This window comes from Balaenoptera musculus, chromosome X (genome assembly GCF_009873245.2).
Source record: "Balaenoptera musculus isolate JJ_BM4_2016_0621 chromosome X, mBalMus1.pri.v3, whole genome shotgun sequence".
NCBI lineage: Eukaryota > Metazoa > Chordata > Mammalia > Artiodactyla > Balaenopteridae > Balaenoptera > Balaenoptera musculus.
In genome coordinates, this window is record NC_045806.1 from 46622459 (window position 1) to 46693842 (window position 71384).

The following is a 71384-nucleotide window of genomic DNA, read 5'->3' on the forward strand; positions in this document are numbered from 1 at the left end:
ACAGATAGGTCTTGTTTATTTATTCAATCGGCACCCTAGGTCTTTTGATTGAATCATTTATTCCACTGACATACAATGTGATTATTGAAAGATACATACTGCCATTTTATTACTTGTTTTTCAGTTGTTTTTGTAGTTATTCTCTGTTCATTTCTTCCTTTTTGGTTTGATGATTTTCTTTAGCAGTATTTGCGTTCCTTTCTTTTTAGTGTCTGTGTATCTATTGTAGGTTTTTGACTTGTGGTTACCAGGGTGTTCACATATGTTAACCTGTAACTATTTGTACTTTTCTAAAACTGACAGTCATTTAAGTTCAAACACATTCTAAAATATGTACATTTTTTATCCCCCACCCCCACATTTTTTGTTTCTGATGTCACATTTTACATCTTCATGTTTATTCCTTAACTGTTTATTGTAGTTAAAATTGCTTTTACAATTTTTTTAATCTTTTAATCTTCATAGTAGCTTATTTAAATGGTGAAACTCAGTCCCTATTATATACTTGCCTTTACTATTGGGATTTTTCCTTTCCTATCAATTCTTACTTCTTGTTATAGTCTTTTCTTTTCCACTTAGAGAAGACCCTTGAACATTTCTTTACGGTGGGTTTAATATTGATGAACTCTTTTAGGTTTTGCTTGTCTGAGAACTTCTTTATCTATTGTTCAATTCTAAATGGTAATATTGCTGGGTAGAGTATCCTAGTTGCAGATTTTTCCTTTTCAACACTTTGAATATATTATGCCACTCCCTTCTGACCTACGAAATATCTGCCGAGAAATCAACTGATAGCCTTGTGGGGGTTCCCTTGTATATAACCCTTTGTTTTTCTCTTGCTGCCTTTATAATTCTCTCTTTATATTTAACTTTTACCATTTTAATTATGATATGTCTTGGTGTGGGTCTGAGTTCCTCTTGATTGAGATCCTCTGTGTTTCCTGTACATGGATATCTGTTTCCTTCTTCAGGTTGGGAAGTTTTCACCCATGATTTCATTAAATAAAATTTCAACTCCCTTCTCTCTCTTCTCCTTCTGGAACCCCTATAAGGTGAATATTGGTATGCTTGATGTTATCCCAAATATCCCTTAAATTGTTCTCATTAAAACTTTTTTTCTTTTTTCTGTTCTGATTGGTTGATTTCCAATATTCTATCTCTCAGATCACTTATGCATTTTGCTATATCACCTAGTCTGCTGTTTATTCCTTGTAGTGTGTTTTTTCTTTCAGTTATTGTATTCTTCAGTTCTGACTGCTTCTTTTCTATATTTTTGAGTTCCTTTTTAAAAATTCTCACTGTGTTCATTTATTCTTTACCCTAATTCAGTTAGCATTCTTATTATCTGGTAGAATAATTAACCAAGGAGGTAAAAGACCTATACTCTGAAAACTATAAAACATTGATAAAGGAAATTGAAGATGATACAAAGAAATGGAAAAATATCCCATGTTCTTGGATTGGAAGAATTAACATTGTTAAAATGGCCATACTGCCCAAAGCAGTCTACAGATTTAATGCAATCCCTATCAAATTACCTATGACATTTTTCACAGAACTAGAGCAAATAATCCTAAAATTTATATGGAACCATGAAAGACCCAGAATTGCCAAAGCAATCATGAGGAAAAAGAACAAAGCTAGAGGTATCACATTCCCTGACTTCATACTATACTACAAAGCTGCAGTAGTCAAAACAACATGGTACTGGCACAAAAACAGGCACATAGGTCAGTGGAACAGAACAGAGAGCCCAGAAATAAACCCACACGCTTATGGCCCATTAATATACAACAAAGGAGGAGAAAAGATATATAATGGAGAAAAGACAGTCTCTCCAATAAGTAGTACTGGGAAAACTGGACAACTACATGAAAAAGAATGAAATTAGAATATTTTATCACACCATATACAAAAAATAAACTCAAAATGGATTAAATACCTAAACATAAGACCTGAAACCATAAAACTCTTAGAAGAAAATATAGGCAGAACACTCTTTGACATAAATTGTAACTATATTTCTTTGGATCTGTCTCCTACAGCAAATGAAATTTAAAAAAACTAAAGAAATAAAATCTAATTAAACTTAAAATCTTTTGCACAACAAAGGAAACCATTGACAAAACGAGAAGACAACCTACTGAATGGGAGAAAATATTTGCAAATGACATGACCAATAAGGGGTTAATATCCAAAATATATAAACAGCTCATACAACTCAACATCAAAAAATCAAACAACCCAATTAAAAATTGGGCAGAAGACCTGAATAGACATTTTTCCAAAGAAGACATATGCATGGCCAATAGGCACATAAAAAGATGCTCGACATCACTAATTATTAGAGAAATGCAAATCAAAACAACAAGATATCACCTCACATCTGTCAGAATGACTATCTTCAAAAAGTCAACAAATAACAAATGTTGGCAAGGATGTAGAGAAAAGGGAACCCTTGTACACTGTTGGTGGGAATATAAATTGGTGCAGCCACTATGGAAGACAGTATGGAGGTTCCTCAAAAACTAAAAATAGGACTACCATATGATCCAGCAATTCCACTCCTGGGTATATATCTAGAAAAAACAAAAATGTTAATTCAAAAGATACACGTACCTGATGTTCATAACAGCATATTTTATAATTGCCAAAATATGGAAGCAACCTAAGTGTCCATCAACAGATGAATGGATAAAGAAGATATATATATATATATATATATATATATATATATATATATATGCATATATATATACATACACACACACACACATATACATAACTCAGCCATAAAAAAGAATGTAATTCTGTCATTTGCAACACTGTGGATGGATGGACCTAGAGAATATTAGGCTAAGTGAAATACTTCTGACAGAGAATGACAAATACTATATGATATCACTTATATGTGGAATGTAAAAAATAATACAAATGAATGTATATAGTGAAACAGAAACAGACTCATAGATACAGAAAACAAACTAGTGGTTACCAGTGCAAAGAGGGAAGTGGGGAGGGGCAAGTTAGGGGTATGGGATTAAGAGATACAAACTACCATGTATAAAATAGATAAGCAACAAGGTATATTGTACAGAACAAGGAATTATAGCCATTATTTTGTAATAACTTTTAATGGAGTATAATCTATAAAAATATTGAATCACTATGTTGTACATCTGAAACTAATATAATATTTTAAATGAAATATTAAAATATTCAATTAAGAAAAAGGAGTGTGAATGTGCACCAAGGATAGAGTTTTGTTTGTGCATTCCCACCCACTAACACCTCAGAAAGGCATTCTTCTCCCCTCTCCTCTCCTCTCATCCTATCAGACCAAGCTCCTCAAGTCTGGCTTCAAACACCATCCCTTGCCCCAAGCTGCACTGGTTCTACTGGCCCTGGAAGAAAACTCACATTTCTCATCCACACTCCCTCTTTCCACTTCACTCGTTTTACCCTGCCATCCACTCTCCTCACTAGAGCACTCTCATGCTTACCCCTGTCACAAGGCTCAGGATGAGACCGCTCCCTCTCCTAGTCTCTCCTTTTCTCCTCTTTGTCAATGGCAAAGCAATAGTAAAGGTCCTACAAGGCCTGGCATCAAGAACACCCTCAGATTCTTTGTGTCCCATTTCTACGTCTCCCACTGTTTGTGTATCCCAGTGTCTTTGTGTCTCAACCTTTGAGTGTCACAGTATTTGTGTATATCCCAGCGACATTGTGTCCAAGTGTCAATATGTTTTAGTTTCTGTGTGTCCTAATGTCTTTAGTGTCTCTGTGTTCCAGTGTTTGTATGTCCTAATGACTGTATGTCATAGCTTTTCTCTATGCCCAAGTGTCTATGTGTCTTGGGGTCAGTGTTTGAATATCCCAGCATCGTGTTTCCCGCTGTTGGTATTTACCCTTATGTGTAAATGCCAGTGTCTCTGTGCCCCAGTGTCTGTACATGTCCCAATGAGTATATTGAACGGTGATGTTATCTTAGCATCTGTGTATATCTCAGAGTCTTTGTTTTTCGAGATTCAATATGTCCCAGTGGCTGTATATCTCAATGTCTGTGTTTCCTAGGGTCTGTGAGTTGCAGGTTCCGGGTATGTTCCAATGACTGTTTGTCCAGTCTCTGTGTCCCAGTGTGTGTGTCCCAGGGTCTCTGTGTTACAATGTCTCTGTGTGTTCCATTGACCAAGTGTGCCTGTGTTTGTGTGTCCCAGTCAGTGGTTCTTATTGTCAGTATGTACTAACTCTTATTTTCCAGTGTCTATGCATCCTATTTACTGTATGTTCCGATGTTGTATATTTCCTGATGACAGTATATCCCAGTGTTTATGAGCCTTACTTTCTGTGTGTTCCCATATCTGTATGCCTCAGTGTTTGTGTATCCCAATGCTTGTGTTTCCTGGTGTCTGTGTTTCATAGAATCTGGGAATGTCCCAGTGTTGGTGTGTCCCAATGTCTGTGTACCTTGTGTGTGTGCACCAATATCTATGTGTTCCAGTGCCTGTATATCCCAGAGTCTGTGTATCCTAGTGACTATGCACCAGTATCTACATTCCCAGTGTCTGAGTGTCTCAGTGAATATATATCCCCATGCCACTGTATATCAAAGTTTCTATGTGTCTCAAGTTCTATGTGTCTCAGTGTCTATGTACCACAGTGTCTATGTATACCAATTTCTCTATCTCTGTAAATAAGTGCATTAGTGTCCATGTGCCCCCAGTGTCTGTGTGTTACAGTGTCAGCATGTTGGTTGTATAGCTCAGTTTCAGTGTTTCTGTGTGCCTCAGTTTCTATCCCTGTCTGTGTGCCCTAGTGTTTTCGTACTAGTGTCTGTGTGTTTTAATATCTGTGAAAAGAGTGTCTGTACGTCCCAGTGTCAGTGTATCCCCATGTCTGTAAGTTCCAGTGTCTATGTGTCTTAGTGTCTATGCAAGTCCCAATGGACTGTATGTTCTATTGTCTGTCAATGTCTGTATGTCCCAGTGTTTGTGTGTTCCAAAGTGACTGTGTGTTCCAGAGTAAGCATGTTGCAGTGTGTCTATGTATTTCAGTGTTTTGTGTGCCTTAGTGTCTGTACCCCAGTTTCTGTGTGTTTGAGTCTGCTATATCCCAGTGTCTACATGTTTCAGTGACTGTGTCCCTATGTCAGCATGTTGTATTCTGTCTGAGTTTCAGTGTTTGTGTGCCTCAGGGACTATATCACACTGTCTGTATGTCCTAGTGTTTGCGTGTCCTTGAATCTGTAGGTTTAAGTGTTTGCTACTGTATATGCCAGTGTCTGTATGTTTTCTGGTGTCTGTATGTCCTAGTTTCTGAGGACCCCAATGTTTGTATGTTCCAGTGTGTACCACAACATCTCTATGTGTCAGTGTTTGTGTGTCTCAGGGTCTGTAAGTCCCAGTGGTTGTTTGTCTCAGTGTCTGTGTACCTTGTTTCCCAGTGCCTAGGTGCCCTAGTGACTGTATCCCCGTGTTTCTGTACATCCAAGTGTCTATGTGTCTCAGGGGCTGTGTCCCAGTGTCTGTACACCCAAGTATCTGTGTGTCTCAATGTTTATGTATCCCAGTGTCTATGTACCTCAATGTCTATAAGTCCCTGTTTCTGTCTACTGACTGTGCAACAGTCTGTGTGTCAAAATGACTGTGTGTCACAGTGTATATATAATTCCCAGTATCTGTAGATCACAGCCTCTCTGTACTCCAATGCTTGGGTGTCCCAATATCTGTTTATGTCCTAACGACTGTATGTTCTAGTGTCTGTGTGTCTTGATGTCTGTGAATGTTCCAGTATCTGTGTTCCTCAATTTTTATATGTCCCATGGTTTGTGTACCCCAGTGACTGTTTCCATGTTGCATATGTCTCTTAGTTTCAGTGTTTTTGTGTACTTCAGTACCTGTAGCCCAGTGTTTGTGTGTCACAACATCTGTTTGATCCAGTTCTGTGGTGGTTCTATGGTGGTTCTGTGTCTCTATGTGCCTCAATAACTGTATGTCCCAGGATGTGTCCCATTTTCTGTGTGTTCCAATGTCAGTGTGCCTCAGTGTATGTATATTCCAGTGTTTGTTTGTTCCACTGTCTGTGAGGTAAAGTGTCTGTGTGTCTCAGTGTTTTTATATGTCCTTATGTCTGTGTGCCTCAATATCTATATTCTATTGTCTGTGTGTCCCAGTCTCAGCATGCTCCTGTGTGTCTCTGAGTTTCAGTTTTTGTGTGCTTCAGTCTCTATACCCCAGTTTCCTTGTGTCCCAGTGTGTGTGTGTGTCCCAGGTTTTATGTGTCCCTGTTTGTGTATCCCAGTGTCTGTGTGTACCAGTATCTGTGTGGCAGTGTCTGGTCCCATTGTCTCTGTGTGCCAGTGTCCCTGTGTGTTCTGACATCAGTTCTAGTGTCTATGTGTGTTGTGTTTGTATATTCCAGTGTCTCTGTGAGTTTTAGTGGTTGCCTATATTTCCCAGTGGCTATGTATATCTTAAAAGCTGTATGAGCAAGTGTTTGACTGTGTTCCAGTGGCTACATATTTTAGTTTCTCAAGGTTTCTGTGCCCCAATGTCTCTGTGTTCTGGTGTCTGTGGTTTCCATTGCATATCGTACGTAGTTCAGTATATGCATATCCTTGGCTCCCTGTAAGTCTGTGAGTTTCTGTGTCTTATTCTTTATGCACCTACCTTATACATCCTATTGGTCTCTTTGTTTCAGTGTCTGTATGTCCACATCTCTGGGTGTCCTGGAGTCTCTGTCTGTATTCCCTTGTTTCTATGTCCTTGTCTCTGTGTGTCCCTGATCTCTGTATGTCAGTGTCTGTGTATCCTTATCCTTGAATATACTTATTCAAGGATAAGGACATGCATATCCTGAGTCTTTGCATATCCTGAGCCTCTGTGTTCTAGTGTCTGTGTCTCCCTGTCTCTGTGTGCCCATGGATCTCCACTTCTCAGTGTCTGGGCATCCAATGAACCTTTCTGTTTGAGTGTTTGTGCATCCCTTTTTCTGTACATTGTTGAGTTTTTGTGTTCCTGAGTCTTTACATGTTCCTGAATCTTTGCACTTTCCTAAGTATTGTGTCCTTGAGTCATTGTTCATCCTTGAGTCTGCATGTTCCTGAGTCTTTGAATGTGATCTAGGATCTAGTGTCTGTGCATCTCCATGTCAGGGCACCCATGAGCCTCTGTGTTCCAGTATCTGTGTGTTCCTATCTTTGTGCATCCCCAAGTTTTGCATATCCCTGAACTTTTGTGATCCAGTGTAAGTGTGTCCTGGAGTCTGTATATTCCTGTCTGGGTGTCTCTCTCTGAGCCTCTGTGTTCTAGTGTCTATATTAATGAATCTGCACATGCCTCCTTCCATGTGTCCTTGGTTGGTGAGTCTCTGAGTCTATGCATCTCTGGGGCTTGGCTCTCCATGTCTGTGATTTGATATTTATCCTACTTCTACATTTATTTTCTCCAGCTTTTGCCAATGTTTCTGTATTATTTTCTTGATGTTGCTGTGTCTTAAGTTGCTCTGTACCTCAGTGCCTCTCTTTCTTAGTCCATTGATCTTTTTCTCTAGATTCCCATTACTGTGTTCTTGTTTCTATGGGTCTGTTTGTCAGGGTGTCTCTCTGTATCTGTTCCTCTTTTCGTCTTGCTCTGTCCCTGGTATGGTTTTGATTTGACTCACCACGTCTGTGTCTCTGTGTCTGTTTGTGTCTGGTGTCTGGATCCATGTCTTTTTTATTTTTGACCCACTATCTATGTGTCCCTGATTCACTGTCCCCATCCTTTCGTCTGTGGCCTTGGTTGTCTTTTTGTGTGTCTCTATTTCTGGGTAACCAGGTGTATCTTGATTCTGTGTCTTTGCCCATTTGCTTATGTTCTGTGTGTCTGTTTCTGTGTGTCTAGGTTTCTTTATTCCTATCTTGATCCTTCCAGAAGTGTGCCTGTGTTTTTGTCCCTATGTCTAGCCTGTATCCATATGATTGTGTTTGTGAGTTCACATCCCCATGTCTACTTGTTCTAAGATTTCTGTCTCTGAATTCCTGTGTCCCTGTCATTGTGTCACAATGTCCCCATCATTGTGTCACAATGTTCCCATTATTCCTGGGCCTCTATTTTGTCTGTCCTTATGTCTCTGTTACCTGGTCTGAAACTTATCTCTTTGGTGGTGTTTGTCACTGTTGAGGTGTCTGCATCCCCATGTCTTTGTCGCTGGATCTCTAAATATATAAGTCTATGCTCCGGTCTCACTCTTAGTGTGTTTCTCTGCATTTGCGTGTGTCCTTGGGTCTTTGTCACCAAGTCTGGATCTGTGTAACATCTCTGTTTCTATGTCCTTATAGGTCTCTGGTCTTGTATCTCTGTGTTCTCTTCTCATCCCCCACCCCATGTCTATATGTCATCATGTCTATGTGTTTCTACCTCTCTGTCTTTGGTGTCTTGGACTGTGGTTTTGACCAATGTCCCCCTGGTTACTTCTGTGTCCCTGTGTGGCTTGACTCCTCTGCTCCTGTGTCTGGATCTCTGTGAATCTCTATCTTTTCATTTGTATGCTGTTATGTCTCATTGTCTTCACATTAGTCATTGTGTGCCTGTCCCTGGGTGACCTCATTTTTGTCTCCCTGCCTCTTTGTTTGTGACAGGGACAGCACCTCAAAATGGGGATACAGAAGCCCAGCAAGTGGGCATCTGTTTCTCTGGGTTTATGTCCCTGATACTGTCACTCTGGCTTCCTACCCCCGTCTTTGTATGTCTACATGCCCTTATGTCTATTCTCTTTATTTTGAGATCCTTGTGTTTCCATATGTCTCTATCTCTATTTACCCATCCACATCTGTGTCCTCGTTGCTGTCTTTCTGTGTGTGATTCCGTGCCTTTGGTTGTGAGTAGTATATGTGTGTGTCTACTGCTGTGTCATGGGATCCTTTTTGGTTCATTCATTCAGCAAATATTTACTAAGCACCTACTATGTGCTAGGCCCTGGGGATACATAGATGATTCAGAAAAGGTCCTTGCCCTCAAAGAGCTCACAGTCTAAGTAAGGGATCCAGACAAGTAAATAGATGATTACTACACAGTATGATAGGTGAGCTTGAATGGAATGTGGGGGTGGGCTATGGTAACAGGAGGGGACCAAACTCAATCTATGGGAGGGGTCAGGGAAGGCCTCCTAGAGGAAGTGACAACTAAGACTTGAAGAATATGTAAAACTTACCTGCATGAAGCCAAGGAAGGGAGTCCCACATAGAAGGAAAAGCACATGCAAAGGCCCATTGGTGGGAGAGAGCATGGTTTGTTAGAGGAACTGTAAGAGCTTTAAATATGTCATGGGAGCCAGAGAAGGTCATGAGCAGGACTGGTGCCTCAGTTTTTTGTTTTAAGGAAGTCACTTCTAAGGCTGCTGTGGAGTATGGATTGAAAAGAGTAGAGACTGGAGACAGTAAGGACTGTGAGGAGGCAGAAGTCCCTAAGCCTCTAGGTCCATAGATCTGCATTTCTTTGTGTGTGTGTTCTGGTATATGTGTCACTTAGTGCATGTGTTAGTGTGCATGTCCCTGTGTGTTTCCACATCCTCGGGGCTTTGTTCCTGGCTCACCCTATGCCCTGGCCTCTGGGTCTCCAAAACTTAGGTCTCCTGCTCTGGGGTTCAGGGGCCATCACAGGACATAGGCAATGTAGGGGTGGCCCAGCAGCCGCTGTACATGAGAGTGCTTCACCAGCCAGCAGGAAGCCCAGTGGGGTGGCAGCCTTGGTGAGTCCTTCAGCAGCCTCTTGCCTAGGATCACAGGCACATCTGGGCCCTGGTGTCTCCTCAAGCTTGGCCCCATAGGCCCTGCCACCAGCTGGATGTCTCCCTCAGGACAGAGATGCAACACCAGTTAAGGCAGTGGGCTGAGTCCTACTGACAGCTCTGAGAGGATCCTAAAGCAGGAAACCTAGAAGGAAAAGTGGGAGGGAGGAGGGGCAGCAAAGGCCTGGAGGAGGGAAGAGGCTGAGTATTGTGTGAAATGTGGAGGAGCCAGATGGAACAGTAGTATGAAAGTAGAGAGCCAAGGTGGATGAGATGGCAGCAGAAGGGGTTCAGTCCTGCTTGAAGGAGATGACAAGGCAGATTGGAGAAGTGAGGAGGTTCAGAGGAAGTAAAAATATCTGTCCAACCCACCATCACTGCCCAAACTCTTTGGTGTATGCCTCTGCCTCAGGTTCTGCTAGTGTCTCCTGACCTACAATCTGGCTTCCTGCAATCCCCCTTTACAGCAGCCTCCAGAGGGATCTTCGTAATAGACATGACTGTATCTTTCACCTGCTTATGCCTTTTCATGACTCCCATTGCCTTCAGGAAAAAGCCAAATTCCTCATGCTGGCACTCTTGTCTGATCACTCCAGCTCCATCTCCTGCAATCTCCATTCCTTTCCTCTACATGTTTGCTCAGCTTTTCAGACTCGGTGTGGGTCTCTCTCCTACAGGAGATCTTTCTTGAACTCCAAAGCTGGGCAAGATGCCTCACCCTGGGTTCCTCCAGCTCCCTGGACTGCTTTCTGTCTAGCACTGATAACTCCCTGGGATCACTATCCATGCCTGGGTCTGTCTTTTCTATATATATATATATATATATATATATATATATATATATATATATATATATATATATTTAAATATTTATTTATTTATTTATTTATTGCTGCATAGGGTCTTCGTTGCTGTGTGTCGGCTTTCTCTAGTTGTGGCAAGCGGGGGCTACTCTTCGTTGTGGTGCATGGGCTTCTCATTGTGGTGGCTTCTCTTTGGTGTGGAGCATAGGCTCTAGGCACACGGGCTTCAGTAGTTGTGGCACATGGGCTCAGTAGTTGTTGCTCGCAGGCTCTAGAGCAAAGGCTCCATAGTTGTGACACACAGGCTTAGTTGATCTGTGGCATGTGGGATCTTCCCAGACCAGGGCTCAAACCCATGTCTCCTGCATTGGCAGGCGGATTCATAACCACTGCACCCCCAGGGAAGTCCTGGGTCTGTCTTCTTCCTAGACCAGGAGCTCTCCAAGGGCACAGCTTGGCTCTGATTCCTCTTTGTGGTTTGAGGGTCAAGGTGCTGGGGGCTCACTGGCCTTTCACCCTGGCAGAGTCTCTCTTGGGACTGGTGCTCTCTGATCACTATCAGCCTCAGTAACACTTTTCCAGCAGGCCACGGGCCAAGGGGCTGAGACCTGAGCCATTGATCACATAGAGCCCCAGGTGGGGTAGTTGCGGGGTGCTGGGGTTCTGGTAGCGGTGCTGGAGGACTAGGAACTCAAGGTGGGGCCCAAAGCAGAGGATAAGGTGGGCTGCAGCAGCCACATGGAGCTCCAACTGGGACCTCTTCAGTAGGGCCGACTGGTCCCAGGACAGAAGCAAGGTACCCTCACCTTGCATGGATATGGAACTGCGGGTGATGGTGATAGTGTAGGCCCGGGATTTGTCTTTAGTAACTGTGATGGTCTGGAAGTAGGTCCTTGTGCCCTGGCCTTGATGGTGCCCCAAGCAGCTGTCCATGTACATGCAGCCCTGGAGGGAGAAGAATGCTTGCTGGGAGCACAGGCTTTCACGTGGTCATTCACATAGTCACCCACAGCACAGGAGGGGTGAAGTCTCAGGGCCTGAAGTTCAGGTGAAGTGGTGCAGATCTGTGGTTAGAGAGCTAGCTCCTGAGGAAAGTGCTTCTACCACAGCCCATCTAGCTGCTCCTTCCTGTGCACTGTATGAGCATGTATGTATATGTGTACATGCTTACCCCAGTGGGGCTGTTTGCATGCATGTGCTTGCCTCTGAGTGTGTAAATGTGTGTGTTTAGTTCTGTTCATATGAGTATCTCTGGACATATCAGTGCATCTGCATATTTGGGGAAGGTGTTATGGTAGAGCGTGTATTTTTTTGGTTGTATGTGTATATGTGTCTCTGGATATGTTGGTGTTATAAGTCTTGGTGAATAGTTTATGTTGTGTGTGTCTGGTTGTGTGTTGGTACATATTGTATATCTGGGGGTGTCAGTGTGCATGCATCTGGCTGTGTGTCATGGTATTTGTGTGCTTTGGTGTGTTTTATATGTCTAGAGTAGCAGAGTATGTGTACCTATGTGTGTTGAATTCTTGTGTATTGGGATGAGTGTGGTTACCAGTGCATGTATGTGTGTCTGAGTGTGTTGATATATGTGTCATTATGTATATCTGGGCATGTGTTGTGCATCTCTGTGTATCTGGATGCCTATTTGTATGTTATTATGTGTAGGTGTGGAAAGTGTCAAAATATATGTGCCTGGATGTGTATTTTTGTGAGTTTACTGTATTCCTTAGTGTGTGTGTATGTGTATCTGTGAGTGTCTTGGTGTTAGAGTATATTTGTGTGTGTTTCCATGTGTCTGAGTATGTACTTGTGTGTTAGTGCGGTGCCCTGCTATGTGTTTGTATTAGCCCACAAATGTCTGGGGGTGTTGACATGTGTATATCTGGCTGTGGAGTTATATGAGGTAGAGTCTTTGGGGCTCTCAACTGCCTTTGGGTCATCTATGAGCTGTAGTAGGTCCCCTGGGCACCCATCTAGTGTGAAGCAGATCCTCTCTTTTGAGCATGGGATGTGGATCAAAAAGTGGGTGTCCCCATCCACTGCAAGGCAGGAGGCACAACTCTGAAGTTATGGCCCTAGAAATGAGGCAGGAGGTAGATGGGCACCCCAGGGTAAGCAATTGGAGATTCATTCCCTGTGGACAGAAACTCCAAGATGAGCATAGCAGGACAATTGAGAGAGGAGGCTGGGCCCTGCTCAGATAGAAGATAAGAGATCACATATTTCTCATTCTCAAAGTCAAGGAGACCTTCCCAACTAGAAAGGCTCCTTGGAGGTCAAAAAGGGAGGGGGCGCCACCCCATAGTAAGTGATGTCAACTACCCATAGGCCTCTTGGGTGGCATACATCTTGGCGCACACATTGGGAGGATCCTGAGATATACCAAATACGGACTCTGAACCAGGTAAATCAAAATGATTGGCTAAAGGAAACCTGGAAGAAATGCCCCATATAAGTGATTTAAACTACCATGAGGGCGTGACTCTCTTTTTGAGTCAGTCCCTGTGTCTATACACGCGTACTGTACTCTTTTTCCTCCTAATAAATACTTTACTTGTTTCACTGCTTTCCATCTTTGTGGAATTTCTTTTCTGTAAAGCTGAAGGGCCAGAGCCTTGTCACTGACCACTGGTCTAGTGGCTAGGATTTGCTGCTCTTACCGCCACGACCTGACCTCAATCTCTGGCCAGGAACAGAAACCCTGCTTCAAACCGCTGCAGGCTGAGGCACCCGAGATCATATTTGGTTCCGAAACCTGGGAATTCAGGCATTCAAGGTAAACAGTGGGTTTCACCCAGCTGTGACTTGAGGCCCCTGACTTTTGCTCTTGTTTTCTTTCTCACTCTCCACTTCACTTTCTTTTCAAGACCTGCAGGGCATAACCTCTGTCTGCTCACAGCGTTGTGGCTACCCCCACCAGCATTGGGGGTGGCAGGCGGATTCCCCAGGCCATGCAGATTCAAATAACACTCGGGTGACAGCTGATGCTATCCTTTGGGACATGGTGGAAACGTGATTTCCAACTGAGAAGGAACCCAAGGGGTCTCTTTTTCTCTCTCTCGCTCTCTCTCTCTCACTGTCCCGTATGGAACCCTCCCCTACGCTTTTCTTTCCCAAATTACTTGCACAACAAGGTCTCTTTCTCACTTCGTATCTCCACGCCCTTTTAGGGAAGGATTTCCTAGACATCATTCCTAAACTGCATCCCCGCCACTGACAAACCCAGTGCTGCCTGTGTGAGACAAAATTGTCAGACGCTTCCCAGTTCTATCTTAGCTGCCAGACAGGGCAAAGGATTTTGGGTTCTTTTGCTGTCTAGTCTCTCACCTCACTCAATGCCCAGAAATTTACTATGAGAATTTCTCCACCTCCCGGCCCTGGAAGCTTGAACCCTGTGGCATCTTCCATAGCGCCCAACTCCAACTTCTCCAAGGGTTCCTCTTTGCATCTATGGGACCCCCTTCACTACAGGTCTTGGCAGCCTACACACTGCTATCTATCTGGCTGGCCGCTACCCAGAAGCCTGAATTATAAACTTTGTAGATGCTCAGTCACGAGGAGTACACCCCAGCATAGGAAGACTTATCACAGGACATAAGCTCTATAGACAAGGGATCCCTCCTAAGGAAAGTCCTGGCAACTGGTCTGCACTGGTTCGAAGGTCCTCCCCTGGCCATGTTGGGGGAGAAGACTTGCGCAAGTTACCACAGAAGACCAGAGACGTCTGGTCAGAAATCGATGGGAGAGTAGAGGACGCTTGAAACCTCATCAGGTTTGAAGGGAATCTGGGCAATGCCCTGAACCCCTTCAGGTTAAAGCCTCCTGATAAATGTTTCCAGGATGCCAGATTTCATTCTAGGAGCTCTCTCTTGTTCTCGCTTGCAAGTTACTCAACATAGGAGGATCCCCCTCCAAGCAAGAAGAGACACCTCTGGAGTGTATCATTAAGAATTGGAAATTTTTTTAAATAGAAGGGCTAAGAAAGGAAAAACTTAAGTTCTACTGTAACAGTGCCTGGCCTTTGTATAAGTTAGAGAATGGAGAAAAATGGCCTGAAAATGGGTGTCTAAATTACAATACCATTCTGCAATTGGATCTCTATTGCTGCAGGATGGGAAAGTGGACTGAGGTTCCCTATATTCAGGCTTTCATGGTCCTTTACCAAAATCCCACCTTACATGGCTCTTATAATTCAAAACCTGGGGAACCAGAAAACTGTCCTGACATTTTAGATGACCCCCCTTCTAAGCTCTCCCATCTCTCAGGGGGAAACCTAGCTCCTCCTACTCCTGACAGTATCCCTACTTCTCCGGAGCCACCTACTTCTCTTGCTCCCTCTGACTGATCCCAAACTGCACCTCCTTATGTCCCACCAGACCCTCCATTACCCCAAGAGAGGCTAGTCCTTCTTGGGTAACTCGCAGTGGAGCTTCCTATCACCCAGGATCAGGGAAACTATGCCCTCTTAGGGAAGTGGCAAATGGAGACGGGACAATCAGAGTACATGTGCCCTTCTCTTTAACTGACTTAGCCCAATGCAAACAGAAACGGGGCCAGTTTTCTGAAGACCCTAGTAAGTTTGTTGAAGGGTTTCATGACTTAACTTGGAAGGATGTCCAAGTAATTCTATCTATTTGTTGTACTCTGGAGGAAAAACAGAGAATCTGGACAGCAACCCAGGGACATGCCAACCAGCTTGCCAGACACCAACCCAAACATTATGCTATGGGTGGAGATGCAGTCCCAAATCAGGAACTCCCTTGCAATTTTAATTTGCAGGCAGGAACAGAAGCCAGGAAGCATATGCTCCAATGTGTATTAGAAGGGATGAGAAAGTGTATCAAAAAGTCAGTTAACTATAAAAAGGTTAAAGGAGTGACCCAAGAAGAAGAAAATCCAGCCCTCTTTCATGGGCAGTTTGTGGAGACTTTTAGGAAGTATACCAACATAGATCCCTCCACTTCTGAAAGTCAGCCCCTGCTTGGACAACACAACACTTTATTAGTCAGTCCACCCCTGATATTAAATGGAAACTCCAAAAATTACAATTGGCCCTACAAACACCCATGCCCCAACTCCTAGATGTGGCATTTGGGGTATTTAATAATCGAGATCAAGCTGAGAAGGAAGAGAGAACCCAACATGAGAAAAGACAGGTCAGGGCTCATGCAAAACTGATAGCTGTTGCTGTCAGCCATGCCTTGCAACCTCAGGACAACCCAAGGGGGCCAAGAAAGTCCAACTCTCCATCTGGAGGTAAGACCAACAAGGGGGAATGCTACAAATGTAAGTCAACTGGCCACTGGGCCCAAGATTGCCAGAAAGAGCCCTCCAGGCCATGCCCAACCTGCAAACAAATAGGTCATTGGAAGAGGGACTGCCCTCAGTCCCAAAGGAGAAAGGGGGCTCCTGCTCCCAAGATGGCCATGCTCGACCACTGAGGTGGGCTGGGGATTCTGGTGGCTCCCCCTAATGAGATGTCTATCTCCATTGAGGAGCCCTGGGTAGTCCTTGACGTGGCAGGTAAGAAGATTGATTTTTAAATTGATATGGGAGCCACTCACTCTGTCTTAATTTCTCACTATAGACCTCTTTCCTCCAAAAGCTGTACTGTGACTGGTGTTAATGAAAAGCTTAGCACCCATTACTTTACTGGGCCTCTCACTTGCCAATTTGAGCAGTGGTTGATTTCGCATGCCTTTTTAGTTGTACCTGAGTGTCCCACCCCACCACTGAGGAGAGACCTTCTGAGCTCCCTCAGTGCCATACTCCAGTTAGGAGGCCCTGAGCAGCCCCTTATCTTGACTCTGACTAAGACAGACCAACTGGAAGAGCAAGGTCCTATTCCCAGCCATGTTCTACAGGCAGTGGACACTTCAGTATGGGACAAAGGAATCCCTGGAAGGGCCATAAATGCCCAACTGTAAGAATTAGCCATAGACCAGAAGCTGCCTACCCTAACAAGAGACAATACCCTATAAAGTTGGAAGTGAAGAAGAGTACATAACCCCTCGTAGATAAATTCTTAACACATGGCCTCTTGGTGCCCTGCCAGTCTCCATGCAATACTCCTATTAGGCTACTTGTTAAGCCAAATTGGAAATATAGGATGGTACAAGACCTTAGAGCAGTAAACAATGCAGTGGTCCCTATACATCCCCTCATGGCCAATCCTTATAACATATTAGCCCAAATCCCTGAGGACACTAAATGGTTTACTGTACTTGACCTCAAGGATGCCTTTTTTTTTTCATCCCAGTTCATCCCTCATCACAATATCTATTTGCCTTCTAGTGGACTAACCCCGACTCAGGCCAAATGCAACAATATACCTGGACAGTATTGCCTCAGGGGTTTTGGGACAGTCCACACTTTTTCACCCAGGCCCTAGGAAAGGAACTAAGGGAAATACACTTGAAAGAAGGGACTATTATACAGTATGTAGATGATATATTAATATGTAGTCCCTCCATGGAGGCCTCAGATCAAAATACCATTGAAATCCTTAATATCCTTGGGGCCTGGGGTTACAGAGCCTCTCAGATAAAGGCACAAATCTCAAAGCAACAAGTTAAATATCTGGGATATATTATAAACCTGGAAGTAGACAGTTATCTCCAGATAGAAAACAAGCTATATTAGGCCTAAGCACACCAAAGACAAAGAAACATCTCCGTACCTTTTTGGGCATGGCAGGATTTTGCAGAATTTGGATTCCAGGATTCAGGCTAATGGCTAAGCCCCTATATGAAGACACTAAAGGCCCAGATATAGAACTATTACTTTGGAACAGGGAATAAGAAAAGGCTTTTAATGATATCAAGCAAGTCCTCACCAGAGCCCCTGCTTTGGGTCTCCCCAATTTGAAAAGCCATTCATCTTGTACGTGGCTGAAAAACAGGGGACAGCTTTTGGTGTCCTTATACAGAATCTAGGGGAAGTTCCTCAGCCTATAGGCTACTTTTCCAAGCAACTAGACTCCATGGCCCGAGGTTGGCCTGGCTGCCTCCGGGCAGTAGCTGCCACTGCTTTATTAATGGAAGAAGCCAACAAGCTCACCTTTGGACAGCCACTGGAAGTCCAGACCCCTCATCAAGTGAAAGGGATTCTAGATATAAAAGGCCACAATTGGCTAACTGGAGGCCGTCTTATTAAGTACCAGGCTTTGCTCCTTGACTCCCCAGAGCTAACCCTCAAAACTTGCCGCACTTTTAACGCCACTACACTAATGTCCGCCGAAAGCCCAGAGCTAACACATTCTTGCCTCAAAACCCTTGACCAGGTCTATGCCTATAGGTCTGACCTAACAGGCCAGGCCATAGAAAACCCTGAGGAAGAATGGTTTACTGATGGCAGTAGTTTCATTAAAGATGGAGTTAGGAGGGCAAGGTATGCTGTTGTGAGCATGCATAGTGTCATAGAAGCAAAACCTTTGCCACCTAACACCTCAGCCCAAAAGGCTGAACTGATAGCTCTAACCCAAGCCTTAATCCTAGGGGAAGGAAAGATTGTAAATATATACACCGACTTAAAATATGCCTTCCTCGTTTTACATCCCCACACAGCTATCTGCAAAGAGAGAGGACTCCTAAATGCAAGAAATTTCCCTATAAAATATAGGGCTGAGATTTTACATCTCATAGAAGTGGTTCAAAAACCAAAACAGATAACAGTCATTCACTGCCATGGGCACCAAAAGGGAACTTCTCAAATTTCTCAAGGAAACAACAGGGCAGATCGGGAAAAAAAGAAAGCAGTCTTGATGCCCATAACCGAAATGGCATTAATCCCATCTCTTACCCCTTCTAATGTTATACCCAGGTACTCAACTTCCAAAGAGAACTGGGCATGAGACAGAGGAGGTACTAAGGGAATGGATGGTTCGTGGCACATAGATCAGAAATTGCTCATACCTCTCTCTGACCAATGGAAAATTATTAAAGGGCTACATGATTCTCTCCATCTGGGGAGAGATGCAATGTCTATAATCGTTTTCCGTCTTTTTATAGGGAAAAGACTCCCGGAGACAATTAAAAGAGTTACTTGAGCCTGTGCCCTTTGTGCCACCCATAATCCAGGAGGCAGCTTCAAGCCTCCCCCTCTTGTTAACCCAGTCCAGCGATGTAGGACTTACCCAGGAGAGGACTGGCAAATAGATTTCACTCAGATGCTCTCTTTCCAGGGTTTCAAATACTTACTAGTCTTTATAGATACTTTTACTGGATAGATAGAGGCCTTCCCTACTAGAACAGAGAAGGCAACTGAAGTGGCTAAGGCTCTCCTAAAGGAAAGTATTCCTAGATTCAGGTTGCCCCGTCACCTTCAGAGTGACAATGGACCTTCGTTTGTAGCAAAGATCACTCAACAGCTTTTGCAGGCTTTAGGGATTAAATACAACCTCCGTTCATCCTGGAGACCGCAGTCTTCAGGAAAAGTGGAACAGGCTAATCATACTCTAAAGAAAACCTTGGGCAAACTCCATCAGGAAGGGTCAGAGTCGTGGTATTGCCTGCTGCCAATAGCCCTCTTAAGGGTCAGAGCAGCCCCTAAAACAACCACTAAGTTAAGCCCTTTTAAAATGACATACAGAAGGACATTCCTTACTCTGGACATGCTAACTGACCCAGAAACCCAGGTTCATCTTAAATACATTATAAACCCAGGCCAGGTGCAGAGGCTATACAAGAGCATGGTAACAGAGTACAGCCCTCTCCAGATGACAGTCCCAGTCACTCTGTTGTAAAACCTGGAGATTGGGAACTTTTAAAGACCTGGAAAAATGAGTCCCCTGGTCATCAGCTACTCCCAAAATGGAGGGGTCCTTACCTAGTCCTGCTGAGCACTCCTACAGCAGTTAAACTCCAGGGGGTCACCAGCTGGGTTCATCTGTCCAGGATTAAACCTGTTTCCACTGATACGTTACAAGAACCTGAAGACCCACATTCCAGCCATTCCTGTGAATCCACCCCTTCTTCTGAGTCTCCACAGGATCCGGAGGACCCAGGAAAGCCTGAAAATTCCAGGTGGATGAATGAACCTCTCCAAGACCTGAAGCTTTTATTTGAAAAGGACAAAAAGACTTCTTAGACCCTAGGCTAAGTACCCATAGCCACTATCTTCCTTCTTGCCTTCCGCTACTCCAATCCACTTACAGAATAATTGATAGGCTCTGGTAGATTTAGATAACTATTGTCTTCTTTGCTCCCACCTTTGCTCTTGGAACTTACTAAACTTCTCTGCCCATGCTAGGTGATTTAAATATGACTCTGACTGGTGCTACTATGAAGCCTTAGCTTTTCTATGCCTATTTCCCTTATCCACAGGATGGACAGCAACTCTGGTTTGCATTGCACAAACTCTTGCTTCCTCCACTCTATTGACAGAATGCTGGATTTGTTTACCCTGAGCTAAGTCCATTGTGGACCAGAGCAACCCTCTTCTCCATCCTGTAAGGAATTTTAGCCAAGTTCCTGATGGAAAATGGTCTTCTACCAGAGACCCAAGGCTCAGAACGGTAATGTACGGAGTCAGACTTGTTCATTTTCCTACTGAAGAAAATTCTAATGTCTCTTGCCTAACCCTCCCCTTAGCAAAAGAAGGAGAATATGAGGTCAAACTGGGAGGATGAAGAACTGGCATTAAAGCACCCCAGCGTTTTATAATGCCCCCCCAAGCCAGAATTCCAGTTACTTATTTGTGCTCAAACTCTAACTCACTACCCAAAGGAAGAATGATCCACACAGGAGAAGCAGATAGCAGGACGGATGTGGATGGAACGGGTTGGATTTGTAGCTGGAGAAATTTTCCATAACAATAGAATTGGATGGCTAGGTCTTTTTGTTTTAAACATCTTTATTGGAGTATAATTGCTTTACAATTTTGTGTTAATTTCTGCTGTATAACAAAGTGAATCAGCTATATGTACACATATATCCCCATATCCCCTCCCTCTTGAGCCTCCCTCCCACCCCTCTAGGTGGTCACAAAGCACCTAGCTGATCTCCCTGTGCTATGCAGCTGCTTCCCACTAGCTATCTATTTTACATTTGGTAGTGTATATATGTCAGTGCTACTCTCTCACTTCGTCCCAGCTTACCCTTCCCCCTCCGGATGGCTAGGCTTTAAAACTTTGGGTGAGTTAGTCTACTGTGCCCTGCCAGGATACATTTTCATATACCAGGTAGATAAAAAACCATGCACCACTAATTGCCTACAAAATAACTCCATGCCCACACAGTGTATGCTGGGAACCTTGATTACCCCTTTCTTAATCCACTCCTTAAACGAATCCAAGCACTGGACCACTTCATTAAAACTGTTCACTCAATTAACTCGAGGTTTACCTGGTGGCATCCCAGATGGAGATGCCTATTTCTTTGGGTATACATTGTTACCATGGTGGGGAGTAGCCGCCCACCAACATGTCCTTTGAAACTTGTCTCATACTCTTACTGCCATAGGTAACAGTACTGCTAACTCTCTCACTAATTTACAGAAGTCTCTAGATTCGCTGGCCAAGGTGGTACTTGACAACCGACTGGCCCTGGATTATCTGTTGGCAGAGCAAGGAGGGGTACATGCAGTTGCCAACACTTCTTGCTGCACATACATTAACACCTCTTCCCAGATAGAGACCAACATTGAGAAAATTCGACAACAAGCCACCTGGCTTCAGCAGACAATTAACCACCAATCCTCGTTATTCATTATGGGCAGGAAAATTGAAAAGTGGTTCTCCAGCTTGTTTTCCTGGATCCCACAAGATATTAAAACCTTTCTAATGCACTGTGATAATCTAAGTGGGAGGGAAGTCCAAAAAGGGAGGGGATATCTGTATGTGTATGGCTGATTCATTTTGTTGTGCAGTGGAGGCTAAAACAACATTGTAAAGCAACCATACTCCAATAAAAATTAATAAAAAAAGAAAGGGATTTTAAAAATGTAACAGGAAGTGGCTTTAAAAGTAAAAGTATAGTAATATTCTTAAAAAGAAATTACAAATAGAATTAATATTAGATTCTAATTAAGTTCACTCAAAAGATAAATTAAATTTAATTAATTAATTAACTTTTTGGTATACAAAAAGTTTGGTATTCCTTTATTGGTTCTAGTAATTATAATTACATGTATTCATTAGAAATCTTTAATCTTAAAAACTTTAATTTCTAGTGATATCTAAGAATTAAGCAATTGTGAACTGTCATTCCTTTCTATACCAGCATTATTTTTTTTAAATTAATTTTATTGGCGTATGGTTGCTTTACAATGTTGTGTAAAAATAAAATCATGAACCAAAAAAAAAGAAACTCTCTGATGGGAGGTTTCCATTTTCTTATAACCTTCCTTGTTTCAGCCATACTGATTTATGTTATATTTTGCCTAGTGCTCTGTTGTCTTCCATACTGTTGCAAATCTGCAACCAAGACCTTTCAGTCCAAGAAGGAGACCTGGAACCAACAGGTTCAGAACTTCTATTTTAGAAATAGAGAAATATACTAAAATTTTAAGCCTGAGATTAACAAAGATATGCTGACCTTGTATAACCAGCTTCCTACCCTTGCTTGAGTCTCTGATTATAGTAGTCTTTTATTAGTCTTTAGCCCCTGCTTCTCTAATCTAATTATTTAGTTTGTTTTCTCTAGGGCATCACAGGATAATGGTGGTGCAGGGACTCCAACCACTCCCCATAGCCAATCCTGCCTAAATAACAACAGAAATCACCCTGGGGCCCCTTAATGAGACAGGGCAAGAGTTCTGTGACCCCAACTAGGTAGAGTCTACAAGCCCCTTGCCAGCCTGAAGAAGCTATGGAAGAGAGACCTTTGTCCTTCATCTTCCCCATAAATATTTCTTGGGGGCTACATCTCTCATGGGGTATTTGAGGAAGGAGGTAGATGCCCCCCCCCAGGGTAAGCAATTGGAGATTCAATACCTGTGGACCGATACTCCAAGATGAGAATAGCAGGACAATTGAGAGAGGAGGCTGGGCCCTACTCAGATAGAAGATAAGAGACCACATAGTTCTCATTCTCAAAGTCAAGGAGATCTTCCCAACTAGAAAGGTCCTTGGAGGTCAAAAGGGGAGTGATGCCAAACTACCCATAGCCCTCTTGGGTGGAATCCATCTTGGCGCACACATTGGGAGGATCCTGAGGTATACCAAATACGGACTCTGAACCAGGCAAATCAAAATGATTGGCCAAAGGAAACCCAGAAGAAATGCCCCATATAAGTGATTTAAACTACCATGAGGGCGTTAATCTCTGAGTCCACCCTGTGTCTATCCACATGTACTGTACTCTTTTTCCTTCTAATAAACAATTTACTTGTTTCACTACTTTCCATCTTTGTGGGAATTCTTTTCTGCAAAGCCTAAAGGCCAGGGCCACTGGTCTAGTGGCTAGGCTTTGGTACTTTCACTGCCACGACCTGACCTCAATCTCTGACTGGGAACCAAAACCCTGCTTCAAGTCACTGCACGCTGAGGTCACTTGAGATCAGAAGGAATGGGAGAGGAGGGGAGGGAAGGAGAGAGGAGAAGGTAGGAGGCCATGTCTACTTCCCCAGAGAGACAGTCCAGCCCCAATCCTAGTGCGCAAGCTGTCCTGTACTCAAACAGGACAGCAAGGGTGGCTGGCTTACCCGAGGATGAGAAGGTGAAGATGCTTGGCAACGTGCCTACAAAAGAGAGGGGGACTGTGTTGGTAAGAGACTGATCTATTACGTTCCTAGGTACTCTGGGGCCCCCTGGCCTCTCAGTCACCTCCTCCAAAATAAACCCCAAAATCCTGAGCTCAGCATTTAAGTCTTTTCTGATATCTAGTCCCTGCCTAGCTCTCCAGGCTTCTCTGCACGCTCCAGCCAAACTGAACTGACTTCTTATGAGTTCCCTGCCTTATCTTGTTAGTGACCCTTTGCTTCTGTTTTTTCCTGCCACCTGGAATGTTCTCCTTCCTTTAGCTACTAAGGATCAATTTCTAGTTATTCTTCCAGGCAAACTCAAATGTTATTTTCTCTTGCTTTCTGCCTGTGGTAGGTAGAATTCTAAGATGCCCCCCAAGATTCCCCAGTATACACACCCTGTAAAATCCTCAGGGTGTGATATGGTGAGTTATCACTCCCATAAATAGGTCATGTTATGTGGTGCAGTTGATGAAATAAGGAGATTATCCAAGTGGGCATGACCTAATCACATAAGCCCTTTAAATCTGGGTCTGGAGATCAGAGACAGAGATGTCAGAGGGATTTGAAGTATGAGAAGGATTTAACAGGAGGGAGATTCTCCATGGCTGTCTTTGGAAGATGGATGGGGTCACGTGGCAAGGAATGCAGGAAGCCTCTAGGACCTGAAAGTGGCCCCAGGGGCCTCTAGAAGCTGAGAGTGACTGCTAGCCAACAATCAGAAAAAAACAAAACAAAAAAAACCAAAGAAAACAAACAAACAAAAAAACCCCAAAAATCCCACAGCGATCTCAGTCTTAATACAAAGAACTGAATTCTGCCAACAACCTGAACGAACGTGGAAGACGATGAGAACTCAGTCTGATAGACACCCTGATTTTAGTCTTATGAAATCCTGAGCAGAGAACCTAACTAACTCTTGCCTAGACTTCTGGCCCATAGAACTGTGAGATAATTAATGGGAGTGTTTTAAGCTACTAAGTTTGTGGTAATTTATTATGCAGCAATGGAAAATTAATACATTGTCCCTCCTCTGGGCTCACACAATACCTGTGAAAATTCTAACTGAATGGAAATGAAAGCTCAGGGATCTTTGTCAGGGGAGCTCTTTGTTCACTTTTTGCTAGCCCTGCAGAACTTCCCTGAGATTCCATGCTGTCTCCAGCTCCTCCCAGGATCTCCTCAGAATTGCTGTCCCAATGTGGATTTTCTGCCAAGTGTAAAAGAAATAAGAGAAATCCTTCACACTCGGAGGGCAAAGATGTCCTCGGCCCACCAAAGGGGAGACTCTCCTTCTGACCAGAAGAGTCTTCATTGGCTTCCCAATCTGACCTGCACATTGCCAAGACTGAGACCTTATGTTCTCCATAGCACCTTAGTCTTTCAAGCTCAGTTATGTTCAAAATTCTTCCTTATAGCATTTACGCATGCATTCATGTGATCATTTGTTTATTCATTCAGGCACCGTTCAAGCATCAGGGATATGGTGGTGAAAAAGTCAGTCATGATTTCTGACCTGGTGAAGCTCATATTTTGGTTGGGCAGGCAGGCATGAATGAAATTATAATTACCAATGGTGACAAATGCTATAAGAAAAAAGAACAGATTGATGGAGGGAGTTGCAGATCCTTGACGTAGTCTGGGGCAGTAGGAAGGGGTGAGAAGGACATTTGACCTGAGATTTAAGGCATGAGCTGGAGTTTGAGTGGCAATGGAAGAGATGAGGGTGGTAGGTAGGGAGCAGGGCAAGGCAGGTCAGAGCAATTTTCAAGCAAGGGGAACAGCTTGGAAGAGGTCCCTGAGTGGAGGCAGGGATGGGGGTAAGGCCCATTGGAGGAACAGGAGGCCATTGGGGCTTGAGTTCAGAGGGTGAGTGGGAGAAGGTGAGGTCAGAGAGGTATGGGATAGAGGGCAGATCATGCAGGGCCTTGAAGCTCATAAAGAGGACTTTGGACTTTATTCTAGGTATGATAGGAAACCTTTGAGAGGAGTTAAGTAGGGAAGGGACATGAAGTGATCTATGTTTTTAAACGATCGCTTTTGGCTTCCCTGGTGGTGCAGTGGTTAGGAATCTGCCTGCCAATGCAGGGGACATGGGTTTGAGCCCTGGTCTGGGAGGATCTCACATGCCACAGAGCAGCTAAACCCGTGTGCCACAACTACTGAGCCTGTGCTCTAGAGCCTGCGAGCCACAACTACTGAGCCTGCATGCCGCAACTACTGAAGCCCATACATCTAGAACCCGTGCTCCACAACAAGAGAGGCCACCGCAATGAGAAGCCCACGCACCGCAATGAGGAGTGGCCCCCGCTCGCCGCAGCTAGAGGGAGCCCGCGTGCAGCAACGAAGACCCAACACAGCCAAAAATAAAAATAAAATAAAATAAATAAATTTATAAAAAAACAAAAAATGATCCCTTCAGCTGCTGGGGGAGAATGGCCAAGAGAATATCTCAAGAGAGGAAGCAAGAAAACCAGTGAGGAGGCTGGAACAGTTTTGTTGGTGAGGCACAATGGTAGTCTGCCCTAGGATAGTGACAGTTGGGGTAGTGAGAAGTGGGTGCATTTGACAAACATATTAAAGATAACAGTGTCAGGAATTGAAGATGGATGGGATATTGGGAGGGAGGGTGGTGAAGGAGAGGGGTATGTCAAGGATGTCATGCCCAAATTTCTATCTCTATGACTTATTGTCACCACCAACTGGTTCTGATCCTACCCAACAAGGTCACCCCAGGAAATGTCACTCCTCTCAGGAAGGCGAATTGTGAAGTGGTGAATCACATTCAGCATGGGACCAGATTATGTAGGTTCAAATCTCTTACTAGCTATGTGATGTGGAACAAGTTACTTCACTTCTCTGTGCTTCAGTTTCCCCATGAGTAAAATGCAGATATTAAGAGTTTTTTGGTGAGGATTAAATGAGGACTACAAGTACAATATGTAGAGCAGTACCTGCACATAGGAAGAGCTAAAAAATGTAAACTGTTATTATTTCACAGTCTTTGGGAAATTTAAAGACAACTGTCATCACCTTCCCCAATTTTTATGTCCCTTTCATTAAGCAGGGCTGTTCATAGAGCACAAAAGAACCAATCAGAGCTGACTTGCCCAGTGATGCTCCAAGTTATAACCCCACATCCCTTCTCTGCTTGGGAAGCATGAGCAATTCTCTTGTCCAACAAAGCAAATGTCAAAGCCATAGCTTGGCCAGTCCATTTCTGTGCATTCCCGAGTCTTAACATCCCTTCTCTCCCAGGGCCTCTAATTCTGTGCCTATGTGCTGAGGCCCAGAGAAGTTAAGTAGCTGGTTCAAAGTCTCAAAGTAAGCAAGCAAGCAGCTTGAATCACAAGAATCTGCACAAACTTTGTATACTTCTAGTTCCTGGTTCTCTCTATTCATATTGCCCCCCCTTGTGGTTTGACCTCTTGCCCATGGCACTCACCATCTTTGTCAGGAGTGAGGAAGGTATAGAAAGCCGGTGGGTTCAAGGACTCCACAAATTTGGACTCCTCCATTAACTCAGACAGCAGCTGTAGCTCCTCAGGGATAAGGAGCAGGCTGACCGCCTCAGGGAGGGTGCTAGAAGGCAGCAAGACTGGCAGGTTTGGGGGATTGCCTTCTGGCATAGGCCTGGAGCTATTGGGTAGGCCCATCATCGGGACTCCTGACACAGATGGTCCCAGAATTTTCCTGGTGCACTGGGGTTCTGGCAACAGGTCATGCTGATGCCAGAGCCTTCCAGGGGGCAGCAGAGAGGGCAGGGTGGGGTGAAAGAGAGTAGGGAGGGGTTCTCCAAGGACAGAAATTGTCATGGAACTGCTGGGACTTGTAGGACTTGAGATAGTGCTCGGAAGTATGCTAAGGCTCTGAGGAGGTGAGGACCTGAGTTTGTCAGGCCTGGGGGGTAATGAGATTTTGGGTTTATTGGGGATTATTGTTTTAAGTTTGGAAAGTGATAAGCTTAGGGGAGTTTGGTGAGGTGGGGCACTAGGTTTAAGAGGTGATGGGATTTTAGGGGTCTTGGATAAGAGGATCCCTGGTCTAGGGTACGGCAGGTTGTTTGGGGTCTTAGGAGCAGGAACCCTTATGGGTATTTGACAACCTGATGTGTGGAGACTCCAGCCCTAGGCTGTGACAGGCTTTTGGGTGACTGTGATGTAAGTACCCCAGGTTGGGGGTGTGATGGGGCATCTAGTTTAGGTTGTGATGGAGAACCAGGTTTGGAATGCAGCAGAGTAACATGTTTCATAGAGCCAGCTTTGGTCTGGGCTGGGGTGCTAGGATTCAGAGGTGGGACTTGTGTCTTGGAATTCATTGGTAATAGGGTACCAGAATTCTGATGTAATGGCATGCTGGGCTTCAGAAGCAATAGGCCACCAGAATTTGAGGGCACAATGGCAGCAGGTGGTATCCTAAATGTTGGCTGAGCCAAGTTGCCAGAATCCTGTTGTGCTGGAATTTGGGGCTTTGGGTGTGTGAGGGTGGATGGGGTACTAGGGCTCTGACCCAGTGGCTCCAACTCCTTGGAACTGGGCAGGAGTAGTTGAGGATAAGTAGAACTTTGGTTTCACAAGCCTTGATTTGGGAGAAACCTTGGGAACCAAGGCTGGCTGGGCTGTGCCTGTCCTTAGGCCATGACTGCTGGTGGATGAGGGCATGATGGTGCCTAGTCCATCTGCGGTGGAAGTCTGTTTCCTGACTTCTTCAGTGGCTTCTTTGGGCTGCACCATGACCAGTGAAGTCAGGGGTGTGACAAAATCTTATTCAAAGGACAGGTTGAGGACTTTGGTAGCCAGCAGGTGGTGAGTGCTGGCATCGTGAGCTTGGAAGTGTGCCTCCAGCAGTTCTCCAAAGGTGATGTGGGCCCAGAGGCAGCATATGAAGTGGGCTACATTGGGGGCTGGCTCCCCTGGGCAACCAAAGAAGCTGACCCCTGGGGCCACGGGTTGCCAGGTAGATGTCCAGTTCCTGCTCGCCTGGTTGCACTTGGCCTGCCACCACCAGCTCTGAACCACCAAAGTAGTTGGGGAAAAAGGCCCAAGGGGAGGCGCCAATCAAGCCACCCAGGTAGTCCAGATGCACATCTACCAGCAGAGGCATGGTGATCTCTTCATAGAGGCCCTCCAGCTGTAGGGCTGTGTTGGTGTCCTCATATATGCGCCAGGCTGCTCCTTGGTTCTCCAGGGACAAGCGACGCGGCAGTGGGAAGTCAGCATCATCCCCAAAGGCCAAGCTGACCTTGGGACACTCTGTTGTCCAGTGCCTGACGGATGTTGGAGAGGATCACACTGGGAGTCGTCACTACAGCCATGGGCTCCCCATCTGTCAGGAAGATAATGAGAGTGATCCTCCCCACACTGGGGCCCCTCCCAGGCTCCTGGTTGCTATGGTTCAGCACTGAAGCAGCTGCCAGCAGAGCTGCATTGATGTCAGTCCCTAATTGGAGAGCAGACTGTGAGACCATTTTTTCTAGTAACTTCTACCCCCATTGGACACACTGGGTACCTCACCAACCTCCCAGGCTCAGTCATATCTCCTTATCTTTGCTCACACTGTTTCCGCTGCTTATCCTTCCCAAATCCCCACCCCCACACAGTCTCCCTGAGATCTGACAGTGGGGCCCACATGTCCTTGGTTTTTATCACTCCCTGTCTCAGACTGCTCTGACTGTTTCCTGGGGGGATGTCTCATTCGCTAGTCAGATTGGCAGATCCCCAAGGATAGCATCTCCACCTCCATGCTACAGGGGAAAAAAGGGCTGAGTTGTCAGGAGGTGGTGGGTGGGGGAGACTTCAGTAATCGTCTGAGAGAGGATTGATCAGAAGCCAAAATCAGGGCAGCAGCTTGCTCAAATACTTAGAAATAAATATCTAGATTATTGATACAAAATAAAACAAAAGTTTCAGCAAATTCTTTTGAGTATGTGCTTTAAAGAGGAGGAAATTCAGCCCCAAAGAGGAATGTGTCCTAAAATACATGGATATTTAGCTGTGCTCTTTCCACTAGGCAAAGAAACACAGAAGGACAAAGGGACATATTTGTGTAAAATGTAACAGTGATATTTCAGACATTATGAGAGGTGAAGTGGATGGGTGCATGAAGGGAGGGTTTCAGGAATTTCCCATGTCACCACAGCCTGCCAATTTGGGTGGGTAGGTCTAACACAACCAGCAGCTTCCATGTGCCCCAGGTAGTCCTTGGCACTGTGGACATTCTGGATGGTGGCCTGGATGGAGCCTCTGGCTTTCCAGACACTAACTGTGTCAGAAAAGGAGATGATGTTGAAGTAGTCACTGGCCGGCAGGTTACCAAGGATCACACTCATGGCCTTTTTAGTCTGTGGGATATAGATGATGTGAAGGAGATGGACCAAGACTTGAGGTCTTGTTCAAGACTGAAAGACTCTTTCTATACAAGGTACTGAGGTCTAAGTGTTGTATGGTTTTAATGTTCTCTGACTCCAGCACTTTAAGTCTAGGAGTCTTAGGTCAAAATGCTCTATAGGCTCTAATGGCTCAAAGCCTAGAACTGTACTGTCCAATGGTAACTGCTAGCCACATGTAGTTATTTAAATGTAAATGTAAGTTAGTTAAAATTAAAGAAAAAGTTAAAATTCTGTTTCTTCATTTGCAGTAGCCACATTTCAAGGGTTCAAGAACCTCATGTGGCCAGTAGCTACTGTACTGGACACTGTTTAGAACATTTCCATCATCAAAAAAGTTCTACTGGACAGTGGTGGTCTAGAAGGTTCAAGTTCTATGCTTTCAGAGAGCTAGGATTCATGTGTTCTATGGTTTCTGAACCCATGATCAAGGATTCAATGATTCGAGGGCCCTAAAGTTTAAGAGCTTTACGATTCCAGGTATTTATAGCTACCTTTCAATGACTTTGCATGCTTTGGTTCTCTGTTCTCTCTAATCTGTTCTTCTACCTCAATTTCTGTTTCTTCCAGGCTGGTCTTCTCACCAGCCTCCAGATAACCTAGATTCCATTTCGTCTCCACAACTTTGTCCTTTACTTATTCATATCTTCATAGTTCCTTCAGTTGCTCTTTCTCTGGGCAGCCCTTCCTTGATTGCCTAGTCTGATCCATGCCCTTCGCACCCAGATATTCCCTGTCCCACATTATTTGCTGACTATCTTACGTGGAATATTTTCATTCTCCATACAGATCTTGAGTCCTCTGAGAACAGGGCTTAGATTGCTACTTCCTCTTGGCTCCCTTCTCCATGACAATATTTAGTATAGGGCTACGCTCAGGGAATACAATATGTAGGTTCTAGTATTAGGGTACCATTTATAGGATACTTGCTATGCTCCTGGCACTGTACTTTAGATGCATCAGCTCATTTCATCTTCACAGCAACACAATGAATAAGGTACTAATATTATCCTCATTTTACAAGAGATGACATTAAGGCTCAGAGAGTGGAGTGGCTAGCTCAGGGTCACACACCTAGTCATTGATGGACCAGGGACTCAAATCTGTATTTTGGAGGTGGTAAATCCAGTGATTTTAAGCATAATATACACCTTCAACCTTTTATAGAGGTGTGGATTCTAGAAACCACAGGAAGGACATTTGTGGCTTGCCTTTCTCTACATCTTAAACTGATAGAAGATGCCTTGAATGCTTTTAAGTGGATCAGAAACTTTCCTGCCACAAGATGAACTCAGGGGATAGGTCACACATTCTGGGATCAGGAGCTGAGCACCAGGGACTTCCCTGGTGGTCCAGTGGCTAAGACTCCACACTGCCAATGCAGGGGGCCCCGGTTCAATCCCTGGTCAGGGAACTAGATCCCACATGCCACAACTAAGAGTTCTCATGTGGCAACGAAGATCCCACATGCTGCAACTAAAAAGATCCCGCACGCCACAACGAAGATTACACATGCTGCAACTAAGACCCGGAGCAGACAAATAAATAAATAAATAAATAAATAAATAAATAAATAAATATTAAAAAAAAAGGAGCTGAGCACCATATTCCTGCTTCCATTAAGAGGGCTGACACATAAAGGATGGCCTTCCCTGAGAATCTCCTGTTATCCAGGAACAGATTACGTTTTTAAAAGTATGTTGTTTAATCTCCTATTACTTTGAGATTTTCCAGCTATCTTTCTGTTGCTGATTTCTAGTTTTATTCCATTTAGTCTGAGAGCATACTTTGTATGATTTATATTATTTTAAATTTGTTAAGGTGTGTTTTATGGCCCACAATGTAGTCTATCTTGGCGTATATTCCACGTGAGCTTGGGGCAAATGTGCATTGTGCTGTTGTTGGATGAAATGTTTTGTAGGTGTCAGTTAGATTCAATTAAATGATGGTGCTGTTCAGTTCAACAATGTCCTTATGGATTTTCTGCCTGCTGGATATGTCCATTTCTGATATAGGGAAGTTGAAGTCTCCAAGTATAATAGTGGATTTGTCCATTTATCCTTGCAGTTCTATCAATTTTTGCCTCGTGTATTTTGGCACTCTAATGTTAGGTGCATACACATTAAGGATTATTATGTCTTCTTGGAGAATCGACCCTTTTACCATAATATAATGCACCTTTTAATCCCTGACAATTTACTTGCTCTGAAGTGTACTTGGTCTGAAATTAATATAGCTGTTCCAGCTTTCTTTTGATTAGTGTTAGCATGGTATATGTTCTTTGCATCCCATTACTTTTATCTATCTGTGTCTTTATATTTAAAATGGGCTTCTTGTAGAAAATACAGTTGGTTTTTGTTTTTGTTTTGTTTTAATTGACACTGACAGCTTCCGTCTTTTTTTTTTTTAATTTTTAAAATTTTGTTATGGTAAGAACACTTAACATGAGATCTAGCCTTTAAAATATTTTTTAAATTTTTATTTATTTATTTATGACTGTGTTGGGTCTTCGTTTCTGTGCGAGGGCTTTCTCTAGTTGCGGCAAGTGGGGGCCACTCTTCCTCGCGGTGCGCTGGCCTCTCACTATTGCGGCCTCTCTTGTTGCGGAGCACAGGCTCCAGACACGCAGGCTCAGTAATTGTGGCTCACGGGCCCAGTTGCTCCGCAGCATGTGGGATCTTCCCAGACCAGGGCTCGAACCCGTGTGCCCTGCATTGGCAGGCAGATTCTCAACCACTGCGCCACCAGGGAAGCCCCTAGCCTTTTAAATTTTGAAGCAATTTTTAAGTCAGCTGTACTGTTTTTTTTTTTAACATCTTTATTGGAGTATAATTGCTTTAAAATGGTGTGTCAGTTTCTGCTCTATAACAAAGTGAATCAGCTATATATAAACATATTATATGGAAGCTTCTGCCTTTTAATTGGTGTATTTAGACAAGTCATCATTAAAGTGATTACTGATATAATTAGATTAATACTTGCTATATTTTTAACTGTTTTCTCTTTGTTTCCCTTTTTTTTTCCTTTGTCTCCTACTCTTTTCCTGCCTTCTCTGGTTTCAGTCGAGTGTTTTATATGGTCCCATTGTCTCTTGTCTCTTAGCATATCCATTATGTTAAGAAAATTTCTTAGTGGTTGCCCTAGAGTTTGCAACATGCTTTTACAACTAATTCTAGTCCACATTCAAATAACACTGTACAGCTTCATGAATAGTTCAAATATCTTGTGACAGAGTAGTCCAATTCCTCTATCTTGTCCTTTATAACATTGCTGTCATTAATTTCAATTATCAGTAAACTATATTCACTGAATACATTTTTGCTATTATTATTTTGAACAAATCATTATCTGTTAGATCAATTAGTTAAAAAATAAAATATATTATTTTACTTCTATTTATTCTTTCTCTAACAATCTTCATTTCTTTATGTAGATCCAAGTATCTGAGCTATCCCATTTTCTTTCTCTATGGAGAACTTCTTTTAACATTTAACTGTGCAAGACAGGTCTACAGGTGACAATTCTCTCAATATTTGTTTGGCTGCTAAAGTCTTTATTTTTCACTTTGGAAGGACAATTTTGCTGCATACAGAATTCAAAGTGAGTGGTTTTTTTCCTTCAACACTTTGAATATTTCACTACACTCTCCTTTTCCTTGCATGGTTTCTCAAGAGAAATTCAATGTAATTCTTATTCTTGTTCCTCTATAAGTAAGATATTATTTTCTGTGGGCTTTAACAGGATTTTCTCTTTGTCTTTAATTTTCTGCAGGTCGAATAGGATATGCCTACATGCACATTTTTTGGTATTTATCCTGCTTAGTGTTCTCTGAGCTTCCTGGACCTGTGGTTTGATGGATGTAATTTGTTTTGGAAAATTTGTATCTGTTATTCCTCCAAATATTTCTTCTGTTACTTTCTCTCTTTCTTTTCCTTATGGTATTCCCATTACACATGTTACACTTTTGTACATGTACACAGTTCTTGGATATTTTGTTTTTGTTTTTTTTAAACATCTTCATTGGAGTATAATTGCTTTACAATGATGTGTTAGTTTCTGCTCTACAACAAAGTGAATCAGCTATACATATACATATATCCCCATATCTCCTCCCTCTTGTGTCTCCCTCCCACCCTCCCTATCCCATCCCCTCTAGGTGGTCACAAAGCACTGAGCTGATCTCCCTGTGCTATGTGGCTGCTTCCCACTAGCTATCCATTTTACATTTGGTAGTATATATAAGTCCATGCCACTCTCTCACTTCGTCCCAGCCTACCCTTCCCCCTCCCTGTGTCCTCAAGTCCATTCTCTACGTCTGTGTCTTTATTCCTGTCCTTCCCCTAGGTTCTTCAGAACTATTTTTTTTTTAAGATTCCATATATATATATTTTCATTCTTTTTTCTCTTTGCTTTTCAGTTTGGGAAGTTTCTATTGTCATATCTTCAAGTTCATTGATTCTTTCTTTGGCCATGTTCAGTCTCCTAATGAGCCCACCAAAGGCATTTTTCATTCCTGTTACAGTGTTTTATATTTCTAGTATTCTTTTTAATTTTCTTAGGATATCTATCTCTGCTTAAATTTGCCATCTGTTCTTGTATGTTGCCCACTCTTCCCATTAGAACCCTTAGCATATTAGTCATCCTTATTTTAAATTCCTGGCCTGATAATTTCCAAACTCTGCCATATCAGTTTGGTTCTGATGCTTGATTCATTTCTTCAGATTGTGTTTTTCCTTTTAGCACTCTTTGTATATTTTTGTTGAAAGCCAGACATGAGGTATGAGGTAAAAGGAACTGAGGTAAATAGACCTTTAGTGTGAGGTTTTATGTTTATCTTGTTAGGAGTTAGGTTGTGTTTGTTGGTTGCTGCATTTGCGGGTGTCAGAGGCTAAAATTGTTTCTAGAGTCCTTGTTTTTGTTTCCTATGTTGTCTTGGGTTTACCTAGAGACTCTTCCATAAATAGAGTACAGGCTTCCAGTTCTTTCAACTGTAACCTCCTGCTTTTACACAGGAACCCAGCTGATATGGTGGTCATGCATGGGGGGAGGAGAAACATTCTATAGTTCTAGGATTAGGTCTCAGTCTTTTAGGGCACCTAGCCCCTGGAATATGCTCATCATAACTTCTTTCAGCTTTTTTCCTGCCTTAGATGAAATGGAAAGACTAAAAAGGTTTGGAGTTGGGTATATCCCTTCCCATACATTAAAGGCTAGAGGAGACAGTTTTCAATACTTCCCTTCTCCCAGTATGGTTATATTCTCATAAAACACAAGTCAGTTAGCCTTAGGTCCCATGGACTCTGTGGTTCAAAATGTAAAGGTAAAAAGGTTACACTGTCCCAAGACACTAGAACTGTATATTTCTAGAACCCTAGAGTACTATGGTTTGAAACGCTGCTTCCAGAACTTTATGGATTCAGGCTCTAAAGTCAAAATCTCTTTGGCCTATGGCTCCAGGATTCTGTTTCAAGGGTGCTCTTGTAGGTGGGGTACAAGACTGAAGCCTAGATGGACCCAGGACTCTATGGCTTCTAAGCACTATAAGGCCAGTGCACTGTATTCTTCTGACTATATAGTCAAACAAAACCAAGCAAAACAAAGCTGTGGTCCCTTGACAGTTCTGGATCTAAAATGACTACAGTTTTAATGTTTTTGACTCAGGCTTTATGATGCCAGAGTACTCTAGCCCAAAGTCTCTATGACTCTGGGCCTTTATGAGACCTGGAGGTTTGTGGTTGAGGCTCATGATGGGTTCAGGCCCCATAGTCCTATGTTTCAGTGTTCCTAGGATTCTGTGGCTCCATGTCTACATGGCTCCTGATATGTAAGGTACCAAGACTCTAAGGTAGGCCTAGGCCTATAAGGTCCAAAGGTGATGGGATGGCAGGGTGTCTTGTCTCAGGGAACCACTGTACCAGCACTCTCTGCTTTCTGAGCTTTCTAAATCAAGAGCGATGAACGATCCCCAGGGTCCTTGTTACCTGCTTCACTTTGGTACCAAACATGGAGCCGCTCGCGTCAATAACAAGCACCACGTTTTTCTCAACAGGTGGAAGGCTTCTGGGTGCAAAGTAATGAACAAAATAGCCATCGCAAATCTGGGAAAAAAGAAGTGGAATCAACAAAAACTGTGAAAGCCAGTCTAAATCAAGTCCCCTCTTATTTTGCTGCATAAAACCCTGCTCTTTTCCTTCCTAGGCCTTATCACTGTTGCTATTAAATAGGCATTTGTGGGATTGTTTGCTCAATGTCCATCTCCTCCACCAGAAGTGTATCTCTGCTGGTCAGGCTGCCAGCCCAGGGCCTGCCCCTGAGCTGTGGAGAAAATGAGACTGGCTTGTGGCCCAAGGCTCCAGGGATCAGGATCTCTGTAATATGTGAGTTCCTGTCTGTGAGAGCTGGGCTTGCATAGTCTTGAGGGCCCCTAGGGACGTTTTGCCTGGGCTCCAGGAACTGAGAGTGTTGTTTTAACCTCCCTCTATAGAGTGAGCCTGAGGCCCGGCTCCATTGCTGCCAGGGGCTGGGAGTTTGCAGGGCCTCCCTCTCCTCCTTAAACCTCCTTTCTGCTGTTGCTGGGCAGAGCAGGGAGGGGAGGAGGGAGCAGAGGCTGAGTGAGCTATTTGTTCAGAGGGGATTGGTTAGACCAGGTGCAGATGCCTTGGGCTATCGGGGATATGATTGGCTGCTGACCCCCTTCCCCCACTCCATCTCTCCTTCTGCAGAGCCTGGGGCCTGGGACAGTTGAGGGAAGCGGAGGGGGAAGCTGGAAGGGCCCCCAGGACCAGTGGCAGCTCAGCCTAAGGAAGTATAGGCTTGCTGAGGGTCTGTGCTGCCCAGGAGCCTGAAGCAAGTTCTGTCCTGGGATAACCAGCTTATTCTCCTCTCAGCCCTTCAGGCATTCTCTGGTCACAAAGCTGGACACACTATCTCCTCCCGTCTTGGAGGGCGGGAGGGGGGTGGTGGAGAGCAGGAAGGAGATGGGAGGACATCTTGCTCTTCCCCTCCACCCCAGCCTTTGAATTAATTCACAAGCACAAGCGTAGGCTTTGTCTGCACTTTTTCCTGGCACTCTACAGCAGTTCCCCAAGCCCTGGGTCAACCATCCTGCAATTGCCCAAGCCACAGGCAGAACCCAGCTGTCCTTCTGTGTTCTTCCCATACCTGGGTAGGTGAGAGCTTCTGGGAAAATCACATTCCTACCTCTCCATGGTCCCAGGCTCACCAGTGGCCCCACACCTCACATCCTATTATATAAACCAGAGGCATGACCCAGGTCACCAACCTCTCACACTCCCTTCAGCTCTCATGCCACCCCATTCTCAGGAAATGCCTCCCCTCCCTCCTCATGAAAAAATTAAGGGCACCAGGCCATGTCCCTTGGACTGCCCACCCCACCCTTGCACAGGGTCCACACACCTATATGCCTCCTCCCTCTACTGAAAGACAAAACAATCCTTCCCTGACCCCATGCATGCCCAGCCTCCAGTACCTCCTCCACCAGCCAGACTCCTACTCTCCAACCCAGCCCATGCACCCGACTGGGTCTTCTTTAGAGTTTAAAAATGTTAGGGTTTCCCTGGTGGCGCAGTGGTTGAGAGTCTGCCTGCCAATGCAGGGGACATGGGTTTGGGCCCTGGTCTGGGAGGATCCCACATGCTGCGGAGCAACTGGGCCCGTAAGCCACAACTACTGAGCCTGCGCGTCTGGAGCCTGTGCTCCGCAATAAGAGAGGCCACGATAGTGAGAGGCCCGTGCACCGCGATGAAGAGTGGCCCCCGCTCGCCACAACTGGAGAAAGCCCTCGCACAGAGGCGAAGACCCAGCACAGCCAGAAATAAATAAATAAATAAATACATTAAAAAAAATTATGTTGGTGTCTTTTCCATCCACTAAGACAACCTCCATTCATCCCGATCCCACCCAAACTTCAAATCAGCTCCTTTCTTCCCAGTAGCATGCCAAGGTAATGAACTCGACAGCTGTAATGCTCTTCTCACCTCCGGTTTACTCCTCTGCCCACTGCAGACTGGCTTCCAGCCCCACCGCTGATCCATCTCTCACCAAAGGTAGCAACGACCAGTTGGTTGGAAAACTCAGTGGGTGTGTTTCAGTTCTCATCAGACTGCACCTCCCTGATATATTATTGCACAATTGACAATCACTTCTGGTCCTCAGAAGAATCTTTTCCCCTGAGATTCAGAGATGATGAACGCTCCTTATTCTCCTACCAGCTCTCAGGCCCATCGGCTTCAGTCTCTTTCTTCAGCTGCATTCCCCCCCCCCCCCCGTCCCTTAAACAGTGTTGCCTAATATTTGTCTGTCATGGCATGCAAAGAAAATGATTACGTTTGTGTAGCACAGTGGAGGGAAGTGGTGGGGATTTAGAGCCCTGAATAGGCTGATGGCAGCTCGTGGGGCCAGATACCCCAAGGGCTGTGGAGATCAATAGCTCCTAGACTGGGAAGCTCTACCTTAGCAACTGCCGTCCTGGATCTGTTCTTCCAACTCTATACATTTGGCCTGGGTCACCTCCCTAGCTCTCTTGGATTCAACCCCTGAATCTCCACTGTTGACCCCACAGCTCTTTCCCCAGTCCAATGCTCTTCACTCTTCCCCCTCCACAACTTCATACCCACTCACCATTGGACCTGTTCCCTTGGATGGCTGAAGCCTCCAATGTATGCTGCTCAAACAACAAATTCATTACCTTCCTCCCGTCTCACCCTTGCGTGTCTTTGTCATTTAGAGGCACCATCATGCACATGGTCACTCCAGATACAAACCTGAGTGTCACCCCTGAATCCTCCTGTGTCCCTCACTCCTCACATCCAACCAGCCACAAATTCATGCTGGTTTGATCTGCTGGATATGTCTCAGGTCCACCCCTCCTCGCCATCCCAAACTAACGAAGCCCAAATTTAGGGCTCCTTTCCCTCGGGTTTCCCTGTTTCTCCTGGGGCCCCTCCCATCCATGCATCGTTGTAGCAGCTGCACGGTCTGGTCTTTCAAAACACAAACCTCATAGCGTCATTCCCTCTCAGGGCTCCCTGGGCATGTTCAACATAAATTTTATGTTCCTTATCAAGCCCCTGCAGCACTCATGGCCTTCAATCTCACCTCTTAGCATTTCTTGGGCCTCAAATCAACACTCCAGGAACTCCAATCTACTTGTAGTTCCCTACACACCCCTGGATATTTCCAGCCTCCATTCTCTGTATCATGCAGCCTTCAGTTTACTAGACTGCCTTTGCCTTCTGAGAGCCCCCTTCCCAACTTGGTACACTTCTTTGAATTCTTTAAGACCCAGGTCAGGCTCCCTGACCTCCTCACCCCTCATGATGGCTTCCATCATACTTATGTTGTCATTGACAAAGCACTTCTCATCTTGCGTCATCCTCGTGTCTCTCTGTTTCACCTGGAGACAGTGAATAAGATCTGTGTGTGATTCACTTCAGGGTTCCTGACATCAGCCAGCAGTGGGCATACCGGATTAGGTGCCCATGGAGTGAATGTGTTGGGCTTTGAAAGGCGGGCATACTCATGGAAAATGGGAGGTGAATTGAGGGGTTCTTGGTTGGGGGATGCAGGAATCATAGCACACAGTGGATGGGGGTATCAGTCGTACTATTTAATGCCTAGTTCCGTCTGTTCTATCTGTATCTTTACTCCAGGCAATGGTGGGAGAGGTAAAGAATGAACAAGCAGACAAATGCCTCAGTTCACACGTGCGTGCGCACACACACACACACACACACACACACCCCAGAACACCAGGTTAAGGCCCTGCTGCCACCTACTGGCATGATACCCTCAGCTCCTATTCTGAGAGGGTGAATTCCTTCTATTCCCCTTACACATCAGGCCTCTGTTATACCTCTGTGCCTCTGCATATGCTATTCCCCTCTCTCTGCATGCCCTCCCCTTCATCCTATCGGTCCAGGTGGAGGCAAAGTCTATTCAGTTTTCCTATGCTAACTTAAAGGCCAACTCGTTCAGGAAGGCTCTCGTGAAACCCTCCTCAGTGGTATCCATACGTAACCCATTACAGATTTATACACAGCCCTTAGAACCTTTTATGACTGCTCTGGCTCTATGTATTGGGTTACCTCAGGATGGGACATTTCCAAAGGGAGATTACGGCTGTGTCCAACTCATTCCTGACTTCCCAGAGTCACTGAGGGCAGCACTGGGCTAGAGCAGTTTCCTGCTTGATGGAGATGAGTCCACATATGAATGAGTAAGTAAGTGCATGAGGAGAGGTGTAACCAAAGCACTATACTAGCCCAGAGCAGAGAGAGGAATTGTACGTGGGGTGGGGTCATCATGGAGGTGGCCCTGAAGCAAGGTTTTCAGGGATGAGGAGGACACTCACCAGTGGAGAAAGGAGGGAGAAGACATTCCCAGGGCGGCAGATAGTATGAGCACATAATCAGGCACAGATGACTGGCGGGTGCAGGTGATTTGGGACATTGGTGTGTGGTGTGGCATGGTGTGGGGCAGCTGGAGGATGGTTTGTGTGCTGGAGGCAGTGAGAGGTGTGGTGGGAGAAGCAGGCTGGGACCAGACATCTCAGGCTGCCATGCAATTGTTGTTGTCAAGCCAAGGGTCCCGGATCAGCCTCTACCCCTCTGGTAGAGCGTGGGACCTCTGCACGTTCTTCGTGAGTGTGTGAGCTCAGAATTTAAGGGCTCCCTGTTTAGGCAAATGGCTCAAGTGAGGCAAAAAGAATTTTTAAAACTTAGAGACATCCAGAAAGCCCAAGAGAACATGAGAGTATCAGAGCTGCAGAAAGTGGGAGAGACTAATCACTGGCCAATGGTTGCCTTTCCAAAAGGTCTGGTTAAGAGTGGGCTATGACTTGCTTCAGTTAGGAATGTATTCAACTGGATCTTGATTCAGTTTATACAGTTCCGGGTCTCCAACTCTTTGGGGGACATATGTGCTTCACCAGGTGTGAAGTCATGTGTCGCTACCCACCGTCCTGTCCGTGTTCACTAGTCCTCACTGATCCCTAGGGAGAAACAAACGCGCACCTTGTGGAGGCCAGCGCCTTGTTTCCCAGGCCTGTCTGACTCCAGAGCCCATGCTCTTTCCATTCTCCTGGCCCTCTCACCTGCACGTCTCCAACGATGTCCTCCATGACTACATCATACTGGACCACGAAGTCGGCCCTGATGCCTGAACTGGAGAAGGCAGACTGGTCTTGCAGTGTCGCGCAGACGGTAATTCGGACACTGGTCTCTGCCCTCTCAATCCTGGTGGATGGGGGCGAGTCAGCCTCACCTGCATGGGTGGGGAGGGGGTAGGTGGGATGGAGAGCTCGCCAGGCAGAAAGCCAGGTAAAGGGACATCAAAAGAGGCAATATCTGGGGAGGGTGAGAAGTAAGCCCTGCACCACCTGCTGCTCCTTTTGCCTGCAACGCCCCTCCACCTGCCCAAATGCTACATTCCTCTCCCAATCCTACAACCAGCTCCCCCTACTCTGCCTCTTCCACGAGCCCAGCCTGACAGACCCAGCCCCCACTCAGCTCCCAGGCTCTGGCAGCCTGGCCCTCACTCACAACTTCATCCTGGCTCATTTGCCATCCATCCCGGGAGCCCAGTCTCTGGAGGAGTGTCACGTCCCCAGGAGCCTGGATCTCCTCCCGGAGAGACCGTGTCGTGTGTGTTGTGGAGAGAGACAGATACACAGTCAGGGCCTCGGTCTCCTCCCATGCCCCTTACTGCTGTGGGAAACTGCAGCCCAGCAACGTTCTCTTCTAGATAGAATTTCATGTGTTTTCTTCCCCCTCTGGCTTCTTGACTCTCAGAATCACGTGTGTGAATAAGACTTTTAGCGCCTCATGAAATCACAGATGAATTTCTGATCCCAGATGTTTGCTGAGCTGGCCACAAGAGCAACTCCTCTGGAATTTCAGTCCAAGACAAATATCCATTTAGACATGTCTATGTGCTGCCTTTTATCCAGAAAATTGAAACTTGGGAATTCTGCTACCCTACCTCTTCCTGCTACAGCTGTCAGGAAGCTTAGGGGCAAACTGAGGTCCCATACTCTCTGAGGCGCCTGCTTACATACATTCTCTTGGCTTCCTTCCTTTCAGAGGTCTTTGTTCTGTTTTATCCCCACAGGATTGGCTCTCCCCTCTGTTTTAACCTTTAAGGAGAAGGGGGGAGGGAGCTGCCATTTATAGCTTAGGGTTTAAGCGTGCAGGCTCCAAGGACTCAGATGCTGCCTGCGGGTCCCTGGACAAGTTATTCACACTCTCTAAGCCTCAGGCTCCTCATCTATAGCACGGGAAGGATAATAGCTCCTCTTTTATAGAAAATGTTTGTGCGAATTCAATGAGATCATTTATGTAAAGCATTTGGAACCATACTTGGATCTTAGTAAGTGCTCGATAATGCTAATGATTACAATTATCATCAGGTCTTCATTACTCTGTACTAGTGATTTGCAGAGAGGAATTTTCTCAAATTCTCACAGTGGTCCTGGGCCATCGATTGCACGTCGCCATCGTACAGACGGGAAAAGTGAAGCAGAGCCAGTGAGTGATTTGCCTGCTGCCCCACCTTTGGAGAAGGTCAAAGCTGGGATTTGAACCCAGGTCTGTGTCTGTCTCTCTCCTGTCTGTATTCCATACTGTCTCTCTGGGTCAGCAGGGTCCGAGTAGGTAGGACATCCGAAGCTAAACAGTTTAGTGAGAGTGGCCACATGACATGGGTGATTTCTCTGTGCCTGTCCACTTGTCCCTCAGAGGAGGCATCTAGGCCGGATCAGTGGTTCTCCAATCTGACTGGACATCACGTTCACTTGCAAATGGGTTAAAAAGATAGGTTCCTGGGCCCCTCCCCAACCTACTGAAGCAGACTCCAGGAGGGTGGGGTCCAGGAATCTGTATTCTGACAGCTCACATAGCAATTCTGCTGTAGCCAGTGTGGCCTTCAAACACCTTGAGATGAAAAATCAAACACCTTGAGATGAAGTTTGAAGCAAGGCTGGCAGCCAGGATGTCTCTCTGGCCTACAGGGCCTGAGATGATGTCCTCTGGGGCAGCCTGCACTTCATACTGTCCTCCCATTGTCCTTCCATTCTCAGTGGTGATTCCAGAGGAAAGCAAGTGTGGCCTCTGCATCCCTTAGTAGAATAAATAGGAAAAGGTTACTGATCAACTCATTCAGTCACTCCCTCATTCACATTTACTGATTCATTCATGCATTTGCTCACATTACATTCACCCACTCTTTCCTTTACTCACACATTCACTCATTCCCCTTTTCTTTCACATTTACTCTGTCAGTCAGAATGCCATCAAAAAGCAGATGGCTCACTCAATGGGTAAACTGAAGATAAATTAGAGAAGACATAAGTATCCTGGAGCACAAAGTACTCTGGGTGCTCCCCGTCCACTCTCTAACGTGACGCTCACGAAGACCAGGTTGGGTGAGCTAATGCTCTTCGCATGTTACAGGCAGTAGACATGAAGCCAGAGAGGGCCAGGGACATGCCCCAGGCTACACGGGGACCCTGTGAGGGAGCCTGGGTACTTTAACCCTCATCACCTGTCTCCCAGTCAGGACTCCTTCCACCAGAGCACACTGACTGCTGACTCATATTCCATAATTAGCATGCGTGTACACAATGCCTGTATTTGTACATAAATATGTGTGCCTGTAACTGTACATTTGTGCAGATGTCCCTCACACATCATCTGTGATTAATAACATGCCTATATGCAGAAGAAGAGCGAATCACTTGCTCATCTGGGCTCCCACAAACCCAAGTGGTTCCTTTTGGTGCTACCACTATTACCCTCACTGGACTGGCCACATCTTGAGAACAGACCACCCCAGTACCCAGCACGGGCCATGAACACTGTAGTCACTAGCAGAGATTTGTGGAATGAACAAGTAAATGTCTGAGTGAGTTGAGTGAGCGTCTGTGACAGATTGGGATGCTGCATGGGGCCTGTGACAAGCCCCAAGCAGAGAATCAAAGCACAAGTCTCTAGAGTTTTGGAGCATAAGCCATACTCCTTGTCAAATAATTACCCTCCTTTTGAGAAACAGCTCCTGGCACCTGATGATTGAGTTAACAAAGTTAAATCACTGGCCCTGGTAGAGTTTGAACACCTAACCATGGGACCCCAAGTGACCACGCAAACTGAGCTGCCCATCCTAAGCTTGGTGCCATCTGATCCGCCAAGCCATAAATTTGGACAGGCAATAACAACACTCCAGGGTTTCCCTGGTGGCGCAGTGGTTGAGAATCTGCCTGCCAATGCAGGGCACACGGGTTCGAGCCCTGGTCTGGGAAGATCCCACATGCCACGGAGCAACTAAGCCCGTGTGCCACAACTACTGAGCCTGCGCGTCTGGAGACTGTTCTCTGCAACAACAGAGGCCGTGATAGTGAGAGGCCCGCGCACCGCGATGAAGAGTGGCCCCCGCTCGCCGCAACTAGAGAAAGCCCTCGCACAGAAACGAAGACCCAACACAGCAAAAATAAATAAATAAATAAATTTATAAAGTTCCTACCAAAATTCTAAAAAAATAAATAAATAAAATAACAACATTCCATCACCAAAGAGTAGCGGTATAAATAAAGTCAGTCTGGAGCAGGTCCGGAAAGCAAAAGCGAGTTATAGGAGGCACAAAGTCCCATAGTCCCTACTCGTGCCACATTGCTTGCTCTCCTTCAGCTCACTTCTAGGCCCTTGTGGTGAGTTCCCAATAACCAGCTCACTGAAGAAGAAAAAACCCAGGAGCATGGTTTGCAGATGATGCTGTATGATAAGTAGGAACTAACTGGAAGTTAACAGCCCCACTTAGATGTGACCCTGATGGGAAGTAAGGAAGGGAAATTCTCCTAGGAGGCAAAACTCGGAGCTGTGCGTCTGGTTGATCTCTTAATTCAGAAAGTGACCTGGCCGGGGCACTGATCAATGCCAATTAACAGTCTTGTCAGATGGTCAGACACTGGGAAGGAACAAGATTGGAGAACTGAGCAATAACAACAAGGCAGCAAAATACTTAGAGAGCACTTATTACGTGTAAGGCACAGTCTAATTGCTTTGCGTACGTATATATGAGGAGTAAGTGAACGGATCTCTCGGAATGGGCTGAGTGTGAGAATATTTGTGTCTCGTGTGAATGCTTACAAAAGGGATCATGATGACCCAGCCTCTGGAAATCTGTCAACCTCTTTCTCTAGACATTCCAGTGCTTGTTAGATGAGCCAGTGAACAAAACTGCCATTGTAGAAGGGATGGATGTTATGCAGGGATTTGACATGGATTTACCATCACATGGGTTGACTTGGCTACCAACACTGTTGAGTGCCCAATTTCTCAACAGCAGAAACCCCAATATGTCACCATTTCCTGGGGAGACCAACAAGTCCTTGGGGATGGAGGGATTGGACCTCTTCCATCAGGGAGTGGGCATCAATTTATCCTTATGGAAATAATCACATATTCTGGAATGGATTTGCCTTCCCTGGTGCTTTTACCAGCACCACCATCCTTGGATTTTCTAATTACTTTATACACTTTGTACATCATTGAGATATCCCATACAATTTTTTTTTCTGGTCGAGGAACACATTTCACAGTGAAAGAGGTAAGACAAATGGTCTAACGACGATGGGTGATCACCCATAAGCAACCGCCTTTGCAGAAGGGTGGGATGGCCTATGGAAGATTTAGTTCTGGTGACAGTTAGGAAACAACACTTTGTGAGGTCTGGGGGCTATCCTGCAGAATTCAGTGTGTTCTGTGAATCAACAACCAATATATGATGCTCTTTCTCCCATAAACAGAATACATAGGTCTAGAAATCAAAGGGTGGAAATGGGAATGGCACCTCTCATCACTTCACTTAGTGAAACAATTGCAAAAATTTGATTCACAGGAAGTTGAGACTTCCACCTGGCCATTTGGAGTTCCTCATGACATTGAACCAATAGGCAAAGAAAAGGGTGTTTACTATGTGGCTGGGATGAGTGGTCCCAACTATCAAGGGGAAATAGGGAATCTCTCTGCTACACAATGGGGTAGGGAAGAGCATGTCTGGAACTCAGGAGATTCATTGCATGATCCTAGCACTGCCATGTTCAGTGGCAAAAGGTCAATGCATATTACAGCCAGCCAATACAGGTAGGACCCCCAAGAGCTCAGATTCCACACAGTCATTGTGGAGGCAACCTCTAGGGTCTCAGGAGCATAACACACAACTTGCAGTTCAGGATTGCTGGACCCACTGGAGCAGGGCTTAATCTACCTTCTATATATGAATATATGAGTCCCAGGAAATCCCCTAGTACCTTCATCCACATCATACACAGTGATGATCCAAAGATTATCCAAATGATACAATACCCATACACTCACAGGACATGGTGGTTCAATGTACAATCTAGTTCATAGCTTGTAGCATATCTAGAATGGGTTGCGAGGTAGGTAGAAAAGGAAAGGACATCACCCAAAAATTCCTAGACTGGAGGCTGGAGATAGTAGGTAATAAGATTTGGGGTGATCTCCTTTTGAAGGGATGAATGGCAATTATACATGGATTAATAGTATTATGTTGAACCAAAGCATTTTTGAAAGTGTAAGTTTGGAGAAAAATATTGTTATCCATTTTGTTTTCACAAATGGTTGGTCTCTAGTAGATATTTGTTTTCTTTTCCTCCCTCCCTCCCTTCCTTTCTTTTCTTCCTCTCATTCCCCCTCCCCCTCTCTCTCTCTTCTTCCCCACAGCCCACTCAGCATTCATTCTACCTTGTTTTATTGAGTCCAGGTGAAATGTTGCTGTAGGGTTTCTATTCTCAATGCAGGGGTAAAGGGCAGATAGGATGGTGGGTAATCACCCCCCAAGGGAGTGAAAATTGGTTTTTGTGGGGGACAAAAATCACAAAAAACTTTCACAAAAATTACAATAGTTTGTGGCCCTCTAAAGCTCAGCCCTACCTGAGGAATCTTACTCTTTAATATTTAATTTCTGTTACTGGATTTTCTTGGGTTTCACATGAGAAACAATGAGGAAAATACACAAAATGTATGCAAGATCAACACTACAGAACCATGGCAAATAGATGGCTATGATTGGAAGACTTTCAATCTATTGCTCATTCTTGCAGAAGTGACCTGCTTGTGCCTGTTGGCTGCCATTGACTGCCTTTATGTTTGATCCTCAGTGGCTCTGTGTGTTGTTTGGGCTTTGAGAATTAAAGAAAAATGGCTTTTACTTAATTCTACAAAAGTTATTCAATCTATCACTAATTATGTCAAGTACTGAAAAGAAAAATGTTGATGACACCTGAATGAATATCCAGCAGCTAGTTAAGTTTTCTCATATCCAGCAACACTTAAAAGTTAATTACACTAAAAATAATTTTTAAGAAATTAATTTAAAACTTCATTTGTTTTACTTCTGCTGAAAAAATAAGTTTTGAATAGTATTTTAAAATTTTGATTACACTGCTAATATCATCAGTTATATAAATTGCTAATTTACATATGTACTCTGATATCTTACAGTGTAAATAGGTTACATTTAAAGTTGCTCAGCAAATAAAGTTAAATGTTCATAGCTTTTACAAATTGTTAAACTTTTAAACATTTTATTTAGTCATTATAAACCCTGTATTGAATAAAATATCTTCTTATGTATAAAGTGCAAATGTACATACTTATTAAATAGATATACAGTTTATCTGTGGTATTCAAATTTCATGGGGGGTAGCAATTAGGACAAAAATGTCTAAATAGGCTTCTTGGGGAGTGATAATAAAAAATAGATAAGCTGCTCTAGGGGCTTTTCCCACTCCTAGCCAAATGGAGGATATATGATATATTCTAGAATTATTTGGAATTAATGATATACTGTGGGAGTTCTTTCATTGTCGTAGTGGCCTCCAAGCTGATAAAGGTGACAAAAAACATGAACCAGGGTCTATCCCCATTTCCCCTGGCACGCCCTCTTCCTAGTTCTGGCCACTCCCCACTTGCCTGGAACTGGACTTGATTTCTTCCTCCCTGCCTCACATGCCTTCAGTCCTTACACTTGGGTAGTGAGAAAAAGTCCATCACTTGTCCTGTCAAGGTCTAAGCTTTGTAGGAAAGGAGAAGAGGTAGGGAGCCCTGCAAACCTAGTGGTCTGCAGAGGGAAGGTAAGTGGGAAGGTCAGAGTTCTTCATGACTGATTCACCCTTATCTCTATCAAGCACTTTGAACTAAATTTTTATTAGAATCATAGTCCCCAAGTTCCTTGTCACCCCTCACCATCACCGCCCCCCCAGCCCATTCCATTTTCAGATGGACATCACCTGGAAGTCTGAGAGGGCCCTGGACGTGGTACCCACCCACTAGAGAGTCCTTCCTAGGTCTAAGCTGCCTCTGGCCTTGTCTACCTCTCCCAGGTACTATCCACTCCGAGGGGACCATGGCCTATGGAATTAATCGAAGAACCTTTGCCTCCAGTGAAGAACACCTCGGCAGCAAAAGCAGGTCTCAATTCATGACCACAGGCAAGGAACTAACTTGCTCCAGGTGCAGCTTTTTCTTTTTTAGATCTTGTTCCCTAAGCAGCAAACCTTGTTCCTTTACTGCTTACAGAGTCTACAGGAGGGGAAAGGCAGCTGTTACTAGAGCCTCATTGTCTGCAAGACTCTGTCCCAGATAAGGAGTCTGGTAATGTGGCAATTAGATGATGAGAGCTTCCTGGAAAGAAAGGTCCAGGGAAATACTCCCCAAAACAGGGCAAAGGTGGATCTCTGATTGCCTGCGGGCCGCATGCCTTAGTGGGCACTGGAGCTGGGAGGACATCTTCAACTACACGAGGGGACTTTGGCACTTGCCTCACAGTGCTCTTCCCTACCCCAACTCCTGCCTCCATCCTGGGTGATTTCACTGTCCAAATGGATAACCCAACCAATACCCCATCTTCCCAGGCCATTGACCCCTCATGTCTAGGAACCATCACCTTCTCTCCCGTTTAACCACCTACTCCTTGGACCTTCCCATCACCCAGAGTTCTCTCTGCTGTCTTCTTAAATATAATCATCCCATTGTCTGACCATCTGACTAGTGCCCCAGTTTATCCTTCCAGTTCTCTCAACATTCCTTCCCAGACACCTAGAACATGGCACGTAGCAGGCACTTAGTATATTCACTTAATGTTCTGCCTTGTTCATAGACTTCAGAGACTCCTGTCCACAAACCCCTGCACTGTCTCCCAGTCTGTCACACAATCTCATCTTCCTCACCAAGCCTGCCTGGGTCCCATGGTCCATCTCTTCCACCATTCTGTGAACCTACTATGTGTCAGACACTGTGGATACAGTAACGAAGATTCAGACTCACACTCACTGCCCTTGGTCTTGTCCTTATTCCACAACCAAACAACAGAACGAAAACCTTGGAATAAACTAACACTCATCTTGATTCCTACAAGATTACTGAGCACCTTGCCACGGGGAAGGGGTCTCCCAAAAACCATGGGCTCCATGCTCTACTGGGGCCTCCCCACTGCCTAACATCCTTCCACAGTCCCCTCTCCAAGTCCTTTCTGTACAGTCCCTTCCCACAGGTCCTCCCCACCCACCTCCTCAGGGACTGGGCTGCATGAGTCAGCCTTCAACATCTCCCTGTCTTTTGGCTCCTGCCTGCCCAAGTCTCTCTCTTTTCCCAAGAAAATCCCTACTTGTTCCTGTATCTCCCTTTAGCTACCTCCCTCTCCCTCCTTCTTGTCTCACCCAAATTTCTCAAAAGGAGAATCTATACTTGTTCAATCTCCTCTATTTTTCTGCTCCAGACTTGCCCACCTCAGGGCTCTTCTTCGAAGTGTGCCCTCTATGCCTACAATCCCCATGACTCCTCACACCACTGCAATCCTGCCTGCTCTATAGGCTAGAGATGGGGCCCAACCTATCCCAGAGAAACATGCTAATTTTGCTCTACTGAATTTGACAATGTCACCTAAAGCTAAGCACAGATTGAGGTGGAAACTTTCCCAATTCATTTTAAAATGTGATACCAAAATGTGACAGCCCACCAAAAAAAGCAATAAACTCAGAAATGGCAAATAGATTTAATGTAGAATGTCAATTTCGATTGATTGATAGTGGCTGCCTAGAGTGCTGTGTTGAGTAGGTTTCTGAGGATGCACCCTGGCTCGAAGAGAAAGACTGCTGGGATTAGGAATATCTGAAAACACAAGTAAAAGAAAATCAAAGAGTCAATTGATATCCACCAAAAAAGAAGGAATAAAATGCCAAAAGTAGTGTTTTCTCACACTCTCCATGTGGTCCTCCAACCTTGGCCTTCCTATAACCACCCAGCTCCTCATCCCATTCCCATGAGGCCCGGCTGCCCCCAAGTCTAAATAGATACCTGAAATCTCACTTGTAGGAGAAACCACAGGCACCAGAGCTGCCACTGGTGCTGGCACCAGCTCCACCAAGGCCCGCGAACAGCCCAAACGTGAGAGTGGCTGTCAGGCTGGTGCTAGCACCAAAGCTGCCACTGGCACTGGCACCAGCGCTGGCACCACCACTCTCCTGGGCTTTGGCTTTAGCTTCAGCTCCCGTCTGGATCCGGGCTTTGGCCCAGGGTCCAATATCAGCTTCGTCCCAGTTGCAGGGCCCAGCAGCATTCTCAGAGCCGAGCCCAATGCCCATCCGAGCTCTAATCTCAGCCCTTGCCTTGGCTTCAGCTGCAGCCTCAGCTGCAGCCTTCATATCTGCTTCCATTGCCTCTCGGTACTGAGCTGCCCATTCCTTGGGATCCTTCTTCTGTACCTGAAACAGGAATAACAACCATCTGAAGGATCAGAATCTGAGCATTGAGCGCCTACAGGATGCAAATTATAGTAATACAATAAATACTACTAGTAATTATACACCTAATATTCCATCCCTGCTCTGACACTTACTATCTCTGCGACCTTGGACATAACACCTGATAACCTCTCTGAGCCTGAGTTTTCTCATCTGCAGTAAGGCAATGACATGTCAGTTGTAAGGATTAAACTATTCAGATAAAGTGTTTGCACATTAATACAGGCTTCAGAATGTTCATGCGTGAGCTGCAGGCTGCTCTGCACACAGCCTACCCCAAACAGTGGCACCCCATGCTCTTGGTATGCCAAGCTTGGACAGCTCTCCAATTACCTTACAGGCAAACTTGAGGACTTTCATCTTGCTGGTCTCATAGTAAGAGCGCAGGCCCCAGAAGAACTCATACTCAGGCGGATTACTATTAGGGACTCTGGCATAGTCCAGGTACCTTGAAAAGAGAGGTTCAAAGCCTTTATGTCTGTAAGACCACTCATGGCCCACTCATGCATTTAGGTGGCAAACTCCCCCACTAAATACTGCAGCTTTTCTTCCAATATTCAGCCCTATCTCACTGGTCCTGCCCAGCAGCCATGTGGAGGTGCAGGGGGCACGTGTAGGGTATTTGTTCATAGGAAGGCCACGAGTTTTGTGCCCCTTGTCACAATAACCCAGGTTCCTGTTGGGTGTGTTGTAAACAGAGGAGCCATTTCTTCAGGCCCCCTGCTCTGAGCACACCCCACCATGGGGCTCGTCCGTGGCCTGGCTGAACCCTGGGACAGTCCACCCTAGAAAATGACTGTACGGGAAGAAACAGTCAGCCAAGAGCAGTGGACTCCATACATACTCTCGACCATTTGTGTGTGAGCCCACAGGTGTGTGCTGGTACACCTGTATGAGTGCCCACATGTTCTCCAAGGACCAAGAACAGGGTGGGCCCTGGCCAGAAAAGTCAGGAGGTCTGGGCTTCAGGTCCAAATGGATCCTTTACCAGCCGGGGCCATGCTCAGACTTCCACTCTCCGAGCCCTAGGCTCCTCAACTGATACAGGGGATGAGGTGACAGCAGCTATTCTGCAGGGTAGTTATGAAAATGAAATGAGATGTACTAGTCAAGACCCCAGCACAGTACCTGGCTGCTTAAAGCTACCATTCTATGGCATTTCTTTATGGAGATTAATTTCTATGAAGCCCTAGCTAGCATAGTAAAAAAGAACCAAGGTACTGGGGCCAGGATCTAAATACAACTCTTCCGTTTGCTACCTGTATAATAACCCTGAGCAAATTACTTCACTTCTCTGAGCTTTAGTTTCCTCACGCGTACAATACTGGTGATGACAATCCCTCCCTTGAAGAATTGTTCCAAAGGCATATGTGAGAGTACAAGTAGGTCAGGAAATGTGTGCTTCTGTTCTCTGCCACTACCTCAGGAATAAACTACCACCTGCATACGCACACGCACGTGCACCACAGCTTTATCACTCAGTTCTAAGACAGGCAAAATGCATGGAACACAGGAACACTAGACAGACACTTACTTCTGCTTCACAAACTCATCAGTAATGAGCTTCTTCACATCCCCAAAAAGCGAATGATGTATCCTGACAGCAGAAAATGATAAAATACATACATACATACATAATTGCATACATAGATAAATATAATCGGGGCTGTTGCACTTCCCAGATGTGGGCAGAGACATTTCCAACATGGAAAAGAGGCTTCCAACATAAGATGGAAGCTCCACAGAAGCCCAAGAGTCAGTGAGACAGACAGCAGAGTTCAGGACCATTTCCCCATCCACCCAGGTCAGAACCCTGGACCCTCTACCCAGTCCAGCAACCCCGCCCACTCCACCAGACCACCAGGCTGATGCAATCCTGGGACCATCTTCTCTTGCCAAAGGACAACACAGACAGCAAGCACTGACAGAGCCCAATCATACCCAGGGCGCAGCCCCAACTTGCGCAGCACCTCCCAGATGACAGCTGCAAGGGGAGGCAAAAGGAAACAGGGATAGAAAATGAACATGTGGAATTCCGACCATGATCCCCCATTCAGCTGCCAGCCCAGCCACTCACCCTCACTGGACCTATTTCCGTTCATGAAGATGATGCTAAGAAGCACCATGAGGAGACCCAGCTTTGGTGAGTCCTTGGTCCTAGGGGAATAATGGGACAGAGAGAAGGTTTACATCCAGCAGCCATCTGCAAAAAAAAACACACCAGCCAGCCTACTAGGCTAGCTTCTCCCAGATTCTTCAGATATGAGAGAATTCTGCCCAGTCTGTGCTTCAAGCTCTATGTGACCCTGGGCAAGGCACTTAGACCCTCCTATTCATAAAATGGGAAAATCACATTCTCCTCTCCCCAGGTTGCTGAGAGGATAGAATTGTACTTGTACTTGTCAACCCAGTACAACCCGGACACCCAGCCAATGTGAGTCCCTTCTTTCTCTTCCAGACCCCTCAGCTCCAATAGAATTCTAGGCACGGCCCCACTGATGTTCCTGCCCTTCAACCCTCATAATTCACCCATACCAGGAAGCCCTCCCTTGAGAACCACTCTACCAAGGTCAATAGGAAGAGACAAGCAACAACAGGGAAGCTTCTGGAGATACAGAAAACTTGACAGTAGGAATGACCTGCCTCAGGCTTCTACATCCTCCAGTCAATCATAATCAGGTATCACTATTGTGTGCAGGGCTCCAACTACGTGCAGGAGCTAGAATAGGGGTTTTTAGGCTCTGTCTTTCCTGACTTCCTAAGGGGATGTGGGGAGAGGACAGGGATGGAGTAGTACCATGGGCAAAAGCAGAAGCCTCCCTCCCACCCCAGCCCTTTCCCAGCTTACGTTCCTAGTATGCCTGCATCAGTGGGCTCTAAGGTGCTGAGAAGAATGTACAAGTGGTCATTCTTATCAATTTCCTTTAATTGGATCCCAAATACCTGCGGATGGGGAAAACAGCTTGTGAGATCACAAAATTCAGCTTCCTGGGCATCCCACAGCTCCCCCTGTGCCTAGGTGTGTGTGTGTGTGTGTGTGTGTGTGTGTGTGTGTGTGTGTGTGTGAGAGAGAGAGAGAGAAACATCAGTGAGATAATGCACTTAAAGCACTTAGTTTAGTGGCCAGCACAAGGCAAACAGGCAACAAATGCATTACTTTTAATCAACATCATCTTTGTGATTAGTGGGAATCTAGGCAGCCAGAGAGTGGGGAATGAAAGGGAGAGATGAGCATCTGAAGTACATTATAGGACATGTCCAGCAGTGGACAGAAGTCAGGACTAAGCTGGGTGGCTTGGGTCCTAGCTGTGATTTTACCACTGACTTGCTATGTGACCTCAAGCTAGCCTATGCCCCTTGCTAGGCCACTGTCTGCCCATCCTCACAGTGATGGGGCTGGATTAGTCTCTGTGGTACCCCCCAGAAGAGACATGTACACCTTTGTTTGATTCAAGGCTACCCCATTGCACCCATCCCCCAGGTCCGCCCCTTTACCTTCTCCAAGGAATAGCCTGCTCGTTCAATGATTTCAGGGTACACATCAGTGTATTCTTTGATGATGTCCTTCAGCATGTCTGCAAGGGGAGAGTGTTGCGAGCACCTGGGCAGAATTGAAGCCGGGTGGCCCCCATACCCAAACTAAAGACCCTTTACCAACCCTGCTGTGGGTGGCACAAACAGGTTCTGAGCTAATGAACAGAGGTACTACTACTGCCAAATTAGAACTTTAGGAGGACATAAGTGGGAGCAGGAGAGCAAGAAATGCCCTCAGCACATGGGGGAGAGGGCAATGGAGAACAGAGCTGGGGGAAAGGAGGGTTAGTAGAACTCTACCTGAGCGTTTGATGGGAATCTTCGTCTGGTCTTTAACCAACAGGTACTTCACCAAATCATTGGCCTGGGAGAGGAGGAAAAGATGGAACGATCAAAACATGCTTGCAGAAGACTTGAGAGGATGGCAGAGAAGAGGGCAGGCAAAGCAGTGAATAACGCTGAGTGGAGAGGACAGGTTTCTTACCCTCCCTTGCAAAAGGGCTACATCCCGAGGTGGTGGTGTTTCAGGTTCTTGGGATGACTGGAGCTTGGCGGCTCTGCGGCGAGCCTTGCCCCTACGGGCCTTAGGTGACCTCAGAGAAAGCAAAGCTCTCCGGGCCCAAGCAGCCAACCGAGTCCTTGATGCCCTGCGGGCCCAAAAGGCTATGGGGCCCCTTGAAGCCCTGCGAGCCATTGAGGCCATTAGGGCCTTTGAGATCCTTCGGCCGCCCGTGGTTCCAGAAGCCTGACTCTGATCACTGCTGCCATCCTCTTCCCCATTCAGATGCTTCACCTGCATCAATGGAGAGCAAGCACAACATTGCCAGATGGTGCAGATGGTCCTTTTTCCTCATCTTCTCTCTTCCTGAAGTCCCCTCTAATCCCATCCTTGTAGTAACAGCCTGAGTCTTGGATTTGTCTTTCACTGTTTTCCAAGCAGGAGTTTCACCTTCCCACCAGGCCAGGAGCAACCCAAGGGTGGGGCCTGAGGCTTCTCCTCCTCCTGTGTGCACCACTGGCTCTGCTTATACCACCCTGGACACGTCACTCCACCTCTCTGGGACTCAGCTTCCTTCTCTACAAAACTAGATTACTTTCAGGATTTAATGAGATAACCTGTGTGAATGTGCCTAGCTTAAGGCCTGACATATGGTAGCTAATATGTAAATATAAACTGCATTTCGTTCAGATTGCAGCTGTTCGTATTCCTGTCTCACGTGCCCACCAGTCTGTGAGCTTTCTGAAAACAGGAATTATATCACATTTCTCTTAGTGTCCCGCCACAGCCTTGATGAGCAGAGGGAACTTTCTAAAGGTTTACAGAACCATGAACCAACTGAGAGAAATAGAAAGACAAGGGTCTTACCTTTCGGGCTTTCTTGGCCTTGACCTTGGGCCGAGTATCCTGATTCTCCTGAGCCTGTGCAGCTGCACCCTCAGGCTCAGGTTCATCTGCCAGAGCCTGAGAGGCAGCAGCCTCAGTCTCCAGGGTCTTTGTATTGACCTTCGTATCAGCCCCACAGCTGACCTTTTTGGTCTCAGTAGCAGGCATTGTCACAGCCTGAGGGTCAGTATTCTGCATCTTGGTTTCAGCTGCCGGATTCTTCGTTTCAGCTGCCAGAACCTGGGTATCAGTCAGCTTAGTGGTAGCTGAGGCCTGAGTGGCAGATACCTCCTGAGCCTCTGTGGCCTTTGAGACCTCTGTGGTCTTTGAAACTCCTGCAGCACTTGAGACCTTCATGGCCTTTGAGACCTCTGGTGCCTTTGAGGCCTTCGGTGTCTCTGAGACCTCCAAGTTCTGGGTCACTGTCAATAGGGTCTGCATCTTCAAGCCACGGTCCTCTTCTGAAGCTTCAGCCTGCAAGAGGAAACAGGGAAGCTCACAGACCTTCTCCCCACCCCCAACTAGGCAAATGGCCCCAAAATTCCAGGGCCTCACTTCTCTGACCTATACTAACTCCTACTTGCAGTGTGCTCTGACCACCTCAGCCCAACAAGGTCTCCCTTTCCTCTGAGCAGAAGAGGGGCGGGCCTACCCTCCCTCTCGCCTGCCTTCCTTCCTCCCTCCTTCCTTCCCTCCTCCCTCCCTCTACTTGGGGGAGGGAGTCGGCAACGAAGCAGGGAGGTAGATGGAGAAGGGCTGGGGAGGGGAGGTGCCAAGAGATTTGGGGCAGCAACAGGGGCTGGAGAGCAAAAGCAGCTAGGGAGAGGGCAGAAGGAGGGCTTACCTGGAAGTGGGTTGGACCCGTACCACTCTCGCTTGTGTCAGACATGTCTCAAGTTGGCCTGGCAAGAGCTGAGCCTGAAGAAGAGAAGGCCTGGGTCAAGAGGCGAGCTCACTTAACGTCCTCTCTCCCGCTCTGCCTGGAGGCTGATACCCACCTTCCCTAGGGTCCCAATCCCAAACCTTCCCCCCACCCCCCAAGGACTCCGTTCTCAAATTCAGTAATCCAGAGCGCCTAGATCTCAGTTCTCTGCAGCCGTACCCTCCCCTACTCCAGGAAGATGTGCCAGCGCGGCAGCTCTGAGGACCCCGCCCCTTTTCCCAGTGCACACCCCCCCCCAGCCGCAAGTCGACAGTGCGCATGCGCATCCGTTGCAGGGCCCATCTCAGCCCCGCCCGCTTTCCCAGCAGAAGCTCTTTCTTTGATGTCCACCGTGCACATGCGCATTCGGCAGCTGGCTCGTCTCCAAGCTGGCCCTTCACTACACGCCCCTTTCCAGAGATCCATAGTGCGCATGCGTAATAGAGACTCAGTCCAGTACCTTTTTCCAACACGCCCCTCTCCAAGTTCGTAGTACCATTCGGTCCCGCCCCCTCCCCAACAAGCCTCCCTCTCAAATTGTTGCAGCGTCTGGTGGTCCAGGCCCCTCCCCTACCGACATCCAGCCCAAGTCCACAGCACCGTCCGGTCCCGCCCTTTTTCATTATACGCCCCTCTCCAAACAGGGGCCAAGCGCATCTTGGTTCCGCCCCTTCCCTAATACACCCCCCTCCTCAAATCAGTATTGAGCTAGTGATTCCATCTTGGGCCCAGCCAAACAGGGTCCTGTGCCCTCCCTTCCCGGCCGGATGGATCCGGTACGATCCGGTCCTTAGAGCAGGATTTCTCCAGATCCCAGAGGGTGGGGCCAACCCCTCTCGGGCTCGGATCCAGAGCTGGGCCTCGCTGCTCACCTCGTCTTTCTACTACTCCTGAGTGCGTCCACTCCCTCTAAGCCCCTCATAAACTCAGAGACTGCCCTCCCCCCTCCAGGCCGGAAGTGGTCCCGCCCCTTTCCGCCTCCCTAGGGGGCCTCCGTCCCAGCCAGTCTGCCCTTCCCCCCGCCCGCTCCTCATTCCTTATCCCCCACTCCGTACCACTCCGTATTCCCTCTGCCTTGCTCCCTGCTCCCTATTTCTCCATCGCTGTTCCTGTTTACCCCACAGAATTCCTTATTCCCATTCCTTACATCCTCCTTCATGCTACCATTGCACCCCCTCCCCCAGTATTCCTTAACCCTTCTCTACATCCCCTGTTTTCTTCTCTGAATTTCCACTTCCCCTCAGTATTCCCCTTCCCCCTCATATTCTCCATCCACTACTCAACACGCCCGGTTCCCAGTTTTTCTCCCCCTCTTCCTCAACTAGCCTCTGCTCTCCAGTCCATACAGCCCCCTACTCTCTCGGTCGTCTTCGTTGCCTACATCCCACTACGAGTAACCTCTCCCCTAGCTTCAGTGGTGCAGTAAAAATTGCCCACCTGCCTGGCTCTAGGTTCGAGTGGACTGGAACCACTGTCTGGAAACCCCGATCTCAACGTCCCTCACCTTGTCCTCTAGCGAGTCCGGAATTCGTCTGCCCTCTCTCAGTCCCTCTCGAAGTCTCAGCCTCCTGGACTAGAGCTGCAGCCAGCCCAGCCCAGCCCAGCCCAGCCCCTTTCCGCAGCCCCCTGCCACCCCCCTTCTCCTTCCTCGGGGGTGGGGCAATGGGGCCCCGCTCGGGGCTGTCTGACGCCGAAGCCCGTGTTTATGCCACTGTACCAGGCTCGGTCTGAAGCCATTCCAAACCAAAACCACCGCCTCAAAGCGATTCATTCATTGAATATATTTATTTTTATGTATATATATATTTTTGCTTATTGCAAAAGTAACGTGTTGTAGTTGTGAAATTTCAAATTATGCAGAAATATGTAACATACCAATGAAAGGCCACCCTTATCTCATGCCCCAGAAACAACCACTATTAACGTTTTGATATACATTCTTCCAGATTTGTTTCTATTTATATACTAATTATTTGGGTTTTCTCCCCGCAAATGGTACACTATAACTACTGTTCTGTGACCAGGGTTTGGTGGTTTTTTTTCCAAGTTATGTATTCTAAACAGCTTTCCATAGTGCACATTTTTCTTAACTGCTCCATAATCTTTTCTCTGTAAATGTCCTATAATGTATTTAACCAGTCCAAGATACATAGACATTTAGATTGTTTCCATTTTTTATTTACTATTACAAGCAGTGCTGACTCCATTTTGATACAAAACTTGTCAACTTTAAAAAGATACACAGAATAACATTTCCACCAGCAATGTCTCTTGCACGTTTATGTGTTGCATATACTACAAATATTTTTCATGTTATTTAGGATAATATTTGCTATACAAAAAGGTTTAATTATTATGTAGTGAAATGTATCAGGTTTTCCTTTACCATGACTAGATTCTGCTTCATGCTTAGAGATGCTTTCCACACTCCTATGTTATAATAATCACTGCTTTTATTCCAAGCAGTTTTATGGCTTAATTATTTACATTTAAATGTTTGATCACTCCAACATTTATTTTGTATAAGGATTAATTATTTTCCAAAAATATAGCCTCATCCCTACACCATGTGCAAATTAATCCATCTTTTCCCCCACTGATTTGAAATGGCACCTTTACCACGTAATAAATTCACATAAGTATCAATAATTGGGTCTATTCAAGAGAACAAAATAAGATGTATAAAAAATTGAAAGTAGACAACATTATCATTAATTACAGAGTATATGAATGCAGACCTGGACAACCTGAGAGCATCAATTAATGTTGTTAGAAACCATAATAAAAGTCAACACAGTGGTCAGTTATAGAATTAATATTCAATATGTTTCCTATATCAAAAGTAGTTCAAATGGTTATGTCTTCTGCTTTATGAAGTCACCTTTTCCTCTATTATGCAAATAAAATATGAATCCCTATGTTCTATGGACAATTCAACATACACATGCACACGTATACACATACTTCACAGATATTCATGGTGGGCTTCTGTTCTCCTGACTTTTTCTCTAAATTGTTGCTCCCTCCAAGTTTGTGACATCAGCTCACCACTTTCTTGCCTCCTAGGTTCTCTCCCCCCATCTACAGGGCTTTATTTCACACTAGACACAGCCCTTCCTTTCTTCCAGTTCTAGTACCCCAAATTCCCATCCCTTTCAAATCATGGCAAGCCTTGAATGCCAAGATAAAGACTTTGGTCTTGATCCTGAGAACACTGAGAGGTTATTGAAGGGTTCTAAGCTTGGATGCAACATAGATTTGTGTTCTAGAAAGAACACCACTCTAGCTGCCTAACCCATTAGGAGTATGAATTAGATGTCTTCCTGGAAAAAGGGAGAGTAGTCATCCAGGTAAGCAATGATTGTGGTTAGGCCTAGAGTGGTAGCAGTGGAGATCATGAGAAGTGATTGAATTCAGAAGATATTAAAGAAATAAAAAGCAAGGCTTTATGAATAATTGGATGTAGGGAAAGGGGTGAGGAGGAGGGAAGTGTCAAAGGCAACTCTTGGGAATCTAATTTGAGAGATCAAATGTGTAGATGGTAACCCCTTTCACTAAGATATGGAATACTAACGGCTCTTCCCTGGGCCTGGGAAGAATAAAAACCTTAGAAGAGACGGGGCCCAGGGAAGAGGCCTGGAGGCCAACAGCAACCTCAGCATAGGTGAAGGAAAAGGAGCCCAGGAGAGAGACAGATAAGTAATGACCAAGGAGACAGAGAGAAAAGCAGGAGAAAGTAATGCCACAAAATCAAGGGAAGAGAATATTTCAAAAGGTGGGAGGGGTCAATAGTGTTGAATACTACCCAGAGGTCAAGAAAAGTCCTGAAAAATGTATAGGGATTGTAGCAGTCAGGTAGTGGTCTGGTCTCTGGTGACCTCGGAGGGGATAGTTTCACACTTGTGGCATAGGTTGATAACTGTTTACTCCAGTATACATTCTCCTCTCCTTCCCTATAAATAGAAAATCTGAGTTTTACCTGGACACATGGCCTCCTGGAATAAAGGCCATGAGGATAAGGGTCACACCCTAAGGATAGTGGAGGAGTAAACTGAGAAGAATCGGGATCTCTAACAATTTCATAGGGCCACCATACAAACTTTGGACTGCCTAACTCTGGATTTCTTTTAAGTGAGATAAATACATGTATGTCTTATTGAAGCCACTGTTTGGGAGTCTATGCCATGTAGCAGTTTTATGACTGCAGTGAGTTGAGTTGTGAATTGCAGGTGAGGTATTCCTGACAATGAGCATAAACTACTCTTTCAAGAAATGTCTGACTCTGATTTTGAGACTCTCCCAAAATCTAGCCCTGACTAGTTTTCCAGGCTTTTTCTTGCTATTTTTCTGAGTACTGCGTATATTCCAAACAAACACTTCACTATTACCAGATGTGCCCTGTCTTCTCTTACTTAGGAGCCGTTGCTCATACGATTTCTTCCCTATGGAACGCCCTCTGTTATATCTACCCTCTGTTACAACCTCCATCATTTTAAATTCCACAGCATTTTAAGTCCTGGTTGTGGCCTTTGGGATCCTGGGGTAACTTTAAAAGAATATAGAGTCAGATACTTAGGAGATATTGGACTCAAGGGACTCAGGCAAAATCTCAGTCCATGTCCATCAGAGAGGCATTCCCAGAGACTTTCAAAGCCAAACTTCCCCAGTCCCCTCTCAATGCCAAACACCTTCGTAGCATAATACCATAACCACTCATCTTATGATCTGGGGATCAGAGGACAGGATGAAACCTTAACAGGAGAGAAAAAAATAAATTCACTTACAATCTTCATCATTTGACTAGAGAGATTTCCTCCCACCTTTTCTCTTTGTAAACTCTTGGAATCTTTTGAACTTCAGCATCTGCCCATAAACTCTGACGAACCTAGGTCACTGGGTCCCAGACCGGTTTCCAGCATTCATAAATCAGCAGGCAAATACCTGAAATCATATAGATCCTACATATTAACTGGGAACAAAGATGAAAAGCTGAGTTATCACCAAGCAGCTCTGTTCAGGAGATAAGGAAAGGCAGGCTAAAGACTGCTTACTGCAGAATGTCAGGGGATGAAACTGCCTAGTAGCGGGGCATCCAAGATTTCAGACACCTAAAGCTTACATGAGAAGCCCAGAATATCCTCACCACCAGTCCTCTCCTAACACATTTCCCTTCCCTCAAACTATACAAAAATCAGTACCTCTGAATGTTGGAAAATTCTGAAGGCTGGGAGTAAGTGGCAAAGCTTTCCTTCCAAGGCTACCTATCACTTCTTTAGTCATCTAAGTTGTACAGCACAGCCTAGCAACCAACTTAATATTGGACATCAGACTTTCCTGTTCTTCACATTTCCTAAGCCTTTCCCATCACTGGGAAAAGCTTCTTAACCAACCCTTCTCCTGGACCCCACTCCCTATCGCTGTTGGGCTCTTTCTGTTCCCAATACACAGAGAAAGCAGCTCCCCTCCTTTCCATTTCCAGGCTCATGTGCCCTCTCCCTTGAGCTGCTGGTGAATTCTCATTGTTTTCTTCCTTTTATGTACAGGGCAATTTAATTCATTTTGTATCACCCTAAGCCCTGAGAGCTATTCTTTCCACAGCCAAAATGACTACATTTTATTAAACCAAAGGCAAATTTCCCATAGACGAGGAAACCGGCTACCCACTTTTGAACTAACACTCCTTCTCCCCTGCTCTTTGCACATTGAGTCCTTCATCAGCACATACCTCTGAGGCAGGTTCGGGCCTCACATGCAGACACTGAGCATCAGCTATATATTATGCAGCTCTACAGAGGTGGCTCTTTCTCTTGAGGGGCTTACATTTCTACTGTATGAGCATTAGCCTCATTTTATGGCGGACAAATTGGGGGTGAGGGAGGTAACTTGCCCATGACAGAGCAACTAATGAATGGCAGAGAGAGGACTTGAACCCAGGCCAGTACGATGCCAAATACCAGAGCCTCCACTACTACGCTCAAGTACTGCCAATGTTTTAAGTCCCATAATATCCTTTCCAACCCTCTTCATAAACATATGCAAGGCACATTACAGTGTGATTTTCCTCCGTGGAGGCAAGTCTAATTGGATATCTACATACCCATTCTGATATTGTCATAAAGTGTCATAGGATATATAACTATTTTGTTGTAAGATCAACATGAAGTTTTTAGGATCTTATTTTTATTAAAGTAATGCACATACATGGCAACAAATCATACAGAAGGAGCACATGATAAAAACCAATGGTCCCCTGCCTTGACTCTCCCCATCTCCATCCCACCCCCCTCAAAGCAACCTTTTAACAGTTCTTGGGCTTCCCTGGTGGTGCAGTGGCTGGGAATCCGCCTGCCAGTGCAGGGGACGCGGGTTCGAGCCCTGGTCCGGGAGGATCCCCCATGCCGCAGAGTGGCTAGGCCCGTGCACCACAAGTACTGAGCCCGCGTGCCGCAACTACTGAAGCCCGTGCGCCTAGAGCCTGTGCTCCACTATGAGAGAAGCCACCTCAATGAGAAGCCCGCACACTGCAAAGAAGAGTAGCCCCTGCTCTCCGCAACTGGAGAAGGCCCGCGCACAGCATCAAAGACCCAACACAGCCAAAAATAAATAATAAAATAAAATAAATAAATTTATAAAAAACAAACAAACAAACAAAAAAGAACAGTTCTGTTGGTGGCTCCCTTTACAACTCTAGATAACATGTATATACTTTGTCTCTTGGTTTATAAAATTTAGACAATATCCTGTTGACTCCCAAGTATGACAATGAGGGCTTTGTTTCTGTACACTGCCTCACTTTTCCCTCCACTCCCCTGCAGTGTTTAACGCTGATATTCCTTTTTTGTTCCTAGTTAACTTTGTAACTTGAAAAAATATGTATACTCAAACCTCTATTCCTTATTCCATCCATTTTTGACAGATAATTTTGACTACCCACTTTTTAGGACAAGGATGTTAGAGCCACCACCCTCCCTCTGCCCATTCAATGACCCACATTGTCAGTTTGATCTTTCCTTCACATTGTCTAGGTTATTAACATTTACATTCTGTTTTGCAGCCACAACCAGCTCTTCCCTGCTTTGTCTTCATGTTGACTGTAAAACCTGAAAACCAGTCATGATTTACATTATCATGACTATGTAAATATCTTTCAAAACCCAGCCAAGTAGTGAGCCAGGAATACAGCTCCTTCTCTACAAGTCCTACGTCACAATCTTTCGGCCTCTCCAAAGAGAATGTTTCTACTATCAAGGTCAAAGGGAGTCCCTCTTATATTCCATCAGCTGCTTATAATCATGTTATGTTTTATTTTGCTTTGTAGTTAGACCATGATTTTCTTGAACAGGTACACACACACACACACACACACACACACATACACACACGGATTCTCTAATAGCCTTTCTTTATTACTTGAATTATTTGCCTTTATCGTATTCATTCTTTCAACAAACATTTATTGAGTATCTACAATGTGCCAGGCACTGTTCTAGAAGCTGAGGATACAGCAGTGAAACAGATCCTTGTCCCCATGGAGGTGATATTCTAATGAGGAAGAAAGAGAAAATGATCAGATAAATAAGTAAAATATATAACAAGTTTAAGTGTTATCAGTGCTATAGAGAAAAATAAATCAGGGTAAAAAGGATAGGGAATGCCAGTGAGAGTGGGAGGTTACTGAAGTTTTAAATAGTTTGGTCAGAGAAAGACTCACCGAAAAGGTAGCATGTGAACAAAGACTTGCATGAAGTGAGAGAGCTAGCCAAGTGGATACCTGGGGAAGGAACATTCCAAATAGAAAGAACAGTCAGTGCAAAGGCCCTAGAGCAGGACTGTGCCTGGCATTGTTTGTCTCGTGCCTGCCATTTTTGAAGAACATAAAAGTCAGTGTTGCTAGACTAGTGGAGGAAGGCAAGGAGGGAAGTAATAGAAAATGAGGTCAGATAGGTAATGAGGGCCTGATCTTATAGGGCCCTGTAAGCCAAGCCACAGTGGGATCCACAGGAGGGTTTTGAGCAGAGGTGGGAGAGTATCTGACTTGGGTTTTAAAAGGATCCCTCTGGCTGTTGTGAAAATATACTGGTGAAGGGGGGGGCGGGGATGACAAAGTAGGAAGCTGAAGACCATTGAGGAGGCTGTTGTAGTAATCGCTTGGGTTGGATCCACTGTTACCTGGGTTCACTGTTCTGGGCACCTGTTCTGGAAATCCTTCTTCAGCTCTGGAAAATTAACTTCTAATAAGTTTTTGACAAATTGTCCTTTATTTTTTCTGTTCTCTCTGGCTAGGACTCCTGTTATTCAGATGTTGAACCTGCTGGATTAATCTTCATCTCTTAAATTTTCTCTCCTACTTTGTGTTTCTTTGTTTTTTGGCCCTGAATCCTGGGAAATTTCCTCAATTTTATTTCCCAGTCCTTCTGTTGATTTTCTTTTAATTTCAGCAACTTACTTTCCATCCCTAAGGAGTCTTTCTTTTCTCTGATTGTTCCTGTTCTGTGGCATTTACTTCTTGTTTTATTCAGGTTTTACCTTCTTGAAATTTGCTAAGGATATTATCATTTCTTTTCTGAAATTCTCTTTCCTTTCCAAAATTCCCAAATTTCTCTGGGGTCAGTTGTTCTATTTTCTTATTTTAGTCTTTTGCTTTCATGCTGCAGTTTCCCTTAATTTGCCTGAAGGCCCTTGGTTATCCATCCCAAGTAAGGGAAAAGGACTTGTAGCTGATGTGGGTTTCTCTGTTGTTGTATAAGCAGAGCTGTTTTTCTAGCTAGGGCTCTCTCCCATGAGGAAATTCTGACAGGAAACCTCATGTGGACTTGGGGGAGGTGGCAACTGACAGGCCATGGGTCACCAAATACAAGAATGAGGAGGCTTTGTTATGCGGTACCAAATGCCATAGGACAAGTCTGAATGTTCCCTACGCAGTTTGTAAAATGTCTTTAGAGATTTTGCCTGAAGGTAAGTGCTGGGGCTGCATGTGCTCTACGTGGGTGGAAAGGGCAGAGGGATAGGGGTTCTGACTGATGCTGATGCCCCATGTGCACACCTTCAAGTAATTTTCTTTCTCAGCTCCAGTTCTCACTCTTGCCCTCCACAGTTCCTGTAGACACAGTCCAGAGCATCTCTGGGTTCCCACAGACAGACTGATGCCCATCAACTGAGCATCTCCCCACCCCTCCCCCACCTAGGTCTCCGGAGGGACAGGGAGCTTCCCATACTTTCGAGATCAATCAGGCCTCATCCAGCTCTAGTCCTAGCAGCTAATGTTTACTGAACACTTACCATGTGCCAAGTACTGTGAAAGTACAACCTTTTTTAATCTTCATAACAACTTTATGAAATAGGTGCTATTATTATTCTCTTTTTATAAGTAAGGAAACTGAGGCTGCAGAGCAATTAATTAAATTTCACAATATTACACTGTCAGTAAGTGGCAGAACTGAGACAAACCCAGATGGTCTGAGTCCAGTAGTTCTATTTTGAACCACTATCTTATTTTCTCAGTCCTACCCTAGCCTGTCTTGGCCTCTGAATATTCTGGAGATAGTAAGGCTCATATCTGTAGGAGTCAATTTTTATGGGACCCTAAGTAAATCCTTCCTGTCTCAAGGCTAAAATCCATGCCAGAAAGGACCAGGATTGGGGCCTTGCTCCACCAACCCCTCTCTCATATCAGCTACCTTTTTAAGATGATCAGTGCTAAGTGACCTTTCTCTGGCCTCAGTTACTGGGCTCCTGTGGATGTTTATAGGAAAGAAAAACCCCACCCTGGGCCAACACAGCAAACAGACAGACCCAGAACTCTAGTATGTTTAGTTTCCATTCATCTTACAGCTGGATGATGGGAAAAAGGGAGGCATGGAACTGGCCCCTCTCCAGGCAAGATGCCAACCCCAGCTCTTGGACAATCCTGGCTTGTGTGGATTCAATGCCACATTCAGAGTCTTCCCCACCCTTCAGGATAGTCCCTCCCTCTCAAGAGAAGGGATACCTGAAGGCTTAAAAGAGCACGAGTTTGGAGATTGGGCTCAGACCTTCTGGATGTGAACAACAGCCCCAGGCCAGAGGTGGCATCATGTCTAAGTGGAGATGCCTCATCCGTATCAGCTTTTTGCTGACCATTCTCCTGGAACTGACATACCAGGGACCATCTGGGCCCTCCTCATCAAGCACAAAGGTTAGATCTGGGATGAGGGAACAGAGCTCCAGGATTTGCAAGGAAATTAGCTCCTTGGGGGCAACAGCGGAAGGTTATTTGGTCTGCTTTCTCAGTCCTAGGAAACTAGGGCCAGAGGAAAGAGTTACTATTTTCTGAGCATATGTCAGGTGCTCCACCAGGTATTTTAGAGTTATTATTTCATTTAGTCCTTACAGCATCCCTGTAAGCTAAGCTCTACTATTATAGCTAAGTAGATAGTTAAGCTATCTACTATTATAGAAGAGGAAACTGAGGCTCAGAGGTTGACACAGTTAAGAGGTGGCAGAACCAGAATTTGATTCTAGTTCCATCTGACCCCAAATGCCTTCATTTCCCACTGCCCCACACTGAGAATGAACTAGACGTGTGGGTAGATGAAGGGATCATGGCTTCAGGAAAGGTCAGGAAGAAGATCGATATGGTACTTGCTGTGTGGCCTCAGGCTCTGGGCCCAGTTAACACATCCGTAAAATATGAACAATAATATTATGTAGCCCATAGAGCCGATGTGAGGATTAAATAAGATCATGGATGCCAAATGCTTATCATGCTTTCAGTGTCTGATTGTACTTATCAGGTGCAATTCTTTTTCTTTTTTTCCTCTTTTGGCCCTGCCGTGCGACATGCGGGATCTTAGTTCCCCAACCAGATCAAACGTGTGCCCCCTGCAGTGGAAGTGCAGAGTCTTAACCACTGGACCTCCAGGGAAGTCCCCAGGTGCAATCCTTTACACTTGAGTTCCTAAAAAGGGAATAGATATAGATATAGTTATAGACACATATATCACAGTGTCTTGCACAGAGTAGAGCTCAATGAATGACAGCCACTCTGTTATATTCTAAAGCCTTGCTACTCAAAGTAAAATTCATAGACCAGCAGCATCAACATCACCTGGGAGTTTGTTACAAAGTCAGAATCTCAGTCCCCACCCCAGACTTGCTAAATCAGAATCTGCATTTTAACAAGATGTCCAGGAAATTCATGTGCACATTAAAGTTGGAGAAGCACTTGTCCAGAGGTCCCTTGATTTGTGATCCTCTGTGAGCCTTTGTGTCTGAGACTTGGTAAAGCTCACTGAAATATTAGGCAGATCCACAAAATGAATGACAGAGGCTGTTTTCCCTCTCTGGGCCTCAGTTTCTCCACTTGTACCTTGAGGCCTGTCCAGGAGTCCTGGGTACTAGTGCATGTAGGCCAAGGATAGAGTCTACCTAACCCACATCCCTGTCTTCCCTCAGCTGTTGATGAAAAGCTATTCCATGCATTCTACTGTGATTTTCTGCTACGCCCACGCCTTGGTCACCTCTGTCCTGTTCAGTCCGCATGCCAAGGCTCATGAAGTCATCTTTGACCTGGATCTGCCTCGCCTCACCTTTATCTCCAATTTCACCATGTAAGTCTGCTTCCAAACTCACTGTTTTATTCATTCTTTTGTTCATTCTTTCAGCAGAGCATAGTGATAAAGAGCATGCACTCTTGAGTTTGAATCCTGGTTCTGCCAACTATGGGACTCAGGACAAATCATGGCACTTATCAGAGTCTCATTTTATACATCTGTAAAATGGGGATAAAATTAGAACCCACCAGGCTTCCCTGGTGGTGTAGTGGTTAAGAATCCGCCTGCCAATGCAGGGGACATGGGTTCAAGCCCTGGTCCAGGAAGATCCCACATACCATGGAGCAGCTAAGTCTGTGTGCCACAACTGCTGAGCCTGTGCTCTGGAGCCCGCGAGCCACAACTGCTGAAGCCCGCATGCCACAACTACTGAAGCCCGCGCACCTGGAGCCTGTGCTCCGCAACAAGGGAGACCACTGCAATGAGGAGCCCGCGCACTGCAACGAAGAGTAGCCCTGCTCGCCGCAACTAGAGAAAGCCCGCACCCAGCAATGAAGACCCAACGCAGCCAAAAATAAATAAATTAAAAAAAAATTAGAACCCACCTGAGAGGATTAAATGAGCTAATATATGTGAAAATATATGCTAAAATTAGTGGCGGGCAGATAATATTTCCTTGATAATATTTGCTTGATTATTTTTTTAACAAGCATTTCCTGATGCTGACTGTGTGACTTACACTGGGCTGGGTATTACGGAAAGAGGAAGATGAACTGCACATGGTCCTGCTCCCAAAGAGTTCACAGTCTAATGGGGGAAATAAAAATGAAAGCAGAAGGCTTCCCTGGTGGCGCAGTGGTTGAGAATCTGCCTGCCAATGCAGGGGACACGGGTTCGAGCCCTGGTCTGGAAAGATCCCATGTGCCGCGGAGCAACTGGGCCCATGAGCCACAACTACTGAGCCTGTGTGTCTGGAGCCCGTGCTCCGCAACAAGAGAGGCCCGACAGTGAGAGGCACGCGCACCGCGATGAAGAGTGGCCCCCACTTGACGCAACTAGAGAAAGCCCTCGCACAGAAACGAAGACCCAACACAGCCAAAAATAAAATAAATTAAAAAGTATTCGTTACCTGAAATTTAAAAAATTTAAAGAAGAAATGAAAGCAGATAATTTTAATAAAGTATGCTGGGAAGAAAGAGAAGCGTGAATGTGGGATGGTGGGAATGGCGAGGCCTAACAGGAGACAGTGGTCAGTTCCCCAGCCCCACGCAGAGAAAGCCTCACAAAGATGACACCTAAACTGAGGTTCAGAATATGAGCTGTTCATCGGGCAAGCAGGCTGAGGGCAGGGCTGGAGAATCCAGGCAAAAGGAGCACAGGAATAAATGTTTCCTCATTAGGGGAACTGGAAGGACTTCAGTGTCACCAGAGTGTAGGGCACAAGCAGAGGTAGAGAGTGGTCAAAATTGAGACTGGAGAGGTAAGGAAAGACTAGGTGGTAGAGGGCTGCCAATGCCAGACCAAGCACCTGGCCCTTACTTGATGGTCTCCAAACCATCTTATGTGTTTGCACGCCCATCAGGAAAAAATTGATCATGTACTTCCCAAATATATATTATTTATTAATTTATAAAGTCTATAAATATACTACTGAACAAATATATTAGGTACATTATGAAGCATATGGAAAAATATACATAGACAATGTAGGAGAAAACCCTATAAGTAGAGTGTTAACATTGTTTTCCCACTCCCTCAGTGTGTGTTGGAGTGTACACACTCCAGCACCCCCGGAGTGTGTGCACCCCACTTTAGAAATAACTGTGGCCCATAATGAGGAGACATGGCAAGGTTTTAAGCAAGGAGTGACAATAGTGAGATGGGGTGGGCTGGAGGGGCCAGCTGGGAAGCAGGGAGTTCAGTAAGGAGCCTGGGGCAATATCCGCATAAGGGCTGCTGAGGGCTGGAACAGTGCAGTGGGGGTGGGATTTGAGAGACCATAAGGAGGGAGAAACAACCTGGTGCATACATGTGGGGAGTAAGTAAAGATAGAAGGTGCCCACCTGATTTCAGCTTGTCTGACCTGGTAGATGACAGTGCCTTCTTTGAGATGGTAAATGTGAGAGGAGGAGCAGATAAGGAGAAGCTTGGTGGAGCCTCATTGGCTCATATAATACCTTAGTGTGAATTAGAAAATGGCCCCGAGCTTCGGGAAGAGTTACTCAGATTTAGCAGATGAACGAGGCCAGCATGTGCAGAGTTTCGGCCTTTGCTCAGACCCCCTCACCAGAGGTGGGCTTTGTGCTATAAACAATCTGTAAGCCTCTGTTAACAGCAGCCCTAGAGCCTGAACTTTGTCATCAGGAACCTCCTGGCCTTGATGGACAGATGGCACTTCCCCGAAGAGAGGAAAGGTTGGAGGAGGTAGGCAGTGTGCCCCTGGCAAGGGAGTTCATGGGAGAGGTGGTGAGGTAGTCAAAGAAAGCTTCCTGGAAACAGGATTTCCATATGGGTAAGACTGGAAGGGACCGGGATCACTGTGTGTGGGTGACCCAGGAAGATCAAAGGCAAAAAAGACAGCATGGGTTTGGAGTATGGGGGCTCACCAGAGAGGTTGCTGGTCAAATGATACAAGAGCTAAGCAGCCAGACAGAATGTGGATTTTTGCTCTAATAGCAAAACCTCCAAAATAATTTTTTTAATTAAGCAAAGCATTTTGGAGGAAATGTTTTGGGCAGACTCCATGGAAAGTATGCTTGCTGGAGGCAGCACACACACAGAAGCTGCCAGACCAGCCCCACCCTACACCCCCACAACCCCCAGGAGACCTTGAGGCAATGCCAACTCAGCCCACCCCCACATGAGCCCAGCCACAGCAATAGTCTGTTTCAGCTTCCTAGAAACACTTTCCACCTGAGTGGTCTTTTCTGCAGGTTGCATATCCTCCTCAAGTGTTCCTAGAAACTGCTACTTTGGTCAAGTAACTTCATTCTACCCCAACCACCCCCAGTACCTGTGCCTTCCATTTGTAAAATAGAGACTGTTGTTCCTGCCGCTTACAGAGTTGCAGTAATATTCTCTAGGACATGGAACTCTCTATCACTTCTCAAAGACCAGCTCTGACCCATCCCCCCCTTCAAGATTTATCTTGGACTCCCATTCTCCATATCTAGTCTTCACTGTCATATGAGCTCATTGAGTCTAGTGTTCAAAGCCCTTTATTCTCTAGGCCTACACAACCACTCCAAACTTCTCTCCATAACTCCTTTCCCTACCTCTCTGTTCCAGCCAAATCTAACTACTTGCTGTTCTCTGAAACATGGTCCCTGTGTTTTCCTGCTGTCTGTATGGAATGCCCATTCCACAAATAATTGTTGAGTGCCTACTATGTGCCAGGCAGCATTACAGGTACTGGGGATACAGCAGCAATTAATACAGACAAAATCCCTGCCCTCAAGGAGCTTACAGTCCAGTGGAGAAGGCAGATAAGGGAAAAATAAACAAGGAAGTATATGTCAGTTTATGGATAAGTGTTACAAA

General features: G+C 45.4%; 2 protein-coding genes and 1 non-coding gene across 7 annotated transcripts; all 3 read right to left on the reverse strand.

The window, feature by feature from the left end:
- Nucleotides 1-9634: 9634 nt before the first annotated feature.
- On the reverse strand, nt 9635-42135 carry ITIH6 (inter-alpha-trypsin inhibitor heavy chain family member 6). The gene is given in 16 exon segments (XM_036839276.1): nt 9635-9832; nt 10265-10274; nt 11146-11460; nt 11462-11519; nt 12500-12610; nt 23214-23249; nt 24370-24462; nt 26698-27342; nt 27345-27787; nt 27789-28178; nt 28180-28496; nt 28498-28691; nt 29421-29592; nt 35619-35735; nt 40751-40920; nt 42120-42135. Coding segments are annotated over 16 exon segments (3285 nt in total).
- Nucleotides 42136-49706: 7571 nt separating this feature from the next.
- On the reverse strand, nt 49707-57924 carry MAGED2 (MAGE family member D2). Of its 5 annotated transcripts, none has more exons than XM_036840668.1 (13): nt 57818-57924; nt 56236-56309; nt 55374-55865; nt 54492-54800; nt 54308-54371; nt 53969-54048; nt 53322-53416; nt 52551-52630; nt 52415-52457; nt 52008-52070; nt 50807-50921; nt 50028-50434; nt 49707-49841 (listed from the first exon to the last, which is right to left on the reverse strand). In XM_036840668.1, the coding sequence occupies exons 2-12, from the start codon at nt 56278-56280 to the stop codon at nt 50036-50038; spliced, it is 1785 nt and encodes a 594-aa protein (XP_036696563.1). In that variant the 5' UTR covers nt 56281-56309; nt 57818-57924; the 3' UTR covers nt 49707-49841; nt 50028-50035. The 5 variants fall into 5 exon arrangements, with proteins under 5 accessions (XP_036696563.1, XP_036696568.1, XP_036696567.1 ...); XM_036840673.1 differs by lacking the exon at nt 57818-57924 and adding an exon at nt 57751-57773; XM_036840672.1 differs by lacking the exon at nt 57818-57924 and adding an exon at nt 57186-57259.
- Nucleotides 51083-51211, reverse strand: LOC118889342. Its single transcript, XR_005018481.1, has one exon. It is a non-coding gene; the product is annotated as a small nucleolar RNA SNORA11 (small nucleolar RNA).
- Nucleotides 57925-71384: the final 13460 nt, after the last annotated feature.

Excerpts from the sequence above, each read along its gene's own strand:
- MAGED2 (XM_036840668.1), bottom strand. The coding sequence starts at position 56,280 with ATGTCTGACACAAGCGAGAGTGGTACGGGTCCAACCCACTTCCAG. Across the intron at positions 52,631-53,321 it reads GATGCAGGCATACTAGGAAC|GACCAAGGACTCACCAAAGC; the intron begins GTAAGCTGGGAA and ends TTATTCCCCTAG. Across the intron at positions 52,071-52,414 it reads AAGTTGGGGCTGCGCCCTGG|GATACATCATTCGCTTTTTG; the intron begins GTATGATTGGGC and ends TTCTGCTGTCAG.